General features: G+C 37.1%; 1 protein-coding gene across 1 annotated transcript; it reads right to left on the bottom strand.

The window, feature by feature from the left end:
- Positions 1-1,736: 1,736 nt before the first annotated feature.
- NEIL3 (nei like DNA glycosylase 3) lies at positions 1,737-28,102 on the bottom strand. The gene is made up of 10 exons (XM_075751928.1): positions 27,910-28,102; positions 24,470-24,585; positions 19,538-19,672; positions 18,254-18,467; positions 16,981-17,055; positions 14,259-14,425; positions 11,004-11,173; positions 5,654-6,056; positions 3,593-3,767; positions 1,737-2,791 (listed from the first exon to the last, which is right to left on the bottom strand). Exons 1-10 carry the CDS (start codon positions 28,024-28,026, stop codon positions 2,615-2,617), a joined length of 1,749 nt encoding a protein of 582 aa, XP_075608043.1. The 5' UTR covers positions 28,027-28,102; the 3' UTR covers positions 1,737-2,614.
- Between the last annotated feature and the right edge of the window lie 32,846 nt (positions 28,103-60,948).

Genomic DNA, 60,948 nt, shown 5'->3' with positions numbered 1-60,948 from the left:
GTTTTGTTTAAGAAATAAACATTTCTCCATAAACATTTATTCCATAAACAAAACTTTCATGTTGCACTTTAATAGCCATACCTTGCCCTGAGGCTTCTGCCCTATTTCCTGTTTAAACTACTTAAATTTATTTTTACAACATTTCAGAATTCCTCTCACACATGGTACATGCTGTCTGCTAGATGACATCTTGCCTGATTTTGAGCAATATATGCATTTCCTGAGACAACTATTTGTCCAAAACAGTGATATCACTCAGTGATACAACCATTCTGAAACATCTTTAGAGAAACTTAGAGGCTTAGAATTCTTGACCTGTTTTATTGCAACTTCACACACAATCAGAGACTTCATAAAATCTCTAATTTGTCATCTCACTGGTAAATAGTAAAGTACAGCTGTTCAAGCTACTGATCTGCAGCCAGCTCTAGTTATTCCAACTAGCTAGACTATGCTAGCCTATTACATCATGTTTGAGATAAATACAAGTTATGACGTGCTAACTTTTGTAATTAGTTAGGCTGAAAGTAGCAGAAATAAGGCAATACAGGAAGTCCCTTTTAAAAAATAAAACACAACTTTTATTCAAGATGAAACTTCTACTATTATGATAGTAAGATTTTTAATGTAGATTATTTCTTATGCTTTTAAATTATGCAAACTTTATACATCACTGTTCCACTGTCCAGGTTAACTTTCCATATTGCTTGTGCCCTTTTTTTCAAAAAAATACACAACACCACATTCTAGAAATATAAGAATAGAAAAAGGAAAGTGATTGCAGTAGCTAATAAAACAGTTTATCTTTTAAAACATGTATGTGTTATATGTAAACAGATAGTTCTTGTCTGACTGCTAAGATAAAAAACCAGACATAACAGCCCAACTGTTATCTTTGAAGCATCAAAGGTTGAAAAAGTCATTTAACTTCCAGCTTCAGTGAGATCTTAACATTTGTTGAAGGCAAGTGATCAAAAATGGTTGTATTTCTTTTTGATTCTTTATGTTTAGCTGAACTATGGAAGATTTATCCCTGTGCAAGACATCCAAAAGCATGTACAATTTAAAAATAATCACTTTATCACAGTAATCAATTGTACAAATACAAGTGAGGAACTGGTTAGATAGCTTGTGCTTATACATCTAAATCTTTACAATTGCTGTCAGTGACATATCATTGTAACAAGTATCATATAAAAAGATGGCAATGGAAAGTCAGTCTTCACCCTGTGAAGTAGCTTGTTTTGTTCTCAGGTGGAGTTCCATACCCCACTTTAAACAACAGGCTTCATAAAAGATACATATTCTTTGGAAAGAGTCCATTGGGCAACATAAGGATTATAGTTTCTACAGTCTGATTAGAAAAAGATTTCCTTCACAGAAGGAAACTGTTGAAAGATCTGAAAGGTATCAAAAGGCTTCTGAAAAGAAGAAAAAAAGCCTCTGAATTTGTGTTGGTTAGGACAAAATTAATCAGTTTCACTTGCACCATGGCATGGAAGATTTAAATTGGACTAAAGTTCCACAACTTTTTCAGGAAAATTTAGTAGTCCTTTCCCTCCACCCCCCCCTTAAAAGAAGGCAAAAAAGCAGTTATCTCTCAGAAATGACACAATTCTGAAGTATTTACACAGACTGAAGGACCATTTACAAGAAGCTTTTACACCTGTTTCATCTCACACTATTTCCCATTACTGTTTCTTTAAAAACTGATTGTCATTCAATCATTCATAAAGCTATGGCCATATTTTCATTAATTCATTTTCCTTGTTATCTATAGTCTGTTCTCCGAAGATTTGAAGAACTGTCTTTCTGCTTTACTTCCCCTGTGATAGCTTAGCATATTCTATTTACTTTTCCTCTTGCTTCATCAAATAATGGTAAGACAATCAAATGTAAACTCAGTTTTAACCACCTAAGAGGTATGGTTTTATTATGCATTACATATGGATTGGGGAAAAAAGTTCAGTAGTAACTAAAATAAAATGTTAAGACCCAGATTTAAAACATGGAATTAAGAAGACTGCAGAGTCACATTATTAATTTTAGGGCAGTTTTTGTCTTTGCTTTCCAAATGTAAGCAAGATCACACATTCAACTATGGTAACATTCAAAGTGTACAGTCCATTGCTGCTTCATTTTAAGCTCTGAGGAAATAAAGTATGAAGTGGTTTTAAAAAAGTGTATTGACCTTATATTCACTTTTATTAAATACATGTTTACACTTATGAAAGCCTACCAATTTAAAATATTAATTTAGATTAACTTATCAATTCTATAAATCACATGTTCGAAAGCACAGTGTTGTCAAACTTCAGTGACATTTACATAAAAAAAAGTTCAAATTTTTATTAAAAATATAACACTATGTAACAGTATATTGCAAGCTAGATGCTTATTTCAAAATAGTATGCAGCATACAAGCAGTGTTTATTTTTTATAGGACTATGTAAAATTACTCTTTCCAGACCTGCAGTTCTTTACATTGTTGGAGCTATTTTACTAATTAACCAGTGAACAGGGAAAAAGACAAAATAGAAATAGAAACAAAATAGAAATTACTAGGAAAGTTGTATGCACTTAAGACATCCTGAGGATAACTGTAACGCTGAAATCAAGGGATAACCTGCATACCTGGCCCATTTTCTGCCCACTGGAAAAAGCCACACTGTTTCTCCTTCCCAAGAGGGCACACAAAAAAATTCTTTCCATTATTGGGACCAATCTTCAACACAGTCTTCATAACACATCGCTTGCCATGGTTACAAAATGGAAAATTCAAGTCAGCCCACTGCCAAAAGAAACAGGTTTCAGGAACAGTTTTAGCATGTGATGACCATTAACTCCTTATTTTAAAACTGACAATAGAAACCGATCTACAAGGGACACCCTAGAAGAAACTCTTTCCAGTAATTTAGAGTTTGATCTCTTTTGTAATCACTAATTTTAGATTATTTTTTTTAACATTGTAACTGTACGCACTTTAACTAGTGTAACTTTAATTGTTAACAGGTTTCTCCATTTAAGCCATTATAGTCATTACTGTCTTGAGTTCATCTATTAACTACTTGGTGGTAGGTGACTGAGTCAAATTCTTCTCAGTCACATACACTCATAGCAAGGAGCAATGGCCACCAGTTGCAGCTGGAAGGTCAGAATAGGTATTAGTGCAGCAGTGGGAGCAGTTGCCCAGGCAGATAACAGAATCTTCATCCTTGGAGGTTTTCAGGATTTTGGTTAGACAGAAACACGGTTGATGTCTAGATCTAGAGTTTGCCATAGTCCTCCTTCAAGCAAGAGGCCAAACTAAATGACTTGTACAAGTCCCTTGAACACTTCTGCTACGCATCTGTTTTACATCACACAAGCAGATTTGCACAAGCATGTGTCTTCTCAGCAGTAAGAGAAGTAACAAACTCTAAGTTTATAACTACTATTATGCTCTTAATTTTAAATACTTTTGCACATTGAATTGAAACTACTTCAAACTTTAAATGGCTTGTATCTGTCCACGCTTACACACTACTGGGGCAAGGAGGCTGCAGGAACAAGTGCTTATTAGAAAACAGGCCGTGTAGTCTTCCATACTTACTTGAAAGTAGTCACACTGAGTTTCTCTGGGTAGAGGACAGGTATAAAACTGCCTGCCCTTGTTTTCTCCATCCTTTCTCACAACTCTGAGACTGCAGAGACGGCTGTGTTTACTGCAGCGAGGATGGCCCACGCTTAACATACGAGTATCATCTGTCATATTAGCTTGAGGTGTGCTGTAATGACAGGTCACAAAATTACTCCTGCATAATATTAAAGGGATTATCAACACCACAGCCAAAGAACTCTCTCCTACTGTTACAATAGCTCACACAGTGTATTTTTACATGCAATGACAGCCAGAGAACTTACTTCTCTAATGCACCATATTGCACCTGTAAAGCTGAATGATTGCTAGTAGTGAATAGACAAGACTGTGTGCTTTTCTTGCAGGTCTGATACCAGTTTTCCCCAGAATTAGCCCATGTTTTAAATTATTTCAAATTACTCAAATTAATCCACAAAACAAAATAAATATTACTACCACTATTATACTGCCCATCCCAAATTCCAACATATTCTAAAAAAGTATTCTGCTCTCAGTGGGAAAAAAGACCAATACCAAGTAATTACTCCAGGTTGAAGGTATTTACATGCTTCACAGAACAGACCTCCACCCTCTTTACTAAAAAGTTACAGTAATGCTCCAAATCTTATTTGGACAAGAAGTAATCCAGCTGAGGGGATGGAACAGTGTTCTCTGAATGGCATAAATTCTTTCTTTCTTTCTTCATTGTGATTAAGACAGAGATTATCTGAATGCAATACACAAGGCTTTATTTAAACACAGTAACATGAAAAAGATTAATACTCTCAAGTGTATCTTTGCAATATATTTATAGAGCAGAAAGGCAGTGATGAAACCTTAGTGAAAAAAGAAATTATGTCATTCTTGTTATCAGCTTAGGAATTTTATGTTCTTTTATGTCCGGAAGATTGCAGTCCTGCAGACATCAGGAGTTTTCTTCCAACACTTCATTAAAACAAAAAAAAAAACCCACAAGTTTTTTGTTGGTTTTTGTTACCAAGTGTTTGGGTTTTGGGGTTGGTTGTTGTTGTTGTTTTGGGATTTTTAAACATTTAAGTTAATGACTTGCTATAACTACCTGTTATCATGATTGATACTCTCATTTGTTCCTTGCACTCCTCTGTATTCTCAATTATCCTGCCTACATCCTCAGTTCTCTGTAATCCTGTACTGAGACAGCAAGGAGAAAGTATATTCATAGAGCCTAACCTGCATAGCCAGTGAGATCCTGTTTCAAAACTGATGCTTCAACAATGCAAGAAATAATTTCTGTATTTCAGAACAGACACATGACCAAGAATTTTGTAGCATATCATTAATATTTCACATTCACGCTGCATAATTTACCACTGTAAGGGACATCTACCTTGCATTCCCATTACCATTGTGTATGCCCGAATTTTCCTTGACAACCCTAATAGGTTCTCACATTTCTCTTAACTGGATAATGGATGTGCCTGAATAGGGCTGTGTAAATAAAAATTCAGGATGGGTAGAGCATTGAAGTAGTTACAATTAGGATAGGGAGGAAAGTTAAGAGAAAATAGTGATGGGAGGCTCATCAAGGTACCTGTACAGAGCTTCGTATCATGGAAGAATGTTGAATACTGCTAGTTGACAAATAATTAATTAGAATATAATCATTCAGCTACTTTCCTTTTGTTATCTTTCACAATGACTTCAAGATCTCTCTAAGCAGATAGCAACTACAGTGCTATCTTAGGTAGAACCATGCTTGTTGGCCTATTAGAGCTATACTATCCTGTCCCATGGGAATAGCTGAAATATGAACAGCTGTTTATTAACAGCAGTACTGGCCAGATGCCAAAATCAGGATTTTTCCAGCAACAGCCTAGGTCATTCAGTGCTTTTGAAATCTGACTGCAATTTTAGCTATCCCAGAATAAGTTACCTCTGGCAGAAATCCAAAGACAACAGTGTCTGAACTCAACAGCACAGTATTCCATTAATTTTCAGGGATAAAGTTGATTTATGGGATTATAAAAAGACTTGTTTATGTTTTAGAATACATACCTGTTTCCTATATTATATTGGTGAATCGAGGGTATACAATCAGTTTTCTGTTTCTTCTGTACATGTCTGGAAGACAGAGGTTGCTGACAGGAGGAAAAAGCCATAGCAGTTACGTGTGTTGAGCAATCCTTGTCTGTGCTTCCCTCTGACTGGTAGAACTTGTTTTGGATTTGATTACAATTGCTTTTTGGAGCAACACACTGAGAGAGTCCATAGGATATTTGGGTATCATTTCTCAAAACAGCTTTGTTACTAAGATCTGTTAAGACAAGAGTTGTAGTTCCAAATGCAGCTTTCCTATTGATCTTTATTTCTGTGCTTGGTTTTCTGAAGTCATTACAAGGGTACTTCATTAAGTTTATATTAAAGGTTGCAGAATCTTCAACATTCTCTGTCTTCGGAACTGAGAAAAAATAAGTTATTGGTTATAATCCAACTGTATAAAGCGATACATCATATTTCTGATCCATATTAATAAGTCATCATACAGGGAGCGAAAGAGTAAATTTACCATACCATCTTGAAAGATCTCAAAACCTGTCACAGATTAGATATAGTACCAAATTTCTTACAATAAAAAAGCTCATGCACTTTTGGAGTCCTGTACAATATGCGTTTCAAGATAACATTACTATTGCTTGAATAGGACCAGATGTGAATAGTACTCTGTAAATGAAAGCTATTGGAGAATTAACCATACAAAATTGATTTTGGCCCAAATATAGGGATTAAAATACTTTTTTTTTTCCCCCAAAATAAGCTTTTATAACCCCACCACTAGGAGATCACAGGGTATGGTACCTCCAGCAGCAATACACTATCCATTTTTAAAGTATTGTTTTACTATTGACACAACAAGGAATATTCGTTTGATGGGTTTTCTAGTACTTTCAGTGTTCCTGTCCTTGCCAAACATTGTGCACACCCAAACTTACTGACCCCTTACTGTAAGAGGCCTCAGAAGCAAGCAGTTCAGACATTTACTTTGCATTTATTTCCTGACATGAACAAGATGTTTCTTCACAGAATCAGAGGCCTGCCTAGTTGACAGTAATAATTCCAAAAGACTGGACATAATTTATTAATGCCAGTTTAATAAATAAGGAGTCTGTAGGTAATCTTTAGTGAGGAAAGCGTGAAAAGAAAAAACTTGATGGGGTCCCTATGTGCAATCTTTGTTAAGGAGCTGTGAAGCCACAGTGTTCAAGAATAGTCTTTTCTTCTACCATATCCAGCAAGTGTCTCCCTCCTATATCTTCTCTCCATACACGGAAGAGGGAATTAAGCAGAAGAAAAATGGGTAGATAAGGCATACATAAGGGCACACTCTCTCCAGAGGCAGTCTCACCGAGAAGCAAAATAAGAATCCCTACATTTTACTCTGAACAATACTTGTTTCCAGGTTCCTGCCATTTTGCCAGTGCTACCAGTTCCAGTGCATTCAAATTTAAGAAAGAATGGGCACTTAGCCTTGCACTTAGCAAAGGTGCAAGGAAATTGAGATGTAATGGTAAATAGTTATCTCTGTCTACAAACTGAATTATTTTGGCTGTATGGCGAGCAGCTAACTTTACGTACCAAGTATTCTGTCCTCAAAAATTCAAAGGTTTCTGCTGACAGTAGTTAATTTTAGAAACAACATAAAAGAAAAAAATGAACAAAGTGAGAAGGCAAGGAATCTTAAAGTTTGAAAACAGAGAGGTAAGTAAAATCATGTTTAAAAAAAATCCTCAAATACCACTCCTATGATGCAAAAATAAGTCTTATTTTTAAAAAGACTTTTTCAACAGTATTCCACCAACACATCTTCAAATTTCAGGCTTTTGTTCACTAATGGCATGTAGCTAAACAAGTGAAACTTAGAAGTAAAGAAGAAAGAACACAATTTTCACAAATCTTAAAATAAAGCATTTACACACATGACATTAGATATTTTAAGGTCCAGCTGACAGTATTAATTCCAGGATAAATGTTAGTTGGTAAATCTGAGAGTGTGGACAGATTAAAACTTTCAGGTTTCTGGCACTGATTTTGCAGGAGAATTATGCAAGATTAGCTTCTGCTTGCAAGAAGTGTCACGTAAGGCACAAAGACATACTTTTATCGATTTCTGACCTGAAGAAAAGGACTTGAGCTAGTGTAAGGTAAGAGTTTCACATACATCACTCCATTCATAAAAGGAATAACTAGAATGAAGCAATACTTTAAAAAAATCTTCATCCTAAAGCATTTATAGAACTTAATCTACAAGAACCGAGATCAGTACCATAAAGTCACTTCTTCACCAGCTGGGAATTTGAAGGCACTTTGAAAAGTATGGCTCAAAGTACCATCAAAAGCTATGGGAATGTGATCTTAAATTCTGATTTCAGCATATACTTTGAGTCATATAGTTAAATTCAGTGAACTTTTAACTATAAGTCCTGGAACCTACATAAAAATATTAATTCTTCTCAGATACAAAAAGCCAGTATACTGTTGACGTGGTTTAGCCCCAGCCGGTAGCTAAGTGCCACGCGGACTTGCTTTTCAAGACCCAGAATAGTGTTCCAGGCAGTGGCATGGGGCACAGGATATGTTTCCAGCCACCCATTGGTTGCTTCCACCATTGTAAGAACATAACACTTGCCTTGGCAGGTTTGTGGGAGCGTGATGTAGTCGATTTGCCATGCTTCCCCATATTTACATTTCAACCATCAGCCCCCCTGCCCTCCAGTTCCAGGCTACTGGCCCCGTTATCCCAGCAGCAGAGCAGCCAGGTAATAATATGTCCCCCTGGAAGGCGGCTGAAATCTTTCCGCATATCTCGCAGCTCACTCAGGGACAGGGATCGAGTAATCACTTCTGGTTCTGGCTCTTCTTCTTGTTCTCGTGATGGCCCCGGTTCATCATCATCTTTCACTATGTGAACCGATTTCCTTGTGTATTTCTTTTTGTGTATAGGGGCAACTGATACTGGTGTGGGTTGATCTTTTGGCTCGACTAAAGTGCCTGTTGCAGGGGTTTGGGTAGCTGCAGTGCCTGTCGCAGGGGCCTGGGCAGCTGCAGTGCTTGTGGGTCCGCTCTCTCCCTCTGGGTGGTGCTGTCTACTATCCAGCAGTGTTTGATAGATTGTGGCCGGGGCCCAGCACAGCGCAGTAAGTTGCGTCTCCTTAGAATCCCCACAGCATTTTCCTTTCAAATATTCTACCATTTTGTCAGGGTCTTGCAATTGTTCAGGAGTGAAGCTCCAAACCATTGGGGGTGAAAAGGTCTCTAGATACCCGCCCATACTCTCCCACATGCCATGCCAGCCCTGACCATTCAGCCTTGGGGAAGATCCCTGGGTGGTACTCTTGAAAAGATTTTTGCTAACCCTGAACAGGAGTGGGAAAGCATTCAGGAGACCTAGCAATAGGAATATACTGGCATGAACATTCCAAGGGTATTCAAAATTCTCAAAAATTGTTGTAACCAACCAAAAGGGAAAAGAGGAGGTGAAAGAGTGGGAGAAGGTATCCCCCCGTCTTCCCCATAGATTGGGTCCAATTATTAATCAATTCTGAAAGGTATTGACCGAGGTACGGGCCTGACCGAAATGCTACATACACATACCAGCTCAGACCCATGACTGTCAATGATATCTTATCATAAGTCATTATCACACAATACAACAACATGAGAACACGAACCCCTCTTCCAGAGGTGATAAACAGCACCGCAGGGATTACATAGAGTAAACACGGGTTTACAAACCAGAGCCATGTGACCAAACAGAACATCATTATGACCAGTGACTGTTTCAGTAACATTATAAATGCTTATAACAACTTTGTTTTAACACACTTGGGTCAGACTTGTCATTATCACAACCCCTCGGGCCCCACGTTGGGCGCCAAAAAGGACTGACGTGGTTTAGCCCCAGCCGGTAGCTAAGTGCCACACGCCGCTCGCTCACCCCTCCCCCGGCGGGACGGGGAGGAGAACGGAAAAACAAGGGCAAAGCCTGGAGGGTTGGGATAAGGGCAGGTTACTGGGACAGCGAGGGAGAGGGAAACAATCAACAACAGTGCTGATAACAGATAGTAACAATGGGTGAGAACAGAGAACGATTTACCGATCCGACATCCAACCGGACGCTCGACCCGTCCCGGAGCCACGCCGACACGCCGAACCCGCCCCTGCCCGACCGGCCCCCTTTGATGGTGAGCATGACGTCACATGGTATGGAATAGCCCCCGGCCAGCTTGGCTCACCTGTCCTGGCTCCGTGTGAAATTAACTCTATCCTTGCCAGAACCAGGACAACTGTTTACAAATATCCTTCAGTTTTGCAACACTAGAGCTAGAAAAATAAGTAACTTGTAGTATGCAGATTTCAGCCACTTCATTGAATAATTCACTATACCATATGAAATAAGTGGAGTATTAGTTTTTGAGGTAGAAAAGTTTCAAGATGGGATCGGTATAGAAATTGTTATAGCTTTATCCCTAAAAAGCCACACACATGCACACTGCTAGACTTTGTTTCTTGGAATATATGTAGCAATTCAAAATGTTTCAGAGCAACAATCTTGATCCAAAGAACTTGCTGTAAATCCCTCCCCAGAGCAATTTACTCACTTTTTCTACAGAAAGTGAAAAAGAATACAAAGCTCCTCTTCACATCGAAAACAGGTGTCAGTGGGAAGTCTGTCCATTGCCTCACTGATTCCTTCTTAGTATCTAAATTTCTATGCAGAAATCTGGAGACAAGCTAGCATGTTACTCATTCCATCTTCCTGTCCCTTTCTAGGTCTCATTCACAGCTGTTTCTGCCCACCAGATCTAGATAGCAGCATTAAAAACCCCATCAAGAGACAAACAACAAATTTAGGTAAGAAATCCAGAATTATCCTTACTCTGAACTTGGAGGAAAAAACCTAGCCCTTGAGAAAGCCAACAACCTTTTCAAAAGGCTACCAAAATATACTGCTTTTGTTCACATGAAAGAATGATAATTACTTTTCTGCCCCCTGGTGATTTCTCTATCAGACATATGCTGCAAGCTTCTAATGAAAAGCAGTGTTGAAATAATAGCATTTTGTCTCACTCTTTGCCCCAATAAAAACAAAGGGTCACTGCAGATGCTTGTCAATAGATTCCCACCTGCACACAAAGCTAGCAAACAGGACAGTTTTAGGGTTTAAGACAAGACAGTTTCCATGATTGTCTGTGTAAGATTTCCCCAAAATCTGACTTTAAGTTAGCTAAAGTTTTACAAATATGATTCATAATGAGACACTTCTACAGTTCTATAGTTCTAAAAACTGCATCAAAACCACAATCCTCCCCCCACTTCCCACTGTAGGTTCCAGACAACCTTTCAATACCTTCAGGCCTTGAAGTCAAACAGGCATCACAAATTTCAGCAGAAGGCTTGTTTATTAGGGTGCAGCGCATACACGTCCACTCCTCTTCAGATTTCTGAGCTACATGTTCATTAGAACATGACCCCCTGCCATATGCCCAGCCAATTAGGCTATTTCTAGTTGGCAGTTTGCTGTGAAACAAAAGAATGATGTTAGTGTTTTGTGACGTTTCTTCTACAAATTGCCTTACACCATGATATGCAAGGAGGCACAGGGCTAGAGAACAAACAGTACAGAGTGTTATGCCTGCCTATCATGCCTTGGACAGCATGTCATGGTCAGAGTTTGATTTATTTTTCTTTTTTTCTTTACTTCAAGGGTAAATCTTTCCAGATGCTGCAGAAGTAATACAAATAAAAATATTTAAAATGAAAATGGACAGAAATTTACTAATTAACTGATGTACTCTCCAGCACAATGGCCCAGCCTTACTCAAATTCCCTACTATTTTCAAGTACCTGAAGCAAAAAACTTGTCGAGAACAGGAGACTGTTTCAGTACTTTTCTCCATTCTTTGGACAAAACGCTAAGAAATGCATTACTGGATGAAGAGCTGTTCAGAAGTTGAACTACAGAAAGTCACACAATCTAGCAAACAAAATTTTTTACTCTCATTTAAATGGCACCCATATCACTTTGTTATAACAGCCAACAGAACTGAAAACCTTAAAAATTATAAAGTCTTTGTGTGTCACTATTTGCTGGAAAGCCTTTTAACACTTAAGAGCCTGTTAAGAATTAAGGATTTTCTTTTTTTCCTTTTTTTTTTTTCCCCTCTTCGTTTTTTTTTTTTCTCCTCATCAGAAAGAGTTCAGGAGTGTCCTAGCTGTGACTAGTGAGCCAAAGCTGTACTCCAGACACCTCTATCGGTTTAGTTTTATTTATTTTCCTGTAAATTATACCACCTCCACACTGATTTAGAATCAGTTACTATTTTACAGTCACTACATGTTACCAAGGACTAATTTTGTTATCATATCCAAATATTGTTAGCATGTTAAATGTAATTTGAACTCATCTGTTCAGTAAAATATGTACGTAAATCTTTAAGTACTATGGTTGATAAGTTGTCAAGCATTTTTCTCCATAGTTTTTGTGGAATTAGGCACTTTTTGGAGACTTTTTTTAATCCCAAGAATTTAAGCACTTCAATTACTAATGCAAATGCTGTACTTGGGAACCATTGTGACACTCCTTAGACCTATCACTTATTCTGTAATCATCATTCTCTTTAAACAGGCTAGATTTCTAAGATAATGGTAGGGATATCCACTACCTACCACATCTCTTCCAAAACAGGAAACATAAGGATAATGAGAACTGCTGACATACCAGAAATCCTGTGCTGTCAAGAGGTAGAACAGACATTACAGTAACATTCACCAAAATACTAGGGCTACATAACAAAACAGCCAAACTAGAAGTGTTAGAAAATGGGTGTTTTCACATTATTACATCAGTTGTTATACTCAGCCATCAAAGATGCATTACCAGACTGAATATATTCAGCATATCAGGTTTTGGAGTTTAATTCCATACCATCCCCCTGGTCCTTCTGTCATGTTGTTCTCTTCCTCCCCCCCCCCTTTCATTTTGGAACATGAAATATGGGCAGAAAAGTGTATTTTTAAGATCCAAGGTACATTTGATTTTTATGATGTAAGTTTATAATGGATAATTTCTTCATTTTTTCAGTTGAGCAAAATTATATGCTACTTGACTTGATCCAAAAACCACTGGGTTAAATTCTACAGTTTATGATCTGCAGCAAGTCTGTCCGATCACACAGGCTCCTTTCAGCCTTCAAACATGAAAAGCTTGGAATGGCAGATAAACCACTGGAGCTACACAGACTTTTATTAGATAACAGTTACTGCATAACAGAAAACAGAGCAGTAGAACAGAGACCTAACCATCAGGATGAGGATAGCACAAGAAACGACCTTTTTATTTTATAGCTACCATTAGCATGTTTTTCACTGAAATATAGTGCTGTTTAATTATTTGTTTAAAAAATACCCCAACAACAAAAAACCTTACTACTTGTTCTAGAACAGAGAAAGAGATTTTTCTTTTTTTCTTGCATCATTTTCTAGTTATCTGACTCAATGGAACACTGCTGTCTTCCTACCCTTCTGCAAAACATTTCTCATTATTACTTTCTGAAAATAGAGCAGATTGGGGTTATCAGCACGTGAAATATTTATCTTCCATGCTGGAATTTTCTATATTTGATCTGTACTCAAAGGCAATTTCTAAGCTTTAACCAAAATCCCTTCAGCCATCTGAATCTTGAAAGAAGGTTGGAGGTGGGAGAGGGATTTGTGTGTTCTGTACATCTTATAAAAAAATATATACACACACACACTAATGAAGGCCAAGTTTGCAAAGTAAAGCAGTATCTTTTATTATATTGACAGAGCCTTTATAAAAAGGCAAGATTCTGAAACCTCAAATGAAAATTTTCAAGAATAACTTAGGTATGTAAGAGTCTGAAAAAAGTGCTTTTGGAGCTTTTACCTTTTGACCCTTTGTGATATCAAATGCATTTTGTGCTTTTCTAAAATAAAAGGAGGAAAGCTGCTGGTAGCACAGTTTATGTGGAACTGAAAGTGTCTCTGTGGCACACCTGCAGTAAAAGCTTTCCAAATCTGATGAGGAAGAAAAAAAATCCTAAGCCCTACAATATTTGCTGCACTCTGAATTTACTGAAGTTTTAGTTTTCCTCAATGTAACTCTACAGCCAGAACAAAATTGCAGATACACAGCTATCTAGATATTCTAGGACTGAAGGGGCTATCCTATGAAAAGAAATAGACACACAAATTTCTACCTTCTTTATGCCATTCAACTCAAGCTGTGTGTAAACATCCAAGCCTATTATATTGATAACACCAAGAACAAGGGGCAATTTTTGCAGAAGCAGTGAATATTTCTGAGTACTCTGAATTGTTGTATAAGTCCTACATTTATTAGAGTAATAGCTATTTCATAACAGACAGGGCTTTTGAAAGAAATAGCATCAAAGGATCAAAGCTTTTAACCAATTTTAAATACCAACGGCCAAAACATTTTTCTTTTGCAAAGTCAAGTGAATTTAGATAAAAAAATGCACAAGGAACCATTCTATTTGAGAATCTATGTCCTCTTACTGTAACAGCACTTTGAGGTTCTTAAGCACTTTGATGCTTCAGTGTTACAAAGTTACCATCATACCTAACATTGACAAGCTGTGGATCCACCTTTTGACACTGAGAGCAGAAGTAAGTCATCCTGTTATTCTCTCCCAAACGACACACAGTGATCTTCCCATTGCACTGACCACAGGCTGGGCGCTTGTATACTTTGCAGTGTTTGTAGAGCGGAGACCCAGTTTTGCAGCACTAAAACAAAACAAGTTTAAAACCCAAGTTAGAGACCCAGTATAAATTTTATGTCAGGCCTTCTACAAATCAGCCAAAGCTAAAATAAAAATCCCTACATAAACTGACAGCTGAATGACTACGTAAAGATATTTAAGGCGCACTCATGACAGCTATCATCTGTATTTCATATTCTTTTATGAAAATAGTTGACTTTAGATCAGGTATAACAGTGTCTGGAATTCTCCACATAATGGAATAAAAGGCAGAAGACAAAAAAACATAATAGCATGGTGCAAGCAAATATATGCTAGGGACGCCCTGAGTTCAGCTGGACCAGCCAGCTCTGATTCAGCACCAGTCATCTTTGACTTGGCACCTGCAGAAGTGTTCTTGAAGAGCAGATAAGCTCCAGTCAATGCACCATAGAAAACAAAAATATAACAAACCACAAAACCAACACCACCTTCCCTCATCCCAAAAAGGACCAAAAGCACACCGCAGGGCCAGCTCAGACCTGACGCTGCAATCTGGGTTAATGAACCTTCCCAAAACCTGAAGTAGTAAGCAATGCAGAAACATTCCAGAGGTTCTGTAGGAGTCAGGTAGCACCCACTAAAGTTGCTCAGCTTCACCTTAGCACTGGCCATGCCAGACAAATTGGCTTATGAAAAGCCACTTGGCACTATGGCAAGCTCCACAGATCCTGGCAGAAAGTCATATTAAATTAAGCACAGTACAAGCCCAAAGGGCACAGAGACCTAAAGAGCCTCCAGAGGGCTGACAAGCAGGCACATTTCATGAGGCAATTCACATGGGATCAGCATAGACATACCCCAGCTAAAACTGGCAGAAAAACAAACCAACAAAAACTCAAATGAGAAAAGCCCAGTAGAGATGCAGCCAACTCTACAGAGCCAAACGAGTTTCTGCGCTATAATCGCAGTTCCTTGGACAGAGTTCAAACGATACCACAGCTGGCCCAGAAATATCAGCCCAGCTCTGGCAGGGTTCAATAGCTTTAACTCCATAATGCATGAAGACCCTTGGAGTTCTCCCAAAATACAGGTGTCTGAGCACAACATAGTTGCTTCTGCTGTGCTCTTACTCATCAGCCTCACCAAATGAGAATGCTTTTGCCGGTACAATCTAGTAATTCAATCAGAAGGAATTACTAATATACATTTGCATGAATATTCACAAGCACTTTGCTTCCTCCTCAAGATTTCTCCTCAAGGTTTGCAGTTAACTTAGTAGTAGTAGTTTCCTCCCATACAGTTATTTAAAAACCAAACAAAAGCAACAAGTTTTTTCTACATAAACAAGATTCCTCATCTTTGCATCTGTAAGGTGTTACTACAAATGATATAGTATGATTCCTACAAACATTCTATAACAGTCTATAAAAATGATCAAGCACTACCCCTCGCATTAACCAATTTTCGTTATGTTATCTTAAAGAGACTTCAGAAGAGGGCTAGCTCTCCTTTAAAAGCACTTGACTGGTGAATACTTGCTAAGTGTAGATTACAAAAGTTTTGAAGACAGCTAAACTGTGCTACAGAAAGTTTAACTTGTTCGTTTAGTGTCAGTCTAAAAGCCCATGACACATTTAAATCTCCTAGTATTATAGTTGTTGCAGAACCAGATGCTATCTCTTTACTGGTAGACTTCACTATGAAGTTTGGAGAATGAAAAAAATTCCCTAGCCAACAGACTAAACTACTCTTCAGTGGGAAAGGAGACTATTATTTAAGCAGACTATTAAACAAATTACATTGTTAGCCTTTATGACTGAAAGACACTATTAGGAAAATTAGGTGCCCTCCTCCTAGCCTACCAAAAAAAATTTTAGCCGCACTAGCTCCTTGCCTTTCACGAGTACCAAGAGAAAAGAATTTCACTGCTGCTGTTCATTTCTCTGCATGCAGCTTAAAAGAAAAACATCCAAGAATTTGGTCAAATTGTCTCTTTTTCTATTCTGGAAAGTTAAAGAGCAACCAGGAATTGCAGAGGGGAAGAAGTGAAATCCTACTGAAGTTGAGGCAGTAGGGAGAAGCTGGAATTGATTTCACTTTAGCAACCAAAAACATTGTTTCAGTTAGGAAAAAAAGTTGTTAGAATCTATTTAGTCAAATAAATATACTTGCTATTTCAAGTTTCATAAAGGAAGCCACACGAATTAACTTCATACTTCCCTGGGGCAATCTCTAGTTATCAGTTTGAAGAGTCACCTTAATGTTATCTTACATGTAAGTGTGTGCTTAACCTACATTAATTCTGATGTGTTCAGAGTGACATTACAACGGATGCACAGCAAAACTGAACCGGCCCTCAGGCAGCATCTGTCAAACTCTTCTGCTGCAACTGGGCCTGGTTGTGCACATTCTTACAGTCTAGACTCCCCCACCATTCCACCATTTTACAACTCACAATTAAGAGCACACAAACTAACATTCCTATTTATGGAAATGCTTGTCCTGTTGGACCTTTTTTACTGTTTTCACTAGATGATTACATACAGCTAATATGCTGGAGTCCAGTTTTGGAGGTTTCTTAGAAACATGCGCCAATACCTTATAAAAAAGCAGGGTAAAATCACGTGTCATTTTCACCAAGTGACATATGTGCTCATCTGTCAGTTGGCAAACCTGTAAGAGAAGAATGATTTTTAGAATATTACAATACTAATGGACAACAGCAGAAAGACCTATAATGCAGGGGCACTTTGACCACCCTCAGCTGTAGTGGAATTGGACTGCTTTCTGTCATGATAATTCTCTGATTTCACATTATATGTATCATCTCAGTAAAACAGTACATCTTCATATTCTATACCACACAAACTCACTATGTGAATACCAAACAACGTACTTTGCCTCATTCTTACCAAACATTAGGTAAAAATTTCATTTGTCTTCCTCTATATTGACCGAAGAGTTCCTGATCACAGGAATCACGTGGAGTTAACAACTCTTAGTTCCCTCTTAATTTCCTCATGGATTATGATACGACCTATCTATCATCAGAGGCCCTTTCCTGTGAGAGATCTTTAGGAAGAATACTTGAGCCAAAGGCATCACAATTAGAGAGACGTATCATCCAAATACAATTTTGTTAAAAACTCAGAATTTTAAGTCACATTTTAATTTCCTCTGCCAGCCCACATTGCAGATACATTTAAAGTCCTGACTGATCCTATGAAGAACTTTCAGAAATATTACATTTAAAAAACCTTTCAGTTACTATCTTCACCAGCTTTCCTTTACATTCTATGTAATTTCATTCTGTTTTGCAAACACCAGAGTTCTTTTCAATCAGTTTGGAGATGCATGCTTGAAGATGTCAACAAGAAAAAAGTATGGCAAACCATGGTAGAAAAGCAAATGATGCCAGCTAGCAGGACAGGAAGTGGAAGAAGCAGCTGCAAAAATAATCAACTCTACCACATAAACTATTTTGGGTAGTAATTGAACAAAGAAAACCTGAGCACTGTTCATTTTCCTTTATTTATAGGTTGACAATTTAATGGTGACACAACAAGATATCAAAGTCAGGATTTGGAAGTTAAATGAATTCCCTATTAAGGAGAGGTTTCAAGTTGTAAGACAGGAGGCTTAGCCCCACAAAATATGTCCACTCAGAGGCAGGCAGCAACAGGTTCCAAGGAATGCTATGACAAATATCTCCAGTTACAATGATAAAACATTAATTTAGCATCTTAGAATAATTTAAGAAATGTCAGATGATAAAACAAAGGTAAGATGATGACAAAACATTGTATAAATATTTATTTACATTCCTAATACTTTAGTGTCATTAAAAACAATCTTGAGACATTTCACCAACCTTAACAGCTGGATGGAGACCACTGTCAAATAGCGCTTCATTTTTTATAATATTTCCCACTCCAGGTAATACTGCTTGATCCAGTAACACATCACACAACATGCGGATTTTCTGTTGCTTAATCTCACTTTCTGCTCTTGAAAAGCTAAACTTTGGAGAACAGACATCCAAACTTTCCATTATTCTCACCTTCCGCTCACTCTCAGCTGCATTTCTGGAAGAGAAAAATACATTAAAATTTATTTTTATTGTAATTATATGCTAATATAGCAGTATTGTTTTAAAAATAACACATGAAAGTATAATAGAACATTATATGCAGATAAGAGAAACCATGAAAATACCGGTGACAGGAAGGGACATAGAAATTACATTAACCACCCCTCTCAAAAACAGGTCACTGATACATGCACCTGATCCCACATACAAGAATTCATCCTCATTTTGTTCATATTAGTTTGAAAAATAATTGTCAATCCTTGCTTTAAAACTACGTATAACATGGAAAGACCATGTGTCTGGACCATCAAGCATAACTAACAGTATGGTTATATGATCAGTAGTTACAACATGACAATAAAAGATCATTTCCTTAAACCTTGATTAGGTTAAGCAAAATCATAAATTGAAGAACAAATTATTTGAAAATAATACAGTACAAAGTCTCAGGCTTACATAAGCTTTTATGTTTTGTGACATTAAATATGCATATGTTACTTGAATTTACATGCTCCTTTTTACCCAAGAGTCTCAAATGCTTTAAAATCAAGCTTGTTGTGTTATTTTTTATTAGCAGTGAGAAGTACAATGCTGATGGACAAAACCATCCACTTAATGTCAATTAGAACAATTATACCAATTTGCTTCCAAAAAGAAAACAAAAATAAAACCACAACCTTGGGAGCATAATTTGAAACCAGTAATCATCACAGGTCCTTATTCTTTTTAAGGAAGTGAGACTTGCATGGAAGTTAAAGGAGCAATGGGGTTCAGCATTCAGGACAAAATTAAATCCAACTTTCATTCCCAGTCTTGACACTATCTAATGAGGTTATGGCATAGAACAATTTTAACTGTATGTAAACTCTGATACATAAGTAACAAGTAAATTACCATACCAATAAATATGATATGTTTAAAAAAAATTTGGTTTGTGTCTATGAATGCTTTGACCTCATCCAAACACTTAACAATTTGTATGTAATTTTTTCACTATGTTTTTAAAAGAATGTTATAAAAAGAAATAAACCAAGCTGTGTTTAAGTTGGTTAGTTTTTGATTTACCTGTACTCTACTGTTACCTCAAAAAAACAAACAGTATCCTCTGTAAGTTGTATCTCCAACACTGGTAGTGCTCCATTTCTGCCTTTGCCTCCATCAGGATTAATGTGCATGGAACCGTTCATACCGAAGTGAATCCTCAGAGAGAAAGAGAGTTCTTATGGGTATTTTAACAATATTTCCAAGCATTACACTAGTCTTTTTTGAAGTTATGAACTATTCTTACCTAACCAAGTCAGTATGTATATGCATACATTCTAGTCATTAAGAATAACATGGCAACAAACATACTGCTCAATTCCCAGAGAAGAACCGTCCCCAAGTCAGAAACACTCCAAAACACACAGCCATTTTTCAGTGGTCTTCATAATTCATTATACAGAAGTCAAACCTGATCATCAGGTAACACACTTTTCTGGTGTATCGCACTTAAGAATTTTTTTCACTTGACACGCTGGTCTTTCAACATAGGTTCTTAAGTCCTCAGGGAGGTTGAAAGAAATGAGACTATTTACCAGACAATTTTCTGTTAAATCAGGCAGAAGTTACCTCGTACGAAAGGAAAGATTTCAGTGCTCACATTGCCAACACCGTTATCATATCAAAGCTAGTTCCAATAACACCATAAACAAAGTAATTAACATCTGCCATATGTTGTTTTCTGCTTTTTCTTTGCCCACAACCAAGGCAAAACCTGCAGGTCAATTAAAAATTAATAAAAGAAATAAACTGAAAAATGCACAGATGGCAAAGGAGTGGAACAGACTCTTTCAAGCATTCCTTTTACAGATCACTAATGCTTTAAGAGGTCTTACATTTTATAATATATTCTACTGGGAGCTAGTATACTTGAGCAAAGGACAAGTTTGACTATGGTCTCATACATTTTATTTATTACAAATTCACCTGGTGCATTCAAGTCCTAAAAAAACATAAGACAGAGTGTCTTATTTCTACACACTGTGTATCAGAAAAGGTGGATTATTTTGTAGCTACAAGAAGTTCAAACTACACAAGTGGCCAAAGAAATGCAACATCAGGTGCGTATTTCCTTTTAACCCCTCCTTGTTACATTTCAGGAAGGACAGGCATTTTAAATATTTCCAGATAGGTTAAGACAACATTTCATTAAGCATAGTCTTAAAGTCAACTCTTTATGTAATTTCATCATAGCATTTTTTCCTTTTTTTTTTTTTTTTAATTTTTATAAGCCTGTGTCTTTCCAAAACTCTTTTCTTACAAGTCAATTCACTTGATAGAGTTATTTCAGCCACTTTTATTTTCAATAGCCATTTTCAACTCTCAAGTGCCATGAATAGTACTGCACAGGCTTAACTAGTCAAATTTCTTTTCAAACTAAACTCTTACATCTTGCTACCAAATGGTAATGGACTAAATGCTTCCAGAAAGTTCTTTTAAAAGAAAGAGCATTCACATTAATAGCTGATGGTTTCATTTATCAAGCTTCTGTACATTGTTTAAAAGGAGCATTAAGACTCACAACTATTAGCTATCTTAGTCATCACTACACATTTACATTCAAGACCCTTGAGAAATTTACAAAATTTCATTCCAATAGGTTTCATTACCTTTGATATCCTGAAATCTTCTCAGTTAAATTACAAATATAAAAGCCATGCTAATTAAATCTATGATCTGATACTCAATGATATCCAATAATAAAGAGTTGATGATTTTTTTATGGGTTTTAGAATTATTTAGTGATACACAATATTGTAAAAATCTGCTTACATTTAAAACATTTTTCCCCATGAAAATAAAAGATTAGTACCAGCACAAACTATTATATGGAGATGTAAAAAACCAGTAACAATTCACATTATCAAGTTCTAAGGGCCAAGATGTAATATTTCCAGTCAGGGCAGTGGATGTCTTTCCTTTAAAGGATTTGGAGTAAACAATTATCTATTTTCTAAGAATATTTTTGTCCATTTCCAGTTACGCAAAACCATACGTGCATTATCAATTTTCAGAAACTTTGCTAAACCATTTATCACTCCAAATTTACGTTAATAGCACACTACAGAAACTAAACCCAGGACAACTTCTGTCACATAACTGTATCATTTCCATGGCAAAACATGCAGTCCATGCAAGTCTCTCCTACACAACTTACAAGCATCAGAGAATTTCTTTTCAACTTTCATTGATTAAAGTGACTTACAAGGCAAAATTGAAAAAAAATGCATCCTCAGATTTTCCAAAAACCTTTACTTTCTTCAGTGACTTTAATGTCCTTGTTTAAACAGACATCAAAAAGTAGAAGTACTAATTTCTTCAGGAGGTTTCATTCATACTCCTAAAAAAAAAGCTTCAACTGCCCACCATGGATTTCAAATTTACTGAACTTCATTTGCTAATTGCTATCTGCAACATGGCAACACTTCAGAAGTATGCTTCTCATTTGCAAGTCAGGCAAGCAGTAGCTAAACTGTATAAAACAATTTCATGGCCAGGTTATCTTCTCCCATCAGGCAGCCATTCCCCACTTGAGAAAATTCAAGAGTGTAAAATGAGTTAACCTTTCATGGCCCAGTCTTTCACAAGACATGTCTGACTAAGTATTTCAGCATGACTACCAGCTTTTTACAGATAATCTTAGCAGACAAGAAAAGCTGGTTTTCTTACATTGAGAAACTATGTATAGATACAGAATCTGTAAATCAGTAACCCTGCTCATTACAAGAAAGTCCTGTATTTGAGAGTTAACTTGAATAGAGAACTAATACATCCTCTGAAGGCATACGCCTTATTTCCTGTCCAAATAACAATACTGGCAGCCAATCTTAGACTGCTGTAAGCTATATTTTCTGAAGCCTTCTTCTACATCTCCTCAACATCTTTAAGATGCATAAAATAAATTTCTAAAACAAGAGAATGAAGCTCTGCATTATCACATAATAAATAACTTCTACCTCCTGTGTAGAGGAGACTTTTCCTGTATATAACTTCTACAGTATTTCCAGTCAGTGACATGACTAAAGGGACTTCTTAAATACAGCTTCTGGAGCTACAATAACTGATGAATTGATTAACCTTTTAAGCTTATTATCAGACTATAAATGAAGGTTGTTTTCATTAAGTACAATAAGGTATTGCATTGGCTAGAAAACTTAAGAATTATTTAAGATCTTTCAGGGTCAAAGAATTATATTTTTCATATTAGAACTTGACCAAATTTTCTTTCTCTTTGAAGAGAACTTTTGCAAAATGCTTACCTACATTCCTTAAATAATAGCTTTTTTCTTCTGGTAATGTAATTCAGTCTGTTGAAACAATGTTTTCTTATTGTATAATTTATTCCTTTACTTATGCGACCAATTTTTAATACATGCAACAGTCATTTAAAAAAGGCTAACATCTGTATCAGTTACCTGCCATGCTTTTTTTTTAATCGTCCTTTGTAACTGACTTATCTTTTTCTTTTCAAAACCTGCTTTTTCTTCTCCATTTCTATTTAAGAAAGTATAATACAAAGCAAGAGAAACTGATTAGGATCATAATCCTATCCTTCACAAGTACGAGTTGCTCTAAACACATACGCAGTCCTAACTAGTTACTTGCATTATTGCCATGTAAAAACTGGTATATGCTTGTAAGACTGGTTGCATTTCTCTAACACTAGGAGAAATAAGCATATAGCACTATATTTGATAGCTAGCAGGCCCCTGCTACCAAAGATCAGTCTACACATCATGCCAGGTATTTACTAATAAATCACTGCCTTCATTTATCCAGCATGCAACCACTATAAACTGTTGTACTCACAGCCAAGCATTTTCAGTTCCATCTCCCTCCTGTAAAAGCAATGCCATTGGCAAAATACTGTCACAGAATTGTAAGCTATTTGTTGATATTATTGGGTTTAAGTCAACAAAAATCACAACCTTACACATTTGTTCAAGATCAGTCACTAGGAGACGAAGCCTACACTGAAAGTAGAAGCGATGTTGTTTTCCCTTTTAAAGATTTAGCAATATTAGAATTATGTTGCAAGTAGAAGGGTAAAAGAACAGTATTAACTGCAAGGCCTACCTATTCGATATAGGGACCTTTTGTATTCTATATTAATTGCCATATGGAATGAGAGGAGATTTTTAAATAATCCATTACACTGTGCATTTGGTTAGATTTTAGCATATTGAACTATGGCCACGGCCAAACTAGTAAACTAGATTCCAAATACAACTTGGTCGTTAGTACAAGGAGATCTCCAAGGGGTTAAAGCATTTGACAAAATCCTAAACATGCCAACAAACCCCTAATAAGCTCTGCAAAGCCTGAACAAACAATGATTTGGCAGTTTTACCATTTGTTTAGGAGACACAGTTTCACTAGAAAGTTAAGAATTACATTTATGATACCCAAACCATTCACCTGCCAAATTTCAAGCCAGAGTTCAAACCAAGGAGTGATTAATGTTGTTTAAAGAAAGGCAGCATAAATGTATACACATGGAATATTTTAAGTTTGGCAATTTTTTCACACAAGTTTACTATCAGAATTGAATCATTAAAAATAAAGCACAGAATCTCACTCTAAATTTCTTAAGGAAAGTTAAAAGAAATTGCAAGTACAGTTTGTAGTGGAAGATATTAAGTAACTGTAACTGCATGCACTTCTCCAAGTTTTGTCCCTAGAAAATGCAATTTCCTGTTTGAAACAAAGTGTTTCAAGGAATAACTGTCCTTTTCAGATACCTTTACATGGAATCTTAGGCTAGGAATAAAGCAGTAAATTATCTGAAAGCGTAAGTGACTATATGCAGTATTTCCAGCACTGCAGATAGGCTGCTGAGAAGTTTCTCCCATAACACTAACTTTCAAATCTCTGAAAGTGACATTAGCAAAAACAAGACAACCCCCCGAATACATACAGGCTGAATGCATAGGAAGCCTTTTTCTCCCCTCTTACCTCAAAGCTTTCTGATCAAAATACATGAAAAGTTCCTTTCCCAATGTGTCCACACCCCTGTAAACATGGCCAATAAGGAAATCATGACCAGAGGTCCTCTCCTCACTTGCAGCAGTCTGAAAATGAGCACACACACAAAGATTAAAACAGAATTTATACTACTTTGATTCTAGCATCAGCACACATTCAGCAAGTAGCTGTATGAACAAATTTTCCAACTTGGACATTATTAAACCTTCTCTCCTTAAATAGCTCTATCAAAACCAACAAGACTATTAACCCAGGAAGCAGTCACTATTGCTAATGCTATCATAACTTAGCTCATTCTTTCCCAAATTGAAACAATATATCTTTTTTATCAGGGTATTTTATGCCTTTTCCTTCACGTCATGAATTCACAATAAGAGTTTCAGGCTAATGTAAACTAAACAGGTATAGTTTGAATACTTAATACTTATCAGAGTGTCAATTCTGCCATTTGCAGACCTACATCCTTCTCCAAATGCCTCTTGCTGGAGTTTCTTATCCAAGCTAATAATATGTTTTCAGGGTTTCACATGGGGCATTGTGTATTACAGAAAAGCCTCCACTGAGCCCACAGAGATACTTCTCTCTTCCTACTAGTTGAAGTCTAATCTCAGATGATGCTGAACAGCAGGTGGGACACTAGTAGAGGACAAGAAAAAGATAATTGTAAGATTGAAACAATAATCTTTTCTTGCTTAGCACACGAAACTCCACTGAAATTATAAGGGACCTCTACAGGTTATCTGGTCCAAACACCTGCTCAAAGCAGGATTGACTTAGGTCAGGCAGCCCAGGGCCTTGTCCAGTCAACATCGGAATAGCTCCAGGGATGTAAACGCTCGTCTCTCTGGGCTCTTGTTTTAGGGCTTCGCTATTGTCATAACGGAAAATTTTTCCTAATGCCTAATCAGAATTTCTCCTGTTGTTGCCTGCATCTGCTGCCTCTCATCCTACCATGCACCTCTGACAAGTCTAGCACTGTCTCCTCCGTACCCTCCTTTTAGGTAGCTGAAGAGAGCAACAAAAACCCAGTTCTACGAGCCTTTCCTTGTGCATCATGTGCTTCAGCCTGCTAATTATACCAGGGAACTCACTTTAGTATGTTATCTTTTTTCTACTGGGGAGTCAAAAACAATAACTTAGATGCAGCCTCGCAACTGCTGAACAGAGGTAAGAATCACTTTCCTGAGCCTGCTGGCTAACCTGTTGTTAGCACAGCCCAGTAAGGGGCTGGCCCTCTTCCTTGGAAGGGCACCCTAGTGTCTTGGACTCAGCTAGCATATGACCATAGGTTCATTTTTTTCTGTGGAGTTGTTTTCTGTGTAGCCAGCAGCCAGGCCTGTGCCATTGCATGATACTACTCTGTTCCAAGTGCAGGCCTCTGCAAGTCCTGTAAATGCTGAACTTAAGTTTCTGCTAGCCCATTTTTCTCAGCCTGTAAAGGTAGGTCCCCCTGACTAGCACCTCAAGGTCCCCAGAAGGTCCATTCAGCCCCTGCCGAAACCTGCAAGCAATATATTCACTTCCATCGGAGCCTGAACTGCAAGGCACAGATATGTGTAGCAGAGCTTCAATCACAACACTCAGTTGCAATGTAAATATGTATGAAAGCGACTAGCAAATCAGCAAGGCTTCAGCTAGTTAGTGAAATTTCAAAGCTATTCTCTATATAATCTCCCACTGTATTATTACCTCAAAATTATATACATTTAGAGGGTTTTAATGTTATTATTCTGTCAAGTAGAAAAATAAAAATATTTTTGCATAACATCAACATAATTTACTTTGCCTGTTATCATACTATGAAGAAAGCAAAACTTTGCTCTCACGTAAACAGTTCATCCCTTCCAATAAAAGTATTAAAGTTGGTGTGCAACAACATTTATTTTAGTTTTAAGCCACTCAGGTTTTTTTCAACTAAACCAGAGTAAGAAGTGACCAAGATGAAAAACTAACTTGTTTTTTCAAAATATTCTAGGTTAAATTCATACCACTTTGGTGTCAGGCAAGCCCTTACAGTCATCATAGCATGAACTCTCTTCAACAATGTAGTTTTCAGGAGCAGCCAAGGCTTTGGCCATGGTTAGCATCCATTGCGAGATCTAAAAAGCCCAAGACCCTTATGACAGTCATTTGCCAATGACTAGAGTCTGCCCTGAGGTGACTTTTACTGTACAGAGTTATGAACTTCAATCTATTTTAGGGAATCAAATTTCTTGTTGAAACCATAGGAGCATAACTCCTTACTTCAAAAAGCTTAGTCCTGAAAGACACAAACCTATAAAGACTGATCTGTTGACTGCATACCTTGAACTACATTCTTCCTTAAATCGTTCTTTCGCTGAAGCACTATCTTATTGAGCCTTAATCACAAACTCTCCTACGCTGCCTTATATACACTGAAGGTGGGGAAAAAATTCCCCAACTTTCTGTCTGGAGGCATCCAATATACTTACTTGGGCCACAAGCAACACACAATTTCTCACAGCTGAGCAAAACCAGGCATAAAAAACCCAACTGCTAGCCATCTCTGTAATCAAAACCAGAGGACCATATGTTCACAGCTCATCAGCGAGGCCTGACTACTGACATCCCAACCTCTCCTTCTACCAGAAGGTCTCACGAGACCCAGCAGAGTTTTATACTGGTGAATTATTTTGTCCTACCAACAGAAAGGATTAAAAACTAGTAGAAAAATTACATACTGTGTACAATGAAAGCAGATATGATACTCTTTACTTATTTAGTTGGTCTAATTATTTTAAAAAAATAGTTATAGAAGTAAAAGCTCCCTTTCTACAGGCCAACGTGTACCTTTCTCCATCATGGTTCATTCAGACTTGTGAAGACTTATGAGATTACAAAAAAATTAGAATTAGGAACTGCTACTATAATTTTCCTTGCATTGTAGGTTTCCTGAAGCTAAAGTGTGCCCTAAGTGAACAAGAGCAATTCTAAAAGATTTCCCTCATTATTTCCAAAACCCCCTATGTTTCTACAGCTTCAGCACCTCTTTACAGAGTCGTCCTGCGAAGGCTTATTTGTTATGTTGAAGACCAGAACATTTTATAATTTAAAGGAAGGATAAAGACAGCGTGTACACACCCACCCCCCCCCCCACACACACACCCCTCCCCCGGTCGACGGCAGCCGCGGCACAGGAGCTCTGCCGCAGCCGGGGGGGCGGGAGGAGAGGCCGCCATCCCGCACCACCCATCCCGCTCCCTGCTCAAGCCCGACGGCCCCGCGACCCCGCACCCCAGCGGCTCCTGATGGCTCTGAGGTGCATTTCCTTCTCCCCAAACCTGGCGGCGTTTACCGCCGCGCACATCCAGGAGCTCAAGCTCTGCGCCCCGCCGCCCAGCCCTGCGCTGCCCCTGTGGGAAGGCGGCTACTCTTCCCCGGCCCCTCACCGCGCTGCCGGCTGCGGCTGGCGGAGCGCTGCCCCGCACTCTCCGCACCGCCTGGCCCCGCCGCACCCGCGCCCGCAGCCTCTCTCCGCACAGAGTGCAGCCCGGGCCCTCCACCATTGCCGCAGAGCACCACCAAACGCTCCGCACCGCCCGCCTCTTCCGTTCAAATCTGCCGCTCGCTTGGGGGCGGTGCTGCCGCGCCCTGGTCGCCCCACCTCCGCCCGGCCGGTTTGGTTACTGCGGGGCTGTTGTGGCTGCTGCGGAACGTCCGCGGCCCGTGGGGCAGTTGAGTCCGAGAAACCCCGCGGGTGCTCTTGACCTGCCCCTCACGGCCCCGCGGGCAGGCGAGGTCCAGCCGCGGGGCTGGGCGAGGGGTGTCCGCCGGTGGGTGCCGCTCACGGCGCGGGGAGGGGCGGCCGCCGGCGGCCTGGAGCAGGCAGGAGAGGCGGGCCCGGCCTAACCCGCCGCCTGTTTCTTTTCCAGTCCCGGCCTGCTGGTGTTTAAGCTTAGACTGCCCTTTGCATGGGCGGGAACGTTAATCAAAAAGCTTTGTTTTGTGAGACCCTTCAGGGAAAACACGGTATATCCTATTTATTTTGTTCTGAAGTGTGATCTTATAATGTCCTCAAATAGCTAATTAACTGTCGCAGGCTTCTTGGTATTGTCTAAAACATCCTTGCAAGTACATAATCTTTTAAGGCTTAATGCACAATTGGAAGTTAATTTCAGCCTTAAAAAGGTCAATATTTAATAGGTTTTTGCAGTCAGCCCAAATTTACACAAGAAAAATGCTCCTTTTCCTGCTGCATTTGAAGTAAGAATAGGCATAATAAGCTCCATGAGTTTTAAGAAAATTGAGGGAACTTGCATTTGAAGGTAGACCATTAGACACCATTTCCTTGTATGCATCTCGTGAGGCGTACTGATGCTGGTCAAAATCTCTTAATTAATATTATTTCTTATATAAACAATCCAGTCTTTTATCTGGGTTGAATCAAAATGTGTCGTTCCTAAAAGAATATATTATTTTTCCTGAAAAGAAGTGATGAAATCAGGTTAAATTAATTATGTTTGCTGAAATAAAAATGTGAATTCAGGTGTGGTACTAAAGTTGGGATATGCTAGCCTTTGTTGCAAATGTATTCTCTTTTCTTTTTTGCAGTGATGTTTTTACTGTGATCATTCTAAATTAAAATAATAAGGCAATCGTTAGCCAGAGAATTAAGCTCACTAATCAGAAAGCAGAAATCACCAGTGTTACGAAACGGTACATGCAACTCAAACTGATTTTTCTGCTGCCTCTGAGTCCTGCCTTACTGTTCTTCCAAGGCAGTTAGAAATTGATGTATAACTTCAGTTTCTAAATTCATATGTAAGTACCTTAAAAGTACAGACAATAACAATTCCCAATACTTGGCTATCAAATATAATGTTTTTCATGAAAAGATTTTATATTTATATTCTTCAGTAGGTGGTTCGTGCAATGTATTACAGCAGATTGGGTTTTCAATTCTGCAGGTGCATCAGAAGCTGCAATACTAACCATTTATTAAGGTTCTCCACCCCTTTTTCCACTCATGTAAACAGCGAATTTTAACTAGAGATTCTGCAGTAACTCACCTTTTGCATGCGCTTTTATTCCACTAAAAGTTGAATTCCAGGCATGTACAAACGATCATTGGTGAGCTTTGTATTGTGTTTGGTGGTGGTTGATAACCATTTCAGAGTTTCTTCACTTTATGAAAAGTGTTTAAGAACACATTTGCAACAAAGGGAAGAGAGGTAATAGCACTGTAAGAGATACCAGTCTGACAGTTTTACTCTTTGAAACAAATGTCCAGTGATGAATCAGGATCGGTTTTTTAGGTAAAAGTACCTAAATGACAGCAGCTGAATGAAGAACAGTCGTAGGGCAAAATCCTGCTGATACAGTTTTGTAATGACATAGTAGTGCAGCCAAGACAGAAATATGTGAACTGTTTGTGTTTTACAGTGTTCCAAGTAGAATAATCTTAGCTGCTTTTGTAACAGTAATTCCTTGAGTCTGGAAATCTCAGTTGCTGCCATTCAGTTTCAACACTGCAGTTCCCAGGGTACAAGGGAACATATTTTGTAAGATGCAAGTTTTTAAAAGGAGGCTGATGGATTGCTTACAAAATAAAAGCTTTCATTAAATTTATTTCAGGGTTCTTTATTGGAATATAACATTTCTTGGCAGGTAATTCCATCAATAGTTGTTCACACCTTATTTTGACTTTGAAAAATCCTATGTCCACATGAAATAATCTCTCCCACAGGTAATTAAATGTGCAAATTTCAAGGGCAAACAAGCAAATAAAGCTCACTCAAGTAAAAGTTTTGCATTTAGCTATTTTTTACTTCCTGTCTACTGTTACATCAACAAAATCATAGTATTCTACTGTACTATGATAATTGATGTAGCAAATCATGGCAAGTCACCTGTAGTGAAAGGTAAAAATCTATTTTTAAATAAGAAATTGAGTAAATCTACATATGCTCATAAATTTTTCCCCTGTTATTATAGCTGTGTGCACAGCTGCCTCTGTTATTTTTCCCAGTGGCGTTTTCAGGCACCATTTCTTGATTTGTTTGTGCATTTGCAATATTTACATTCAGATAATAGCATACAATAGAACAGTGTGCTCAGAACTGGGCACTCATATTTTTGCTGACATAGCTGGTATATTATTGTAGTTGTGTTCTCATTAGAAAAAAAAGTATATTTCTTTCAAAAAATTCAGGTTTCCCAGAATTATGAAAAGTATACAATCCTTTTTTTTATTCCATTTTCCAGAATTTATATAGAAGCCCTGATTCCCTGCCTTGTTGTGCCAGTTCATGTTGCAGGACATTTGAGATAAAATTGATGTGGTTAATTTGCAAGACTAGAGCTACCAACATCCAATAGCTCAAACTCTTTGTGTTATGAGCACTTTCACCCTTGGTGAAAGGTGTTAGCCTTAGATCATTGATGGGCAGTTTAAATACATAAGTTCAACTTGCAATTAACAAAGATTTGAAAAAAGATGTTGTCAGGGAATATTATCATATGGCAAATATAAACTAATTTAAATAGGATATAATTTTAAACCAAATAGTAAAGTTACATTTCTCTGAAGGCAACATGAGACAACAGAAATATGCAGAATACAAGCATACTCTGTTCTTCTAATCCAACAGTCCAAAGAACAATATCAGCATTGAGATTCTCACTAAGGCATAGTGGTTTTTTCTGCTGGCTGATTGAAGTAAACAGTGAACTGCAAAGACATTCCCTTTATAGTGACGAAATCTTGGATAAGAATTAATAAGCAATGGATGACTGATCTGTTTCATGGCTGCCTAGAGAGTTAATGCGAACAGTTAAGCACACTCAAAATTGCTCATCATTTAATCCTAATGAAATCCTTCCTAAACCTTGTAAAAACATTCCCAAATCCTTCTAAATTAAGTCTGTTAATGCAATTAATCCAAATAGTTGCACTGTTCATGGAATGTGTTGTGGTTATGAATTCTTGGTCTGTCAGTAAATTTTCAAAGGTCATGCATAGTTGATATGGATGCATAGTTAAATTATTTTTTGTCAGTTATCTCAAAATAAATAGTGCCTTGAGTGCTGCAGTCCTTTTATTGGTGGAAAGTTCTTACTTTCCATTACAGAAAACATACTATTGTAACTTTGTTTCTTACAGCTGCAATTGTTGTAAAAATACAGGCCAAGGAGGTTCTTTGGAAATTGCAGTAAAGTATCAATATAAAATTATGAACTAAAAGTTGTGAATAACAGTTTTAGTATGGGAGTTTCTTGCATGTATTTAATTGTTGCAGCCAAAATAAAATGCTACAACTTATGTACTATTCTCACTGAACATGGAGTATGCGTTGAAAATACTTCTAATTAATGGATTGGAAGCAAAAGGGGTAGATGAAACTAAATTTATACCAATTGAAAACTGGTCACAGATAAGCATATGCCTAGGGTTCCCATTCATATACTAAACACAAAAGTCAATTTCTTATTTATAAGTTTAATACATTGTACTTTAATTTGGCAAAGCAGGACATGAGTTAAGACAGATAGAGAATGCAAAAAACCCCAAACCACTTTATGTGTGCAATTGCATTAAAATAAATTACTAATATTATTATATTGTCACAATAGTACCAGGATTTCCCTGAGTAGTGATTAATAGTATGACATATTCACCTGTCAATGACTGTTCTGCTGTAAGCAAGTCACCGCTCTTTTAGTAAAGATAGCTTCTTATCTCTGTATCAATTTGTGATTTGCCTAGAGATGAAAAAAAAAACCCTTTGAAAATCTTGGCTAGTTTGACCTGTCAGTTTTCAGCAGAGTAATTTTGCTATTTGCAATCAGGAATTAGATGTGGATTGCTTTCAAACACTGAAAATCATACTTATTCCTAAGAGACCTTTGTACTGTATTAATCTCTTGGTCTTTGCTGGGGGGGAAAAAAAAAAAAAAAAAAAAAAAAAAAAAAGAAGAAAAGAAAAAGCAGAACTAATCTATCTTAAATCTGAATTTTTCTTCTGTTCAGACCAAAGGGTTAAATCCACAAGAGGGAATTAGACTTAAAAGGAGAGAGGCAAGCTATTCACACTCCCTAAAATTCAGTAATAATTGAGGTCCATCAACTATTCTGTATTTGTAAGGTAATGGAAACTCTGAACTCCCTATCTAATCAATAGCAAAAGGTAGGCACCTCACCAGACAGTGATTTAGAGCAGAGGCCTCATTAGGTCTTTCTCTCTATTAGCCACATAGGGAACAATGCCAGCTCCTGCTATTGGATACCCTGCTGCGTAACTTCAAGCAGTCACCTATTTTCCTTATGCAGTGTAAGGGGAGAGCTATGTCTAAGAACATGATTCACTTGTACACTGAGCCGGGTACTGTCTGGAAGTGCCATGGAGTTGCCTAGATGCCCCTCTGCACTCCGGATTCGTGACAGTGAACCACCTGCTTTGGTTAGATATCCAAGCAAAGCAATTTATTTTTTTTTTCAAAAAAGAGAATGTGGCAGCTTCTTTAAGCTGCTATAGCAATCCATTGATACCTGGATAATCAGTGGTGCACCCTTCCCTGGGAAGTGGAGAGCAATTGATCCTGGAGTTTCTAACTCCTGAGAAAATATACTAGAATAGACTGTGTTCTGAACTGACACTAACTGTCTCTCTTATGAGAGTGCTTTTACTTTGCATAACGTACTTTGTTTTTAACTAGAGCAATGACAAGAACCAAGGTCATTTAGATTAGCCTGGAATTGTCAAATCTAATTTTCAGCATCTGACTGCTGAACATAGCCACCTTAGACTTCATATTTTGTAATATAACTATCTCTGGATGGATATTCTGATCTTGGGCTGTGATCTTGGCATCAATTGTAACAGGAGCTTTTGAGAGTATGAATTTAATTTTGGCTTGTTAGGAGTAAATGTGCGTCTTAATGGTGTAGTTACTACATTTTTAAGTATTCAGTGTCCATCTACACCCATTAATTTTTATTATATTTTTTTTTTAATTGAAGGGAAATGCTTTACTACTAAAGAGATTCCTCTTCCTTTCTCCAACAGAGTACCTAATAACCCAGTGATAATGGCAGTTCCTTTGGTGGCAGGAGATCAACAGTCCATATGCTGCTCCAAATCAGATTGAGTTCTTTGAACCTAGCTGCATTATTCATTGTGTGGCTACTTTAAGCCAGCAGCAGAGCACGTTGTAGCAGAGACTGCTACAATATTCTCCTCGCCATGTTTCTGTTCAAGAGTTGACATTACAAGAAACTACATCTCTTGGAGCAGACTCCGAAAGCAAGGTATGCAGAGATAGTCAATTCCATCTACATATGAGGTATAAAGAAACTGGTATCTTCAAGTCTTGATGCTTGTGCACATCCTAGGGGCAGAAAATCTGCTACAGCAGAAACTTAGCTTCCTGGTAACATAGGTACGTTCAAGGCTAGGGAGCAGTGACCTTGAATATGGGAAGCCCTAGATTTTGACTACTTATGTCTCAGTATCAGACTTCTGAGATCAAAGTATTACAGACTAAGTTATATTTTTTGTGTGTGTTAGAAAGCAAAACTGGAGAAAAAGAAAGATCTGAAAATATATGGATTTCTTCAGAAATGTTCACTGTAGTATACAAGTTATGACATTTCAAAGTTCTATAACCATATTAAGCAATATCAAGTTTCTTTCCTGACTGTTTCTTTCCAAAATATTATGACCAAAGGACAAAACATCTTTTGCAGTTCTTAAATTATAAAGTAATATTGAGAAGAATTGACTAAGACCCAGCCTAAATTCAGAAATAAAATGTTTGGAAAATAATTGAAAAAACAAAGTTATTTTATAAATTTGTGCTCAAAATTATAGGCTCCTTAAAGACTCTTATTCCTTTCCCAGTTAAACTCTCTGCTTGCTTTTAGATACTCGGAGCCATCAGCATAAGTGCTTCTACCCATTCACAATAGCATCATCTAATTTACAGTCATAGTTTAACTTCATTTGGAGAAACAATTTTGACAGCAATGTGCAACTGCCTCAGGGTGGGAACAGCAGATCTTACTGAAACTGGATATTCATGGGATATCTACAGACAACCTACCTAGCAACTTATGAACAGCGCTCATAACTTTACTGCATCTTGAGACACAATTCAGTGCCAGTAGTTGTCCTTGTTTTGTTGATTGATATTGGCTCCTCCCAAATTAAGTAAGAGTTACTACATTTGTCTGGAGGAGAAAAGAAAATATTTAAAACTTGCAGTGTTTTTTTCAAAGGGTAAAGCCTTGAAAATATTTAATAAAAAGTGTCCAGCAGTGCCTCAGGCTATCTACACGCTAAAACAGACGAAAGGGAAAAGGAGAAAATTGGTACCTGGAGAGAAGCAGAAACATTCTTTGTAGCCTTCTTGCCAATATTGCGTTTATACGTACAGTGCTCTGAGGTGTATTCTCTTACCCTGGATGTTCTACCACAAGGAAAAATAAAAGGATTTAGGAGAAGAGGATCTTGGGATGAAGAACTTGCCATCTTTCCTTCAGGTTTAGATGTTGTACATTAATGGTGTCCTGAAAAACATTAGGATAATATTTGTTGAGTATAGCTAGTATTATAAGATCCATGAAGCTCTAATAACAGACCAAAATAAGTGATGTTTACAGGGCAAAATACGAGGGCCATAGCAAAAACTGTCCTAGCAGATGCAACCAGTTTTTACTTCTGTTACACAAATAGTACAATTCCTAGTACCTTGTTGCAAGCCTTTATCAGCTGTAATGTGTATGCAGCACTCCATTTTAATTAGCCTGAAGATTCAAGGCTTAGAAGGAATAGCAGGGGTCTCTAATTATCTTCACAAACTAGTGATCTGCCCAGAAAATGAGGAATGAATAAGCATTAAGCAGTCAGAGGCCAGTATTCAATCACAGAGAGAAGCAGGAAGAGTGGAAGATAAAGAAATGCAATTTTCACTGACTTGTCTGGGCCTTAAAAATTACTAAAAATAATCCTTCTTTAGTAAAACACACCAATTCTAGATATAGAGATTTTTTGTTTTATCTAGTCCAACACTACTGATAAGAATATTTTAGGATCATTTTTTTTCTCATGTCTGTGCTGTATTTCTGATATTTTTATTTTAAATGTATTTGTTTAGGCATCAGTAGCATTTCTTGAAGGACTCTTACGAGAATAATGCTTTCCAAGCATTGTTTATAATTTTTCAGTCTAAGTTCAAGGGAAATAAAGACTATTCTTTCCTTTCCTTGAAAAAAATTATGACATTGGGATTTAAATCATTGCTACTCACAAACTGGCCTTGACAAAAAAATACTGAGGATTATCTCTTTAGCAACTTTTGAATCAAAGCTGCATTATTGATATGAAGCTAAAAAGGCTTTGCAGTTCTTTATATAATTAAAAGCAACTGTTATTATGGAAATTTTTCGGAACAGCTGTTGTATTGGAAGAAAGGTTACACTCTTCTCTATCAGTAATCCCTTTAAATCTCTGACATGATTCATAGCTTCTCAAACAATGCTGGTAAATTAAACAAAACTGGATGTCTTCCATACATATATTTATTACTTGTACTCCTATCAGCAAGTCATGTAAGAATGCAATAACAGAACTCAAACTGGCTAGTGAAAGTAATGTGAATGTCCCTTTTTATGAACTTTATTTCTATTTTTGTTTTCTAAAATACTCATTTTGTCCAGAAGTGGTGTCTGGCTTCCTGATGAAGCCATACAAGCACTGACCCAGAGAGCTTACAATTGCTACTGTATTCTTGAACGTCAGTCTAGGGTAACAGATTGGAAGGAAAGGATAGACCTTGTGGAGTTTGGTAAAGGCTACAGATAGTTTTGAAGTAGGATATAAAGCTTTAGCTCTTTATGAATTTCTGCCTTTCCTTGTGGAGAGTGGAAAAAGATTTTTCCTCCTGGCTGGAAGGAAGCAGTGTATTATTACTGCAGCTGAGGTTTTCATTTTGTTCCTGGCTTTCAAGCCAGAGAGAGCTTTGGAAAGGGGCGAAGGACCAGCCAAATTTATATTTTTTTTCCTCAATAGGTAAGAAGTACTAAGGAGCAGAAGGAAGCAAAAAAGAAAACAAATGTGGGCCTCCAAGACCAGCATTGGTTAATGACTTGCTGGGTTTCAAAGTGTATAAATGTAGTGTATTTTGTAGACTTGAAGGAACTTAGAAACAAAGAAGCCTGGACTTGCGTAGATTCAAGAAGATGCTTCTTCTTCAAAGTCCAGCAACTGGGGTGGAATAACCTCACGCAACAAATCTTGGACCAGGACTGGCAGAGAAACAGCGCTGCAGGATGGATTTGCAGGAGTCCGCTTAGTCAAATGGAAAATGAGCCAGCAGTGCTCCCTTGTGGCAATGAAGGCTTACCGCACTCCGTGCTACTTCGGGTGGTATATAACCATCAGGTCGAGGGAAGCGATTGTTTCTGTTTAGTTAGCATACGTGAAGCCACATCCAGAATCCTGTGTGTAGTTTTTGATTCCTCAGCACAGGAAGACATTGACAAACTAGAGCGAGTCCAGCCGAGCTCCACCAGTATGTTTAGGGGACTGGAGCACATGATAGACAGCAAGGAGCTGAGAGTGCAGTGTTTGCTTAGCAGAAGAGAAGGGCAAGGCTTTCCACACTTCTCTGATGGCTGTCTTCACCTGCTTAAGGAAAGGGGAAGTTGTTAAGGATGCAGAGGCTCTTCTCAGAGGCACATAGCAAAAGGACAAGAGGCAATGCAAGACATTCAGGAAATACTTACTGTACAAGAAAAACAAAAAATCATGAAGAGGGGTTAAGCACAGGAGTAGGTTGCCCAAGGTGCATGTGAAATCTCCACCCTTGAAGAATACTCCTGGGGAAAACCCTGGGGAACCTAGTCTCACTTTGAATATTGCCTTGCTTTGAGTGGGACTTTAGGTGAACAGCAGAGGTCTCTTTCAATCTGCGTGTTTCTGTGAGTCTAAGATTCACCCTGTTCGTCAGCTGGATTTCTCTCGCCGTGTTTTTGAATTCTGTGTGAGAATCTTCATGTTACTTAAATTTCAAATTGTGTTTATTTTGCACATGCTGCAGCCCTTATTTATTTTTCCCCCTTATGATGATGAAATACTATATGTAAGAGGTGTTGGCAGAGGACTGTCGATAAAGGGTGGCTGATTAAACTGCTATAGCAGTAAGAGGTGGGCTTCTGTGCAATAAAGTTTCTCATGATTTGTGAAGTGGGGAGAATGTTTATTTGGCAGCAAGGTTATTTGGCAGGGTATAACCTGATAGAAGCTGATGAGGAAGGTGTTTGACAGGAGTACTGTAAAGTTCAAAAAGGACAAAACTTTGCTTTTGGATGCACTTTTTCAATTTAAGGGTTGGCAACACTGCAGTACTAGGAATGATTTATTCCTTTTGCCTTCAGATGTTTTGAACTCTCTTTACTGTATTTCAACCTTTGCCTTCAGTTCCCTCATGCAGACTTCATAAATGGTGAAAATTTTGTATTAATAGAGTGTGGTCCATCACAGGCTAAGGAGGGTTGTTGAGAAAGTAGTTGTGCACTGTGCCTGTTCTACTACCCATCTCAAGTCAGATCTAAGGAAAAGAGAAGCTATGTAAAACAGTGAATAAAAGTGTGAGCACTGTAAAAGGTTTTAGACACTGGAGTAACTAGGGAAAGATTAATGTTGGTTACTACTAAGTAGAATCTGGTGAGGGGAAAAAAAAACAACTGAAAGCACTGCATAAAATAAACCAAAGGCAGCCTCTAACTGGACTTCAGAAGCACACTGGATGAGGATTTGTGGGATTTATATTTACAAACAACATGAATAATATCTGAATCATGAAAGTACACAGTAAGAAGCCGCCCAAAGACATAACTAGCTACAGTAGTCTTGGGTTTGAGCAGGCTGCTGTCTTGAAAAGTAGGGCCCCTGGACTCTTCTTGTTATAGTGGGAAGCTTGAACTATAGCTCGCAAGAGATTATATAAAATATTTACACAAATAGAATAAAAACTCACAGTAATCACTAAATATCTTATTTTATATTTGTTTTTTCAAAGGGGGAAAGACCTTGCTTTGACCATCTGTAGGCTGATTTACCAGAAAGGAAAACTACACCAACAAGGTATAATAGAAAAAGGGATGCAAACCACTAGAAAGAGTCAGTGATACCATGTAGGTAAGAGCATTACTTAGATCATTATCTGCAGTGAAAATCATCTTGAGAATCCTCCATCTGTAGAAGTCTCTGGCCAAAGTAACTTAAATACAATTCAGCTACTGCTAAATAGATTTTTGCCCTCAAAGATGTAGAGGAAGCTGACTTCTTAAAGGCCCTTTCAGCCTAATATGCTCTGGTTTGGGAGCACTTTAAGAAAAATAGGTTGCTTTCTTCTAGGACTTGAAGGTTTTGAGGTGTTTTGTTTTGTTTTGTTTTGTTTTGTTTTAAACTGAGAGTTTATATCTCTCTATCTCAGTTAATTCAGTAGGGCTTCTTTTCAAAAAGTAGGGATTTACTTCTATGAATTGTCTGTCGTCTAGAGCAGTTACAGTGATCTGGTTGCTAAACTGTCTCTCAGGGGTCAGGAACCAAAAGGTTTACAGCTCATCTCTAGAATTTTGTCAACACTTTTCATTTGCTGACTTGCAGCAAGAAACAAAGTCAGTAAAGTTTTTCAGTAATTGGTGTAATATGTTCCCTGTAGTAAACATAGCCAAGCAGGTGGGCAGCCTCCTTTTACATCAGCTGTATCATCCAATCTCCAAACAAAGGGTATGATGAATTATGTTGTGAGGAGAGGTGTCTGCCAAGGCACACTGGGATTAGTGTTACAACCAGTCTTATTTAACATCTTCATTAATGATCTGGAAGAGGAAGTATGCAGACCATTAATTAAATTTGCAGATATTACACAGAAATAATTGTAAGATCCTAGCTAGACTAGAAGCAAAGGCAGACTGAACCCAAAGACAAGTATTAAGAAAATAAGAGTAATTTGGGAAAGTAAGTTTCTTTTTGCCCACAGCCGCATCTGGGTCATTTTACAGATTGTGATTGTATGTACATTTGTATCATCTACACATTTAAACATTGTTGGGGTTTGTTGGGGTTTTTTTTACAATTAAACACTTGGTAGCTTGAGAGAAGTAACAGCCACATAAGATAGAGGGTTTCCTTGTTTTTAGTAGGGATAAGAAGGTAAGGTAGTAGAAACTATGTTTTGGTTTCTTACTTGATCTAAAGAGTACATTACAGCATATCTTTAGACAAAGTTTAAGTGATCCTGTCTACCCTGTGTGTTTACCTGTCAATATCAGTATACCTTTTATCAATACAGTAATTTTTGACTATTCCTAAAGAACTGAAGTGAACAGGGCTAAGAGTAGCACTTGATAGACCCCTCTATAGATACCCCAACTTGAAACTTGTGACTTTACTTTTTTAGATCTTTCAGGTGGTTTAATTTACTTTATATTTTTATAAGTAGTTTTAGTCAGAATTGAATGAGGTCTAATAATGTCACCCAACTTGTTTGATTATAAGATTTTCTAGAACTGTTTCATTTTAATTAGTTCTCCTTTAATTCCTTACTGAATTAATGTTGTATCATCAGTTTCATGATTTGGATAGGGTTCCATATCAATCTATCCATGCTGCAATCACCACTACAGTCTAGTTTCCTTTTTAAAATTTATTTTTAAAAGAAAAATGAAACTTGTTATTTGTTATATGCCAATTTTATACAAGGTCTTGTAAAGTATACAAAAGAATAGCTGCAATCAACAGTCTAAAAATCAGGCACATACAATCAAACAACACAGAACTCGAATCTGCATGATTTTTCAGAAGTTGTGAATGTATTTCATGTGTAATGTTCTGTATAGACTGTGTACAAATAGAGTGTGTTCCCTACCCGTGTCAGTGAGACTGAGCTGTCTAGGCCACAGTAATGTGGGCTGCATGCATTTCCCTTGGAAAAATCAGTTGTTTCTGTAAATCACAGATAAATCCACACTGCATGGGTTAAGTTGGAAATAAGCAGCGTTCTGTAGGACACAATATTGCAGTTCTTGTGGTGCTTGGAAGTCTGCTTTAGTTCTACTTGCAAGCACAGGAAGCAGGCTGCTGATACAGCAGCGCTCTCAGGAGGAAGCTGGCAATATAGCAGAACCTGAATAAGTCAAAAACTAGAAAAGTATTACTGCAAGTGCATCTGTCAAACCGGGGGATGCAGGAGAAAATGAGGTGGTGACAGGTTGGGCAGAAAGAGAAATAGCATAATATGAAGTGAGTTAATGATGCCAGCAATTTTTAGCAGTTGAGAAGGTAAGGGCTGCAAAGGCAAGGTGGCACCCTATGATTTATGTGCAAGAAGTAGGCAAGGTAATATTTTTTGAAGTGTATGTTTTAAGCTGCTAGGCTAAGTTCAGATGTTCAATTGCACTGTTGTTCAGGATATAATTATAAAACCTATGTTGCTGGAATTACCTGGTCATTCAGTGATTTGCTATCTCTTGTGTTCCAGTCCAAATGGGATGATTTGCTATTAAGAAATATTTATTGAGAATCAAAGGTTTTGTTTTTCTTATGCCAGTTATATGCTAAAAAATGTCCATTAGTTTCAATTGATTTATTACTCCTGACTTACCCTATTAAAAGTAAAATGTTTAACTGAACTAAAAATATTTCTTATAAAGATATATTTTTTAAAAGATGTCATTTATCCTGGCCCAAAATGCCCATTATTTTCATGCCACTCATAAGAAACTATAATGTGCTGAATAGCAAAAATAAATCATGCCATTCCAGGTACCTGAGTTATTATTCATACTAACAGGATAAATACTAAAGGAAATGAAAAGTAGCAGAAAACTTAAATTGACCTGTGGTATTTTCTTTATGAAAATCAGTGAAAATTGAAAAGGTAGTAGCTTTGACAAAAAGCTACAATATAACTTTAAAAATATTCTAATGGTGTGAGAAATCAAGGGGTTTCTCACATTTCCTTGGCAATAATTTCTTTTCAGCATCTGTTTGCTACAGTTTGTTTCAAGGTATTTTTTTGAAAAAATGAGTGTACTTCATTGGTGTTGTACGTGCAATGTATATTTTGTAGGCTGAGCAAGTATTGTTGGGATGAAGCATATGTTATAGATATAAAATATTACTAGCATAATTTGAAGATTTAAAGACTCCTAAAAATAAATTAGAGATGAAACAAATAGATTTGAGTATTGTATTAAAACAATGTTCACTTGACCATCCATATTTCCAGGCTTAGCTGGTATCTCAAGCTATTATTTTCTTGCTGACTGCAGTTCTAGGTATAAGCTGCTGAAGCTCTCACTGTAGGTGGTGACTTCTTACTCTAGAATGAATTTGATATCTCTTCTTGAAAGGTGCCTAAACAATGTTTAATGATGAAACTTGAAGCTAAGGAAAGAAGTTATCCGGAGGAAATAGTATTCAGTGCATTGTATATTGGAGGCATGTAAAAATAATAAATAACAGCTGTCAAAGGAAGCCTGTTGAAGTTTGCAGTAGATAATAATAAATAATCTTGGGGCACAGCAGTTGAAATTTTCAGTAAACAAGTGGTCAGGTCAGCTTGTAGTACAGTAGTCACTGGTCACTGTGAGGGTGGTAGCTTTTAAAATGGCAAAGAAAATGGGATGTGCATTCATCAGTGTATGACTGATGTGCTGACAGAACCCTAATTATGTCATGAGCACAAGAATGCTGTAATACAACTTCACCATAAGGGACTCAAGGCCATAAATATATTTTACCAGCTGCTGTGTGGAAGGAAAACCTATTGCAAGAATTTGTTTTTTATGGGACTGCTGAAGAGGTGTTGATCATTGAATCAAGTCATGAATTCTCAAGATCATGGTAATCAGAGAGGGCTAAGTATCTATTTGATATAGGAAACATCTGTTAAAGAATTTCTCCTGAGTCTCATCAATAGTTGGCAAGTCTCACTGCTCTAGCAATGTTTTCATTATTGCTATGTCTATAAAATGGCATAGTATGTTTTGCACTACTGGTCTGTTCTGTATTCTCAGTACAAACTAGTAACAGGTATTTTAATTCCAACTTCTTGTTAGAAGTTGGAACAATGTATAAAATAATACAATTTAGTGCTTTTTAACTGCATAGTCCTATACTGGAAATTTCAATTTCTGTGCTAATATAAATCACTGAGTAAGAAAATAACCTTTATCTAATCTATGAGCTACACATCTAGCTCTGTCTTAAGATCAAGACCTACTTGCTTTGAAAATCAAGAAGTAACTATGTCCCTTGCTGTGTTAGCCTAAAAGTAACTGTACTGTTACATGTACTCCCTTTTCTTTATTCTGTACACAGAAAAGACAGGTTTCCTAATGAACATCTGTTAAGAACCTGATACTCATAGCTACATTAATCTTAGAAGATAAAACTACAGAAGTAAAATAGAATAGCCTGTCATAGGAATTGATATGCCGAGCCAAATAAATAGTCTATTTATTTATTATTTTAAGTAACTGACAATGGCCAGCATCAAATACTTCAGCAAAGTTGAAACAAATTGTGCAGTAGGTACATCTATTTAAAAAAAAAAAAAAAAAGAAAATCAAAAGAAAGATTTTTCAGTTAGGCTGAGGCTGAAATTACCTTTTCACATTGCCTGATGTTTCTTTAAAAGTATCAGTGCTAGAAAACTCAGGCTTAAGAACTTTAATACCTGGATAATTTATTATTTTTTGTGATGAATTTGAGGTCACTTTACCTTTAGGTCATTTTAAAGTAATCTACAGTTTTCTACACAAACCTCATGGACAATGGAGATGCTCTACAATAAAGCCTGTAAAGCATGCCCTCTTGACTGGTGGTGCTCAGACTGTGCCAGTCTGCTGAATGAGGGTTGGGCACACGTACATACACACTTAATCTTCTGTATAAGGAACTATGCAATTTCATCAAACAAAAGGAAAAGATTCATGTGCAGATGCTGGCAGTCAAAACATTTAGCCACTATGCTTCTGTTTCATCCAATTTAAGCAGTGTTTGAAGAAAGTACCATTTTGGTGCTTAGAACAGTTTTGCATTACAGACCATGCACCACAACAATTTTGTCTGTCAAAGACACCGCTTTCTCTTACCCATTCTCTACTTACAAATAGTCACCAGACTAATATACACAGCAGAACTGAGCAAAAAAAACCCCAAATTTACACATTTTTCTTAGAAAAGTACAAGAGATGAAAGAAAGGGGAGAACTTGACTAAGATGCATGATAAAAGTCATCAGAATTTGAGTTGTGGTGTATGATCTGTTTTGTGTAACAGTTGTGATAACAGTGAAGTTTGAATAAAGGGATATGTAGTATTATTTTGCTTTAATTTCCTTTCTTTTATTGGTTTGTCGTAACATTTGACATATCTAGCAATACTCTAATTACTTTACATCTATGAAAATGTATTTAAATATTCTGTCTAGTGTAACAATATTTTCATTAAATGTATGCTTTTTCTCTCTGCTGCTATCACATCATTGTTATCTTGTGGTGGAGAGTTCAACACATTATGTGCTTTGTAATAATATCCTCTTTTAACTTCAAGCCTGTTGTCTTTCAATTATCTCAAATGGCTCCTTGCCCTCATATTATGAAAGTGGATAAGTAGATGTTCACATTTACCTCTTCAGATTCAGCTTTGTTCCTGTTCATAATTTCTGAAAAGCAATGACTCTAAGAATTTCATCTAGAGCTGAAAGATTTCAGAGAAATTAATTTAAAATACATGCATGTGTATGCATTCTTGTCTCCCTACAGCTTATCACACTTTAGGAGCATGACTAGACCTCCAATTTACCTGGCTGTATGTAACTCTGTGATAGTTACTCTTCTTTTTGTTCCTGCTCTCTACTGATCATCATCCTCCATTCCTCAGTAATTATTTTTTATGCACTAGACATTAGCAAACAAATAAGTACTTTTGACTACATATGGAGTATCATCATCTTTATTTGTATGTTGTATTGTCTCTAATAGACTGTTTCTTTAGAATTACTTTAATCTGACTTTTACTTCTCTCAAAAACAACCCTGTATTGAACATAGCCATCATTTTAATACAAGAAAGTTTAGTACCTCACACAGTGCTTGTCTTACTTTGCTAATAACTGCTAAAATCAGTATTCCTAAAGTAGTGAATAGTGTCTTCACATCTAATATGTAAGGTTTTGTTGCTTCTGCAACTACATTGCAACTGCAAGATCACCAATGCATGCAATGGACCTGGCAAATACAAGTAGCTGCCTGTGTGTAGTTGTGCCTGAATTCTTATAGGTAGGAAAATTACTTAGCTAAGCACTCATGCTTTTTCTGTGGTGACAGGTGTACAAGTGAAAAAGGATTAGTGTTAACATGGGAACCTTAACTGTACCATTAAAGACATATCAACTGCTGTGAAATATCTCAAGAATTTGTTCCAAATCTGAGTTAAAATAACTCTGGTAGAGGAAGGGAGTGACGAGGCTGTAGAAATTATCAATATTTTTAAAATTGACAAAAACTTAAAGAAAAAAAAAAAAGAAAAAAAGAGGTAGACAGACAGTGGCAGGTGTCATCTTTGGATCCTGAGTACTTTTATAGTCATCTGACTCATGAATTTCTCCCATTTATTATTATCAAAAAAGAGGATGAAACAGCTTAGCTTCAAGGCAATACCAAAGCCCTTTACATGTAACTCCAAACACCTGGCTCTCTTTAGAAAGAAAAACTATTCATCTGTCAGTCTCCAGCTTGAAACTGGCAGTTCCCAGACACTGTTGGCCAGGTATGATTACGTCAGTTGGCACAAGACATTAGTCTCACTGTTAAACCATCACAGAGTTCTAGTTCCCTGGTTTTAAGATTTAGTAATTTGGATTTCTTTAAATGCTAAGGTTAATATTGCAGAAAGGTTGATAGCAAGGGATCTAATCATGAAGTGGTTGTAATGATTGCAATCTTCTAGAATCCATCAGAGTCCATAGCAGAAGATCTTCCTTAAGACAATTATAATTTGTTCAGCCTGAATTCAAATGATGCTGTACATTCATCAGTGGATTCCCAGGTCATGTAGAGATTCATTGAGACAGTGCTAGAAAAACATGAAAGAAGTGAGGGTTTTTCTGAATGCTATTTTACTATGCATTAGAGCAGACCAGAAGTATGTACATGGCAGTTACCACATCTCCATATCTCAGGTGAGGTGTAGTAATTAACAGCTGAGAAGTGGCTATCTCCAGCTGAGCTCTAACAGAATATTCACAGATTAGCTTTTCTGAAACCATTCTGAGAAAGGAGTGTTGTTTATAGTGTTTAACAGTACCTAACCTGTTAAAGAAAAAAAAAAAAGCTGCTGCAATTTGTTGTCCACAGAGTACTTCATGCAGTGTAGCTAGACTCATAAAATTAGCTCAGAAAAGGGAAAAAAAGGGTCAAATATATTGTTTGCAATAAATAGATCCCAAGCGTACCTCCTTTGACTTTATTAGGCATACACGAGGGATGAACTTGGCTCACTCTTTCTCTGGTTGATACTAACCTCCAGTTGCTGATGCCATTATTAAGTTAATTGTTTGGATCATCAATCTGTGTCAACGAAGCTTTCAGAGTGCTTGATGAGATTTCAAGCATCAAGCTGTGAGGCATTAAAAAATGATGAATTTACATCCAGGTAAAACGATGCCCTTCAGCTATAATAATGAATCACTACTTTGTTTACAAATGGGTATTCATCATGAGACATGGCATGCACAGACATTTTTGCAGGGGAAAAGCATTAGCACAGTAAATGATCTTTGCAACTAAAGTTGAATACACAGCAAAGTAGAAAAAGGAGAGCATGTCAAATTATCTTTTCAGAAAGGAATTATGAATGCAAATTCACACTGGTGTTGCCTGACCCATATTTAAATATTAACAAAAGATACAATTCAGTATTAAGATGTCCTTTTTCAGTAGAGACAAATCAACACAATGTACTACTTCTAAAAGTGTCATTATTGAATAGAATTTCTCAGTATATGCTTTTAGATCCTGGAGTAAAAACTTAATCTTTTGCTCAAATGAAAGGCTACTTCCTCTAACAGAGAGCAGGTGCCAGTGGTCTACCTCCCACCATTTGGGCAGCCAAGGAAAAGTCAACTATGTTGGCTGTGCCTCCTCATACTGCTTCTGCCATTGGTTGGGAAGATTGATATAATTTTATTAGGCCTCTATGCCTGAATAATGGTGTGGCCACATCACCGGTAAATTTAGTGTAATTAGTTAGTCTCACAAAAGCAGTGAAGATACTACTGCACAGGCTCAAGCGGCAAGAAAATGTACACAGAATTGCCAAAGGTCTGATATTGTGAATGCCAGTAAATTACTAATATTGGGCAGATTATAGTTATCAGAAGTATGCTCACCTGTCTTGTAATCATACCTGGATTATGCCTTACAACTCTCTCTCTCTATATATATATGTGTGTGTGTATATATATATACAACTAATAAATCTAATATATTAGTGTTACAACTCCAGAGCCATCAGTACTGTCTAGAGAAGTATCTTCCATGCCATAAATTCTTATATAACACATTTCTAGTTGTCCAGAAATGCCACTACATTGGTATTTTACATTGGGTTATTCAGATGAGCAGTTATTGAACCAATGCTCAGTACTGGGGACATGTCAACACAAAGAGTTCCACAAAGCTAGAATATAAACCAAAGACACATTAATACCCCAGAAATAAACTACTGGGTTCGTTAATTCTAAAAGCACCAAGCATCTCACAATCTGTTCTTTGGGAGATGAATATGCTGTGCAAAACGCAAGTGTGGCAGAAGTCTGTAATCAAATGATCCAGGTTGGTTACCATCATTCTCCTGGTTAAATCCTAAGACTCTTGAAGCAGCCTTCTTATGATGCCCTGTGTCCGAAAGTCCTTAGAGTAGTCTTGGAGGATCTCTTTAACAATTAGGTTGCAATTGTCTCAACAGCACAGGTTGACAAAAAACCTGTGCCCTGGTCAAAGTGATGCATTTTGATGGAAGTGTTGGTGTAGAGGCAATAAGCACTTCTGCTGGATAACCAGTGATGCTGAAGTTAAGGAAAATTTGTTCTTTCCTCAGGGTATGAGGAAGGAATTTGTGAAGTCAGTGCACTACCAGCATTCATTGTTCTCCTTTCTCTGTGCAAAATGCTTGTCAGCCTAGCCACTGAGAAGAAGGGGAGGAAACTTCAAAATAAATAGTAAGACTTTCATACTGTTAACATATTAGTTACCTATAAGATTAATCACATCAGTCCCAGGGCTTGTTAAATTTATAATAGAACTGACACAGACTTCAAGATAGAAGGTAATTTTCCACCTTAAATTTGAAATGTGCTGGCAAAAGTTTTGTTTCTGAAAGGAAAGGATGGGTAAAGGATGGCTTTGTCTTATTTAGAAAGTGCAATGAAATTCAGAATCATTTTATACAGCTTCAAGGCAGTAATATCTATCTACAGTGACTATATGTTAACAGTGCTCACTACCATCATGCATTATTGATTCTTTGTCATGAAGAAAGGCATTTTTTCCCCTTAGTTGCAGAGTTGTGTGCCAACATTCTGTGAAAAATTACAAATAGCTCCAGGAATTGTTTACATAAGGCAGGAGTATCCTTGCAAAGATAGGCTGGAAATGTTGTAATGGTTCCCATTTCTACAATGCATCACTAAAGAATCACCTTTGTATTCAGAATTTTAATTTACAAACACAAATGATTGCAGTTCATTTGGCTGAAGCAATTACTGTTTGTCTGCCTGGCATTCTCTTGGAGATTATTGCTTCTGCAGCAGGAGCAACCACACATGAAACAAGTTCTAAACAACTGCCATTTACTACCCAGGATATTAAAGTAACCCCAAGCAGCATCAATATAATTTGGTATGGTGATCTGCATGAGATGGTGAACCATCTGTGATGGTTCAGGAGTTGTTCATGCTGTGGGAGCAGGAGCTTTCAACAGAGGCAGGGAAGACAGCCGAGAATGGTAAATTCTACTGTCATCTGATTGTAGCAATAATAATGAGCCTCCTCAGACGTTTCTTACTAGTTTGGTTTAACTTACTTTCAAGCAGAAGTGTTTGTGTGTCAGAAACTAGGCATGCTTTATCTGAAATTCTAGCCCTGTACCTTCAATGGGTCTGCTACCAATTCATTTAGTGTAACAGTCTTACATTTTTTAGCCTGTAACTATTCTCTATAATTTTACTAAAAATACTGTTTCAGTCTAGTGCTGAGAACTCTGATTTTTTTTAATAATTTTGTCAATTTGTTGTATGCATCATTCACAGTAAGACTTGTGAAATATAAACAAATGTATCTGTAACACAGTACAGCAAAGTAATGCATCCAGAGTTACATAGAGGGAGCTCTTGCTTTGTTTTTCCAATGCAGTAAAGCAGTAAATATTTCTGGGCAATGGCACATTTTGAATCAGGATGAAGATTATTTGTTATAGGCTAAAGCACCCAATAATATTGTGGCATTTGCTGACTTTCTCATTTGTCTGAATAATTAATTTTCCTTAAAATGCAGATGTTTTCAGCAGCTATTTATTTCATATACAGAAGTTAAAATGATAAACTCAGAGTAACATTGAAGCTTCATGATCCCCTGTTGCTCAAAGAAGAAATTTCTCATTCTAGGGTGTATAAAATAAGAACAGTAACCCTACAAAATTATCTGTAGAAAAATTAACACTTGTCATGAACCTTGTGTAGTTTGGTTCCTCCCTTTATCTTTGATTTGTAACTATGTATTTGGTTCCCATCATTGTTAACCTGGTATTTAATCTGCAGATGCAGTTCAAAACCTTTCATCTGTTCAATGGGCTTGCTGTGTTTCAATTTTCCTTTTCCTGGAGTTGTTTGCTTTTCAGAGAATGTTTGAAGTCTAGCTGCTAAACAAACACTAGAAAGAATGAAGTTTCCTTCCCTGTTACTTATATGGGAACTTTAAAATTAATTTTTATCACGGATATGTGAAAGCCTTTTCTTTTGTAAGAAATTGGAGAGGAGAACTTGCTTCATAGGCCCTTAGGGTGGCAGACAGAGTTCTGCGCAAGGAAAAGAGATACTTGAACCAGTAGGCTGTGTGTACTAACAAAACAAATACTCTTATGGGTGTGATTTTCCAAAAGTGGTTGACCTCTCTTACGTACCATTTTTCTAGCCGGCATTGTATTAATTTTATAGTTGTTTACAGTCTACAAGCTAGACAAGTATTTTAAGAAGTTGTTAGTTACACAGCAGTTTCTTAAGAAAATGACACCTGCCAAATACTGCATAGCTTATGAAATAATACTGTATAATATATGCAAGCTTTGACATTCTTTGCAATTCAGTGTGTCGGGTTTTTGTTCAATAAACTAGAACAGTTACATGAACTGGCTGACTGTCAGTCATGAAGGGCTAAATAAGCTGGCTGGTCAGACAGAATGCTGTAGTAAGTTCTGCTAGTTGTGTTTTGAGGTGCAGATGTGTAATGTTCTCTCACGTCGCCATTCTCCCTGTCTGAGTTATTCCAATAAATCTGTAGAGTGTAAAGTATTTAAGACACCTCTAGAATAAGATAATTTCAGTAAAGTCAATGAAGGTCTTGTTTATAGAGGTGAAAGTCTGTTGCAAATCTTTTGAAATACTTTAGAGAACAGAATTTTTTGTCATGTTAATGGTTTTAAAACTCCTAGAAAGTAGATTCACTACTTTACATATTTACATAGGTTTACAGTAAAGATGTCCACACTTGTGTATCTCTTTAAAATATTTTATGGGTCTGCAAGTAGGTGTTTACTGTAACAGACACAATCTGAAGGTTTAACTGATCCAGCAGCATCAGTAAAGCAGAATCAGTGGTAGGAGTCAATGTTGTTGGAGGTCAAATGCTGTTCACTGATATCACTGAAGAGGCTCCTTTTGATGTTGCTTGTCTGGGAAAGTGACTTCATCTTTTGAGAGCAAGAGCCCAATATTCCTGGGCCACCTAATTTCAGAGTATCCCAGGACAGGGAGACAGGGTCACCTCATCCACTTCCTTGTTTGTTTGTTTTTGAGGACTGCAGTATATTGTGGCCCTTGGAAACAATTCTTTGGAGGTTGGTTATAAGGTCCTGTTCTTTGTAAGCTCTGAGGAAGGATGTTTTTGTCTGGGAAACAGTAAAGCATACTCCTAGCTTTGAGCAGGAATAAACTGTGTGTTTCCTGAATTAGTCCCCAAATTCTACTGCTCTTCCCCTCTTTCATAAACTAGAGAAGGATTTCTTCCTGCTTGTTCCTTGCAGGTGGCCTGCTCTGTACCCCTGTGGAGTTAAGCTCTGTAGCGTCCAGGTTGGGGTTGCAGATTCTCTTTAAGGCACAGGCTCGTACAACCTGTCAGGTGATAAAGAGCGCCTGCATGTGAGGTGTTCTGGCATGCCTTACCTCTGCAGGACATGGGTCAGCTTGGGATGGGCACAAGAAATTGTTAGCTTCCAGGATGCAGAAGAGCCCTGAGAGGACAGTATAGACAGTTGCTAATGTGGAGGTAGTGCCTTGGCCCAAGATTTCCACCACTTTTGCTATAATACGCTGGTGGGGTAACGTAGAACTCCTTATGTAGCACTGTATAATAAGGTTGTAGAATAGCTTTGATGTAGAAAGGCTGGAACTGGAACAAATCTTAGAAGGTCTGCTGTGTGAATGCAGGAAGGACATCTTATGGAGAGGTGCTTATAGGGATGCCTTTACTAGAATGACTTTCTGACTTCACTTTGTTGTTGTTCCAGCTTTTGCATGTTCTCTCTTGAATTTACTAATTTGCATAAAGAATAAAACGCAAAATGCTGGATTGAGATATTTCTGATTTTCCCAGGGTATTGCCTTCCTTTTGTTTAAAATTCCAGTCATGTATACAGAATATTTTGGTAAATGCTGTCTTATTTGATGCATATGCACTCCAAAAGATTTGAAACAGAAATTTGAACTGGGAGTGGCAAATGAAATAAGAATGTTCCTGGGTTTAGAAAATGGATAGAAAGGATCATGCTAGCGAAATGCCACTTTTGAAGTATAACTTTTAATCATTGTTGATCAAGTTGCACTGCAACTCTGGGTCTTGAGAAGATCAGAAATAGCTGATGTCGAATCACAGTTTCATGAGAGTTCTTGGCATGAAGGAGGCATTTCTTATGACATTCATTCAGAATAGCCAATTAATTATGTCATTCAAAGTTGTTGCAGATGAAAAAGAGTGATAATTTGAGCTACTTTTGCAAAACTATTAATAACAAGTTAACAAAGTCACATGAAAATATTGTCGTTATGCTTGGATTTAGTGAACCTAATTGTAATACTTGATATAATTTTGTTTTACATGCTGAATTTAATTTTCACTGATGTACATTTTGTAAATTGATGCAACTATTACAGTCAGTAAAAAATTAAAATATATATAAATACTAAAAAAGTAGGGTCATATTCATAAAAGACATTATAAAAATAATGTTACATACCCAATGCCCTAACACTTACTTATTCAAAACTGAACAATGCCTGGAATCTATCCAAATGCAGACAAATGCTAAATACTGCCAGTATATTGCCAGTATAAAACCAGTCTCTCTTGCTAGTATTCAGTGTCCCTAAGGGAGTAGTGACCCGTACATTGCCATCCATAATAGCTACTTTCCCAGGAACAGAGGGGAAGAGAATGTTTGTACAACCAACTTTGGTAAGTTGAATTGCTTTTTCTTCATATTTTATTGTGGTTTAGTGGCAATCAATGGACCCAGAGAGAAGACTGTCTTGCTAATTGAGGTTTCAGAAGCAGAGGCAGAAGAATCAGTCAGAGCGAGTGTTAACTCTCTACTCATCTGTTACACTACCTTGTTTTCTAGTTTGTTTTTATATTGTCCTTTCTATCTAGCAGTGAGTTTCTCATTGTTCGTTTGATTTTGCTGTAACTTACAACTCCTTATCAACTTGTTTGGAATATCATTACACAGCTCAGTTGAATTTGGTCCTTTTGAGCACTAAAATGTGAACTCTTACAACAACTTACAAGAGCCAAGATTGTATATGGGAGACAAAGAAGAAAGAGTCCAGGAAGTCTTAAATTAGGATTTTCCCCATCTCAAACAAGGCCTACAAGAACGAAAATACCCCCACGGTTCTTAGCGGAGAAGGATGTTTCTGATAGCAATCGTCTGATTCAGACAAATTCTTAAATAAGGATAAGGATAAGCAACATAACTCATTAAATAAGTAGTCTTCCCCTTTGACACAAGTTCCACATTCTCTCCAGAGTTTATGACCATGGGAAAGGAAGTACAAATGTTCCTAGACTTTTATGGGCCAGACAGGCAGAATCTGAGGTATTCCAGAGAAGCCTTATCTTCCTCTTCCATGTCATAGTTATGTCCTCTAGTTCATGAAGACAAAGAGCTATTCACAGCATGTCTAGAAAGATTCAAGAGTTGAAGGAAATCCCATGCACTATGAGAACTCTGTGGATGGGCAGGGCCTCCTTCATTACGAGCAGGTAGCAGGAAAGGATTTTTGTCCTTAATCAATATGTACAACCACATTCATTGATAGGGATGAATTGTAAGATTTTGCTTTAGCAGAGCAAGAAGATTTCACTGGTGCCTCGTCTTTTTTTTCTCCTCTTGTTAATTTATTTATTTTATTTTTAACCCAGACCACTCATCTGCATCTTAGTAGGTGGAAAGAAAGCAGCAGAAAGCAATGTGAAAGGTAGGGCTGTCAGGAAGAGAGGACACTGCTGCACAGAGGATGTTGTCAGACTTACAGAGACAGGCACAAAGGTTCCTTAGTGGGGTCTGTAGCTGAAGGCATACATCACCTTAAAGGGGGGGAAGCCGATTCAGGAGAAAAAGTGTGCAGCAGGTGATGATGATGAAGGATAAAGATGATGACAATGACAACCTTACATCATGCTGTTCCTCTAGTACTATATAATTTTCACAAGGATTTGCTCAAACTCCCTACTAGTTGTTCTTATTTCTGATGCTATTAGCAATGATTGGAGTATGCTAAATAGATACAGATGTTGCCTTCTGATTGGTTGATATATTATTGAATAATACAGTGTTACAGAGAGAGGTGAAAGTCCGAAGTGGGGGTCAGGGAGGAGGCAGAGGTGTCAGAGAATCACGAGTTGGACAATTGAAGTCGCAGGCTCTGATTTCCTCACTCCTGATATGAGGGCTGTGACTGCATTCCTTGTGTCTCCCCACAGACATAAAGCAGTCAGAGCTGAGCTTGGAAGTAGGTTACTCCTATCAGTGTGAGCTAGGTGTGACCTGAAAATGCCTGCTAGATCCGGACTCTGAATTTGCATGGTACTTGTTTTCTGAATGATATCAGGCTTACATGGAAATTAGGAGCTAATCTCTGCCAAACATATCAGTTCTGGGTTTGAACAAGAGCCTACCATAGAAATGCTACGTGCATAGCTCAAGCAGGGCGATACTCAGTGAGTCAGGCACTTCCGGTGTTTGACAGCAACCATTTTGTATGGTGATTTTTACTTTAGACATTTTGGTTATTTCCGTGTGCTTATATCTCTTTCTCAAGAAGAATGGAATTCATAACTAACACGTATATTTGGTGGTTTTGTATTAGAACCGTTCCTAGTGTTTATAATCATGGTTAAGGAGCTGTCCTGTTAAGTACCGTACAAAATACAATTAGGAACAGAGCTCTGAAGAACATAGTATCAGACAGGCTGACGAAAAAGAGAAGAGGTGAAATACCTCACCTTGTTTCAGTAGTGGAACAAGGAAAGGAATGTTTGTTTCGTTAGTCTGATGACACTTGACTCCGTGTTGCTGTGCTTCTTAATAGAATAGTTTATTCCCTTCGCTGCTGCTGTGTGATGGGATCATGATGCATCATTTAATTGTGTAACTTCTGTGTGTATTGTTTGCTATTTTTTTTTTGCAAGGTAACTTACTTGTTTTCAAATATACTTCATTCTTCTAACAATTTCTCGCCCTTCTTGTACTTACCTCTTTGGCAACTACAAAGTTTGCTGTCTCTGGCCTCATTCTGTAAAGTACTGAGTTCCGTTAACTCTACCAACTCAAGCCTTAACTCCTTCCAAGATCAAATGTCATCTAACTGCAACATAAAGGATCTGAATTAAAGACTGTAATACAATGGTTGAATTATATTTCACTGACAAGTCAATCAAGTTGCAATTGTAGAAGTATTCAGCAGTGTAGAATTTCTAATCTTTCTAGATGAATGATTATAAATGTTGATGTCCAATCTGCACTAATGTAAATCCATAATCTGCTTTCTGAAGTTACCTTATCCGTCTCTTGTAATATCATTATTTGCTCTGTTTATCAATAAAGAAATTGCATTCTCAGATATTTAACTTAAAAGTTGATAAGCATGGACTGTAGATAGTGAAACAAGCTGCCAATTCATTATTGTAAGAAGTAGAGAATTATCAAGAGAAAATGTTTATACAGATACCCAAAAGGAACATTTGGACACATCAGCTATATTGGCGGAGTTAATTGTTAAGCATGACCCAAAGTCCCTTCAGCCTAATTACACCAATCCCCAAATTCCATGAAAAAGCAACAACTGAGCAATACACAGCTGGAAAAAGGGCTTCAAATGCAGCTGTCTTGCTCTTTTTAACAGAGGATTAAAAAGATTCATGAGATCATTATGATAAACAGAAACCTTTTCCTCATGTAAACTGTGGGGACAGTCTGCTTGCTCTCTGCTTTCTCATGAGTGTTCAGAGATAATGAGAACATGTAAATCTTCTCTCCGAAAAACGTATGTAAGGCAAAAACTGGCTTGTTACGGAGCATAACAACTTTGTTCCTGAATGCCATATTATTCATAGCTCAGTAAATTCAATATTGCTCTAGTGACTCTAACTGAAAGCAGAACCTATTATTTTGTCACGTCAGAATAATTTTTTCTTTGGACTTACACTGTTTTGTTTGAAATTACTTTTTTTTTGCTTCTCTTTCAAACGCTTCCTACAAATTTTGTAAATCTCTTTAAAAATGAAAAATACTGGGGTTTTTTGTTAAGTTCTTATTTCAAAAGTACATTTCAACTGACTTATTACTCGAGGTTTAGGACTAATGTCTTTGAAAACACTTTTTGTGGACTGATCTGAGTCACGTGTATATATATTAATTTGATTTCTGACCTCTTTTTTTATGATATATTCATTCAGTATGACTAATTGCTGTTCACTGACATTTCTGTTTTCTCTTCTCTATAGAAAATTATATGAATATGACAAAAAAATACATGAATAATTTAAAATATTTTTAGCAAAACAAAGAATTCTATTGCCAGGAAAATGAACTTTCATTAATCTTCTATCTGTCAACTTTCCTTTGTTTTGAGACTTCTCTTTTTAGAGTATAAATACGATGTGTATTGTACAGATATCCGGTACTGAAATGGAACTGCTAGAGCAGTTTACAAAGAACTGGATTTTACTCAGCAAGAGCATTAATTAAGTCAAGGTACTGGTCAAAAAGTAATCTAACCTTTAAAGCATCCTCAAACATCTATAGACATGAGTTGAATACAGGAAAATCTGCCACAAGATTGCAAGCATGTCACTTTTGTATGACGAGTAAAATTTTTAAACCAAGCTGGTTTAGTTTGTCAGCTACTTCACATGACAGTATTTGGCAAGGAATTACAGCATCAACTGACATGCAGATCTGGTGCAACAAACAGAGGAGAACTCTGGAGATTGAGCTGAAGTGCCCTTGCTCCTTTACATACCTGACGATAATCCTGTGTAAAAATATGCTGCATAAATTGTCTCTTTTTCACCTGATCCTTCATTAGAAGATGATAGCTTGCATTTAACACTGCAAGTTGTTCTAAATCTCACTCCATACAGAAATAAGATATCCTCTGTCCTTTGGGAAGATTTGCAACCTAACCTCTACAATGTGGAATTCCATCACAGTTTCCTGGAACTTGTAGGGTTAAAAAAGCACCATGTCCAACACAACTTTACACCTTTGTTTTCCTGATGAATTTTCTTGTCTGGCCTGATCCTGTCTTTTCATATGTACTATTTTACTCTGATAGTGTACAACTGTCTTCTGGGATCCTTTCTACACTAGGATACAATGAGGACATTAAAAACCCAGATAAGTTAAATTTTATTATATCCTGATAATTCTGAATTTTTAATAGAATTCTCTTTTGATTATGATCTCTTAGGTACTGCTGTCTTACCAACCAAACTATTTTAAATTGACCTCTACTTAATAATTGCAAAAACCCCACATGCTGGTTCTTTTTAATTAAAACCTGTATTTCCTCCTTGCTCAAAACTTTGTAGTAAAGTCTCATTTGCAACTTAATAGATCATAATACCTTCCAGATACAATCATCTGTGACAGAATACTAGGTAAAATGAAAGACACTTGATAGCATAATTCATTATGATAATAGATAGTTTTATTGTAAGTGGATATTTTGCAATAACTTTGTCTTTATGCTTTGGTTGTTCAACCAAAGTCATATCTGTTCCACCTAAAAAGATGCTTTCAACATGTTTTCTTTCTTAGAAAATGCTGAAGTTGAAACCTTTAAGACTAATTACTAAACCTTTCCCTTTTTAAAAAATAAATAATAATTTGGAACAATTTTAATACCAGCTAGTATGTCTCATCCATGCTACACTTTCAATGTAGCAATTAGCTACTTTGAACTGAAGGACATAATTCCTTATTAGAAACACCTTAGGAGGGTGTGCAATTTCGTAACTACTTACTGCCAACTAATGGAAAAAGTCTTTCTAAAATAGGAATGTTGTTTTGTTTAGAGAAAAGTAATTCCATTTGCTTCAGATTTCAAAATTTGATATCCTCCTAGTCCTAAATGAAACTATCTAAATTATAAGTAAAAAACCCCAGACCTCTCCTCTGAGGGAAAAAAAAAAAATAAAAAAAAAAAATCAGTCATTTTAGAGTTCCTAGAGTCATACTTAAGAAATACAGGACCCAAAAGCCTGAATGCTGTCCCCTTTAATTCAAATTGTGTGCTTCTGCAAATTCTTCAGGACCTTGGAAGACTTTACTTTTGTCCTCCTATGTAGTCCACAAATGGGCTTCTCGGAATCCATGGATTTAGGAAACCTAGGGATTTTTGTGCTGAGGGCTAATGGAGAACAATTTGTATAACTTTGATTAGAAACCAGAGGTTTCTGAACAAGCATGGTTCTGTCAGAAGTTTGTCAAGTGCTTCCACCACGGGTTTTAAATTTGATGATTTAGAAAAATCTAAAGCAATTGTTTGTAGGATTTTCTTCTGCCAAGTTCAAAGAGTGGACTTCAAACTTGTATGCAGAAGGCTGCATTTGTTTCAGTTAGAGCTGACTCCCACTGTACTCATTTGATCACATTTTAAGATCTAATTTTTGTTGCCTAAATTGTATTTCTCTGATCTACTCTGTGCAAGGGGATAATGAGAAGCTGTGCAGTCCATAAGCACACCAGGAAATGAATTATGACTCACAATTTCTCTTGTGTGGGACTGTGGGACTGCCCCACTGGTTTGTATGGAGCAGACTACTTGCTGCTGCTTAAATGGACAAGTGCTTTGGCTAAGAAGTATCAAAACCTCACCCTCAAGTGTGTATTTGGGGAGAGACAGAAGAAGAATAATGAATATTCAACTTGATGAAAGATCATATTGCTGATAAGCTTATCCATGCAAAGTAATATTCTGCTTCTGGAGGCAATAAAATTATCTGTAAAGTATGGTTCCTTACTAATAGTAACAGAATCTGTCTCTGATCTGATATTCCATACTGTCATTCCAGTGATCCAATATTCCAATCAAGGTATACTTTATTTTGCAAAGATTGCAGCAGAAGTATGAAAAACATTTCTCTTGAAATTATTTCTTCACTCCTAGGAGCTAAATGTGTTGGATAGTATCTTACTATTTAACATGTCACGTCAATTTTGGTTCTTAACAATACATTACTTTGTAATTAAATTAAATACGAGAACTAACACTTTTAGACACCCCCTTAAGCATTCTCCTTATCTCCATAAGCATATCTCTTTATCTTAAGATTATCCTTATCTCTATAAGCACAGTCAATAAGAAGTCATAGCAATGTATGTGTTTATCCAATAGTAAAAGGAAAAAACATTCCAGAACTAAAGTAGCAAAAAAGTACCTTCTATAGAAGACAACCTTCGTTTTTTGACAATTACTTGCTGCCACCCCAAGCTGGGCAACAGGTTTAAAAAAATCCCAGGTTAGTCTCTGTATTCAAAGGCCATATTTCAAAATGAAGTGAAATTAGATAGTACTTTTGTTTGCTTTGTTACATGTTGGAAAGCATTAAGTCAATATGAATACCTTCAGAAACATACCTGCCTTACCTGGTGCGTGTCACATCATTGTACTGGACACGGAAATTATGCTTGATCCGGAAAAATAAACAACTTAAAAGAGAACAGCTGACTTTCAGCTGCTGGACTTTATTAAAAGCTTACCCTAAAGGTGACCTCCAGAGATTTAGCAAAATATACCTTGAAACAGGTAGAAAATTTTCCATTCTACTAATAAATGTGCTGCAACTACAGCTAAGGTCTGCATGAGTTATATGATTTTATAGGTACAGTTGGGCCTTTCTAAACACAATACAATATAAAATAGAAGGTCAATAGTAAGGTTTGCTTGTTTAGATAAATGTAATCATTCTTATAAGAAATAATGTGCATACTATAGAAGGCTAGGCATAGATTTACACAGGTTGGTTTATCTTTATTCAGATCCTGGCCTACATATGCTACTTTGCAACAGAAAACAAACTGATTGATTTCCATTGGAGGAAAATACCATTTTTTTCCCTTTTACAGAACAAATATGTAAGCAAATTCTGCTTTATATGAGTAGTATTACCCCAAATCAATATCAGAGTTAGTGAGGTCAAGATCTTTTTGTGCAGTGTGTATGCATTCAAATATGCAGTCTGCATAACCACGTCCAGGTAAATGTTTGAGAATGCCAAGGAAATACTAATTCAGAGCTGATTACCCATTGCCTGTGTAAGAGCCGATAAACTGAGCAGCAAGTGCCATAATACCACATTTCAGGGGTTTTAACCACCCAATAACAAAGAAACTTTATTGACATAAAGTGATACATCAGCTTCTTCCTTCTTTCAGTGATTAAGCGCAATTGGCCTTGTATCATCTGACTCCTTTGTAATAAAATGCAAAACCAGTTTGAACTAGAAGAAAAACTCAGGGTCTAATTAACTGCCGATTTTTAGTAAAGCTTGATTAGTTCTAGTCAGTGGAATCTTTTATTGACTTTGTGAGGGCTGAGAAAGGAACTTTGTCACATCCATCAGAGTTAACATGAAGAAAGAGAGCCTATTATCTCTCTGGACTCAATATGGTTTTGGCTTTCGCTCTTGTTTCCCAAACCTTTGTTTGAGGCTCAGATGGAAGAAGAGAACTGAATTAACTGAATAAAGGGAGGCCAATATTAAATACAGAGAAGTGTGTGATTGGTAATGTTCCTGTGAGCTTGATTGTTGTAGGTGATGAAGAGCATAACTGGACATCTGAGCAGCTACTCCCACAGCTGGGATACTAGTTTTGATTTTTTTTTTTCACATTCTTCTGAGTAGGAGAGGCTCTCAGAAGAGACAACAGATTCTGTTCCAGCTCTTCAGAGAGCCCATAGGAAGACAAGGCTCCCTGCATGGAAGTCTGCATCTCACTGTTTCTCTTTGACAGTATGCATATTCCTGATAGAAGAAACATTTTGATCTAAAAACTCCCTTGGTCCTGGAAGCTTCTAAGAAGCATTTCTTTATATTGTGAAAATAGATTTTACAATATAAAAAGCACTTAAACTAACAGTCCACTTTGACTTGCCTAATAATGCTTTATTGGACTCATGAGGGCATGCTACTGTGCATAGTAGTTTGCACACTCTCAGCATCCATGGAGTTTTCTTCAAAGCATCAGCTTTGTGATTGAGAAAAGAAATGAATAATGTAACAGCCCTCTCCCTAGCTTTCATGTCTAAGACTTATTTGTATACACATATACTGACTGGATATGTAGTCTGAGGCAGAATTTTCAATCAGAGGATACCTCTGGATTATTTCTAAGAGTGATTCAAATCAGTGATAGAAAGAAAAACATACATTAAACCAAAAGGGGAGAGAAGGGTGAAAAAATGACTAGAGATAAAGAGATGGTAGTAATATAAAAATATTCATCTTTCCATTTTAAAAAGTATGATAAAACAAATATTTTGCTAATGCATACATTTTCTCAGCAATGAAGTACGGTATGCTGAAACATCAGAAGAAAAATATTTTTTGTAGGATTGTTACTTTCTTATCATGATA

This window comes from Balearica regulorum, chromosome 4 (genome assembly GCF_011004875.1).
Source record: "Balearica regulorum gibbericeps isolate bBalReg1 chromosome 4, bBalReg1.pri, whole genome shotgun sequence".
Lineage (NCBI taxonomy): Eukaryota > Metazoa > Chordata > Aves > Gruiformes > Gruidae > Balearica > Balearica regulorum.
This window is presented reverse-complemented; position numbering and strand designations above follow the sequence as displayed.

Coding starts and splice junctions, on each gene's coding strand:
- NEIL3 (XM_075751928.1), bottom strand. CDS start 28,026: ATGGTGGAGGGCCCGGGCTGCACTCTGTGCGGAGAGAGGCTGCGGGCG. Junction 24,586..27,909: donor CAGCCGCAGCCGGCAGCGCG/GTGAGGGGCCGG, acceptor GCTCATTTTCAG/ACTGCTGCAAGTGAGGAGAG. Junction 6,057..11,003: donor TTTGACTTCAAGGCCTGAAG/GTATTGAAAGGT, acceptor ATTTTTTCTCAG/TTCCGAAGACAGAGAATGTT.